Raw genomic sequence first — 70,684 nt, forward strand, 5'->3', positions numbered from 1 at the left:
GGGTACAGGAGGGGATGTCTAGGGCAAGGGTGACTGCTCTGCTCTGAGAAAGGAGTCTTGGCAGAAGGCTCTGGTATTCTGTGTACGCTTGAACACCAGAGCAAAAGGCCAGTCCCTGGTTATGCCACAGAATGCATTCCCGGCGACGCACGCTGCTACAGGGTCGTGGCTGTGTCTGCTGACATTGGAGAGGAAGTGTGAACCGAGGGCGCGAACCTTGTGCCCCGTAATGCAAGGCCCAAGAGGCAGCAACTCTCTTGCAAGTCTTCCTCCCTCATGCAGGAGAGAGAAATTCTAAAGCTTTGCTGAGAATGCAGCAGCAAAGTGCTGTTCGCACCGAGCAGAAATCCTCTGGAAAAGCTCAGCATTCCCTGGGAAATCACTGTCGGTTTTGTGAGCACCTGAATCTTGTCTCAGACTAGTTCCAAGTCTGGAGGGTGAATCCCGCATACAGCAAAACCCTCTTTGCCCACACATTCCTTCTGCTCGAGAGAGAAGCATGGTTGCGTTTTGGAAAGAGCATTAAGGAGAGGGCCACACCTGTCACCACGCTCCCAAGGAGAATGTTTGGGGACAGCGCAATCACAGCTTCGGGAGTAGAGAGGAGACTTTAGCTTTGGAGTTGGCAAACAGAAGCGATGCGGGAAAGCATGCGCTCTGAGGAACACCGCCTGTGGAAGACTAGTGTCAACCACTCCCTGTGAGGGTACACAGAACCCTGGATTCTAAGGGTACAGGAGGGGATAACTAGGACAAGGGTTCTGCTCTACTCTGAGGAAGGAGTCTTGGCTGAAGACTCTGGTATTCTGTGTCAGCTTGAACGCCAGTGCAAAAGGCCAGACCCTGGTTATGCCACGTGTTGGCAGGCGACACAGAGTGCATTCCTGGGGGACGCACGCTACTACAGGGTCGTGGCTGTGTCTGCTGACATTGGAGAGGCAGTGTGAACCCAGGGTGCGAACCTTGTGCCCCGGAAGGCAAGGCCCAAGAGGCAGCAACTCTCTTGCAGGTCTTCTTCCCTCATGCAGGAGAGTGAACTTCTAAAGCTTTGCTGAGGTTGCAGCAGCAAAGTGCTGTTCGCACCAAGCATAAAACTTCTGGAAAAGCTCAGCCTTCACTGGAAAATCACTGTCGGTTCTGTGGGTACCTGATTCTTGTCTCAGCCTAGTATCCACAGTCCGGAGGGTGAAACCCGCATACAGCGAAAACCTCTTTGCCCAGAATTGCCTTCTGCTCGTGAAAGAAGGATGGTTGCGCTTGTGGTAGAACATTAAGAAGAGGGACACACCTGTCACTGCGCTCCCCAGGAGAATGTCTGGGGCAGGTGCAGTCGCCTCCCGGGAGAAGTGAGGAATCGTTGGCACTGCTGTTTGGAAACTGACGCGATGCCGGAAAGCCTGCGCTCTGAGGAACACCGCCTGTGGAAGACTAGTGTCAACTAGTCCCTGTGAGGTGACACAGAACCCTGGCTTCTAAGGGTATAGGAGGGGATGACTAGGGCAAGGGTGCTTGCTCCACTCTGAGAACGGAGTCTTGGCGGAAGGCTCTGGTATTCTGTGTACGCCTGAACGCCAGAGCAAAAGGCCAGTCCCTGGTCAACACAGAGTGCATACCTGGGCGACGCACACTGCGACAGTTTCGTGGCTGTGTCTGCTGACATTGGAGAGGCAGTGTGAACCCAGGGTGCGAACATTGTGCCCGGAATGCAAGGCCCAAGAGGCAGCACTCTCTTGCAAGTCTTCTTCCCCCATGGAGGAGAGCGAACTTCTAAAGCTTTGCTGAGGATGCAGCAGCAAAGTGCTGTTCGCGCCAAGCAGAAAACCTCTGGAAAAGCTCAGCATTCCCTGGGAAATCACTGTCGGTTCCGTGGGCACCTGAGGCTTGTCTCAACCTAGTCTTCACAGTCCTGAGGGTGAAACACACATACAGCGAATCCCCCTTTGCCCAGACTTGCCTTCTGCTCGAGAGAGAAGCTAAGTTGCACTTGTGGAAAGAGCATTAAGGAGAGGGACACACCCGTCACCGCGCACTCCAGGAGAATGCCTGGGCAGGCGCATTCGCCTCCCCGGGAGAATGGAGGAATCGTTGGCACTGCTGTTTGGAAACTGACGCGATGCCGGAATGCCTGCGCTCTGAGGAACACCGCCTGTGGAAGACAAGTGTCATCCACTTTATGAAAGCTGACACAGGATCCTGGCTTCTAAAGGGCATAGGAGGGTATGTCTAGGGAAAGGGTGATTGCTCCACTCAGGGAAAGGAGTCTTGGAAGAAGACACTGGTATTATGTGTACGCCTGAACGCCAGAGCAAAAGGACAGACCCTGGTTATGCCACGTGTTGGCAGGCGACACAGAGTGCATTCCTGGTGACGCACGCTGCTACAGGGTCGTGGCTGTGTCTGATGACATTGGTGCGGCAGTGTGAACCCATGGCGCGAAACTTGTGCCCTGGAATGCAAGGCCCAAGACGCAGCAAATCTCCTGTAAGTCTTCTTCCCTCTTGCAGGAGAGCGAACTTCCAAAACTTTGCTGAGGATGCAGCAGCAAAGTGCTGTTCGCGCCAAGCAGAAAACCTCTGGAAAAGCTCAGCATTCACTGGGAAATCACTGTCGGTTCTGTGGGCACCTGAGGCTTGTGTCAGTCTAGTCACCACATTCCGGAGGGTGAAACCCGCATACAGCGAAACCCTCTCTGCCCAGACATGCCTTCTGCTCGAGAGATAATTATGGTTGCGCTTGTGGAAAGAGCATTAAGAAGAGGGACACACCTGTCACCACGCTCCCAAGGAGAAGGTTTGGGGAAGGCGCAATCCCCGCATTGGGAGTAGAGAGGAGACGTTGGTTTTGGTGTTGGGAAAAAGAAGTGATGCCATAAAGCATGCGCTCTGAGGAACACCGACTGTGGAAGACTAGTGTCAACCACAACCTGTTAGGAGACACAGGACCCTGGCTTCTAAGGGTATAGGAGGGGTTGACTAGGGCAAGGGTGCCTGTTCCACTCTCACAAAGGAGTCTTGTCAGACGGCTCTGGTATTCTGTGTACCCCTGAACGCCAGAGCAAAAGACCAGACCCTGGTTCTGCCAGGTGATGGCAGTCAACACAGAATGTATTCCTAGGCGACGCACGCTGCTACAGGGTCGTGGCTGTGTCTGCTGACATTGGAGAGGCAGTGTGAACCCAGGGCGCGAACCTTTTGCCCTAGAATGCAAGGCGCAAGGGGCAGCAACTCTCTTGCAGTTCTTCTTCCCTCATGCAGGAGAGCGAACTTCTAAAGCTTTGCTGAGGATGCAGCAGCAAAGTGCTGTTCACGCCAAGCAGAAAACCTGTGGAAAAGCTCAGCATTCACGGGGAAATCAATGTCGGTTCCACGGGCACATGAGGCTTGTCTCAGCCTAGTATCCACAGTCCAGAGGGTGAAACCCGCATACAGCGAAACCTCTTGCCCAAACATGCCTACTGCTCGAGAGAGAAGCATGGTTGCGCTTGTGGAAAGAGCATTAAGGAGAGGGACACACCTGTCACCGAGCTCCCCGGGAGTAGGTTTGGGGAAGGCGCAATCCCCACATCGGGAGTAGAGAGGGGACGTTGGCTTTGGTGTTTGGATAAAGAAGCGATCCCGGAAAGCATGCGCTCTGAGGAACACCGCCTGTGGAAGGCTAGTGTCAACCAGTCCCTGTGAGGTGACACAGAACCCTGGCTTCTAAGTGTACAGGAGGGGATGACTAGGGCAAGGGTGCCTGCTCCACTCTGAGAAAGGAGTCTTGGCAGAAGGCTCTGGTATGCTTTGTACGCCTAAAAGCCGGAGCAAAAGACCAGACCCTGGTGAATGCCATGTGTTGGCAGTCTACACAGAGTGCATTCCGGGGCGACGATTGCTGCTACAGGGTCTGGCTGTGGCTGCTTACATTGGAGAGGCTGTGTGAACCCAGGGCACGAACATTGTGCCCCGGAATGCGAGGCCCAAGAGGCAGCAACTCTCCTGCAAGTCTTCTTCCTTCATGCAAGAGAGCGAACTTCTAAAGCTTTGCTGAGGATGCAGCAGCCAAGTGCTGTTTGCGCCAAGCAGAAAACCTCAGGAAAACCTCAGCATTCACTGGGAAATCACTGTCGGTTCTCTAAGCACCTGAGGCTTGTCTCAGCCTCGTCTCCACAGTCCAGAGGGTGAAACCCATACAGCGAAACCCTCTTTGCCCAGACATGCCTTCTGTTGGAGAGAGAAGCATGGTTGCGCTTGTGGAAAGAGCATTAAGGAGAGGGACACACCTGTCACCTCGCTCCCGAGGAGAATGTTTGGCGAAGGCACATTCGCCTCCCCGGGAGAAGGGAAGAATCGTTGGCACTGCTATTTGAAAACTGACATGATGCCGGAAAGCCAGCGCTCTGAGGAACACCGCCTGTGGAAGACAAGTGTAATCCACTTTCTGTGAGGTGACACAGGACTCTGGCTTCTAAGGGTACAGGAGGGGATGATAAGGGCAAGGGTGACTCCTCCACTCTGAGAAAGGATTCTTGGCAGAAGGCTCTGGTATTCTGTGTACGCCTGAATGACAGAACAATAGACTGCTGACATTAGTAAGGCAGTGTGAACCCAGGGCGCGAACCTTGTGCCCCGGAATACAAGGCCCAAGAGGCACCAACTCTCGTACAAGTCTTCTTCCCCATTGCAGGAGAGCGAACTTCTAAATCTTTGCTGAGGATGCAGCAGCAAAGTGCTATTCGTGCCAAGCAGAAAACCTCTGGAAAAGCTCAGCATTCCTGGGAAATCAATGTCGTTTCTGTGGGCACCTGAGGCTTGTCTCAGCCTAGTCTCCACTGTCCGGTGTGTGAGACCCGCATACAGCGAAACCTTCTTTGCACAGACATGCCTTCTGCTCGAGAGAGAAGCATGGTTGCGCTTGCGGAAAGAGCTTTAAGGAGAGGGACACACCTGTCAACACGCTCCCAAGGAGAAGGTTAGGGAAAGGTGCAATCCCCGCTTCGGGAGTAGAGAGGAGACGTTGGCTTTGGTGTTGGCAAACAGAAGCGATGCCAGAAAGTATGCGCTCTGAGGAACACCGCCTGTGGAAGAAAAGTGTCAACCACTCCCTGTGAGGTGAAACAGAAACCTGGTTTCTAAAGGGTACTGGAGGGGACAACTAGGGAAAGGGTGCTGCTCCACTCTGAGAAAGGAGTCTTGGCAGAAGGCTCTGGTATTTTTTGTAGGCCTGAAGGCCAGTGCAAAAGGCCAGACCCAGGTAATGCCAGGTGTTGGCAGTCTATACAGAGTGCATTCCTGGGGGACGCAGCTGCTACAGGGTCGTGGCTGTGTCTGCTGATATCGGAGAGGCAGTGTGAACCCAGGGCGCGAAACATGTACCGCGGAATGCAAGGCCCAAGAGGCAGTAACTCTCTTGCATGTCTTCTTCCCTAATGCAGGAGAGCGAACTTCTAAAGCTTTGCTGAGGATGCAGCAGCAAAGTTCTGTTCGCGCCAAACAGAAAACCTCTGGAAAAGCTCAGCATTCACTGGGAAATCAATGTCGGTTTAGTGGGCACCTGAGGCTTGTCTCAGCCTAGACTCCACAATTCGGAGGGTGAAACCCGCATACAACAAAACCCTCTTTGCCCAGACATTCCTTCTGCTCGAGAGAGAAGCATGGTTGTGCTTGTTGAAAGAGCATTAAGGAGAGGGACACATCTGTCACCACGCTCCCAAGGAGAAGGTATGGTGAAGGCGCAATCCCTGCATCGGGAGTAGAGAGGAGACGTTGGCTTTGGTGTTGGCAAACAGAAGCGATGCCGGAAAGCATGTGTCTGAGGAACACCGCCTGTGGAAGACAAGTTCAAACACTCCCTATGAGGGTACACAGAACCCTGGCTTCTACGGGTACAGGAGGGGATAACTAGGGCAAGGGTGCTGCTCCACTCTGAGAAAGGAGTTTTAGCAGAAGGCTCTTGCATTCTGTGTACGATTGAACGCCAGAGCAAAAGGCCAGAACCTGGTTATGCCTGGTGATGGCAGTCAACAGAGAGTGCATTCCTGGGCGATGCACGCTGCTACAGAATCGTGGCTTTGTCTGCTGACATTGGAGAGGCAGTGTGAACCGAGGGCATGAACCTTGTGCCCCGGATTGCAAGGCTCAAGAGGCGGCAACTCTCTTGCAAGTCTTCTTCCTTCATGCAGGAGAGCAAACTTCTAAAGCTTTGCTGAGGATGCAGCAGCAAAGTGCTGTCCGCGCCAAGCAGAAATCCTCTGGAAAAGCTCAGCATTTACTGGGAAATCACTGTCGGTTCTGTGGGCACCTGAATCTTCTCTCAGCCTACTCTCCACAGTCCGCAGGGTTAATCCCGCATACAGCGAAACCCTCTTAGTCCAGACATTCCTTCTGCTCTAGAGTGAAGCATGGTTGCACTTGTGGAAAAACCATTAAGGAGAGGGACACACCTGTGACCACGCTCCCAAGGAGAATGTTTGGGGAAGGCGCAATCCCCGCTTCGAGAGTAGAGAGGAGACTTTGGCTTTGGTGTTGGGAAAAAGAAGCGATGCCGGAGAGCAGGCTCTCCGAGGAACACCACCTGTGGTAGATTAATGGCAACCACTCCGTGTGAGGTGCCACAGAACCCTGGCTTTTAAGGGTACAGGAGGGGATAACTAAAGCAAGGGTGCCTGCTCCACTCTTCGAAAGGAGTCTTGGGAGAAGGCTCTCGTATTCTGTGTACGCCTGAACGCCAGAGCAAAAGGCCAGACCCTGGTTATGCCCGGTGTTGGCAGCCTACACACAGTGCATTCCTGGGCAACGCACGCTGCTACAGGGTCGTGGCTGTGTCTGCTAACATTGGAGAGGCAGTGTGAATTCAGGGCGCGAACATTGTGCCCCGGAATGCAAGGCCTAAGAGTCAGCAACTCTCTTGCAAGTCTTCTTCCCTCATGCAGGAGAGTGAACTTCTAAAAGTTTGCTGAGGATGCAGCAGTAAAGCGCCTTTCGCGCCAAGCAGAAAACCTCTGGAAAAGCTCAGCATTCACTTCGAAATCACTGTCGGTTCTGTGGGCAACTGAGGCTTTTCTCAGCCTAGTCTCCACAGTCTGGAGGGTGAATCACGAATAAAGCGAAACCCTCTTTGCCCAGACATTCCTTCTGCTCGAGAGATAAGCATGTTTGTGCTTGAGGAAAGAGCATTAAGGAGAGTGACACACCTGTCACCACACTCCCAAGGACAATGTTTGGGGACGGCGCTATCCCCGCTTCTGGAGTAGAGAGGAGACGTTGGATTTGGTGTTGGGAAAAAGAAGCGATGCCGTAAAGGGTGCACTCTGAGGAACACCGCCTGTGGAAGACTTATGTCAACCACTCATATGAGGTGACACAGAACCCTGGCCTCTAAGGGTACAGGAGATGATAACTAGGGCAAGGGTGCCTGCTCCACTCTGAGAAAGGAGTCTTGGCAGAAGGCTCTGGTATTCTGTGTACGCCTGAACGCCAGAGCAAAAGGCCAAACCCTGGTTATGCCAGGTGTTGGTAGTCTACACAGAGTGCATTCCTGAGCCATGCACGATGCTACAGGGTCCTGGCTGTGTCAGCGGACATTGGAGAGGCAGTGTGAACCCAGGGCGCCAACCTGAGCCCTCGAATGCAAGGCGCAAGAGGCAGAAACTCTCTTGCCAGTCTTCTTTCCTCATGCAGGAGAGCGAATTTCTAAAGCTTTGCTGAAGATGTAGCAGCAAAGTGCTGTTCGAGCCAAGCAGAAAACCTCTGGAAAAGCTCAGCATTCACTGGAAAATCACTGTCGGTTCTGTGATCACCAGAGGCTTGTCTCAGCCTAGTCTCCACAGACCGGAGTGTGAAACACGCATACAGCGAAAATCTCTTTGCCCAGACATTCCTTCTACTTGAGAGAGAAGTATGGTTGCACTTCTGGAAAGAGCATTAAGGAGAGGGACACACCTGTCACTGCGGTCCCCAGGAGAATGTCTGGGGAAGGCACAGTCGCCTCTCCGGGAGAAGGGAGGAATCGTTGGCACTTCTGTTAGGAAATTGTCGCGATGCCGGAAAGCCTGCGCTCTGAGGAAAACCGCCTTTGGAAGAATAGTGTCAACCACTCCCTGTGAGGTGACACAGAACCCTGGCTTCTAAGGGCACAGGAAGGGACGTCTAGGGCAAGGGGGCCTGCTCCACTCTGAGAAAGGTGTCTTGGCAGAAGGCTTGGTATTCTGTGTACGCCTGAACGCCAGAGGAAAAGGCCAGACCCTGGTTATGCCAGGTGTTGGCAGTCCACACAGAATGCATTCCTGGGCGAAGCACTCTCCAACACGGTCGTGGCTGTCTCTGCTGACATTGGAGAGGCAGTGAGAACCCAGGGCGCGAACGTTGTGCCCCGGAATGTAAGGCCGAAGAAGCAGCAACTCTCTTGCAAGTCTTCTTCCCTCATGGAGGAGAGCGAACTTCTAAAGGTTTGCTGAGGATGCAGCAGGAAAGTGCTGTTCGCGCCAAGCAGAAAACCTCTGGAAAAGCTCAGCATTCACTGGGAAATCAATGTCGGTACTGTGGCCATCCCAGGTTGTCTCAGCCTAGAAACAACAGCCCGGAGGGTGAAACCCGCATACAGCAAAACCCTCTTTGCCCAGACATTCCTTCTGCTCCAGAGATAAGCATGGTTGCACTTGTGGAAAGAGCATTAAGGAGAGGGACACACCTGTCACCAAGCTTCCAAGGAGTAGGTATGGGGAAGGCGCAATCCCCGCTTCGGGAGTAGATAGGAGACGTTGTCTTTGGTGTTGGCAAACTGAAGCGATGAGGGAAAGCATGCGATCTGAGGAACACCGCCTGTGGAAGACTAGTGTCAACCAGTCCCTGTGAGGGTACACAGAACCCTGGCTTCTAAGGGTACAGGAGGGGATAACTAGGGCAAGGGTGCTGCTCTACTCTGAGAAAGGAGTCTTGGCCGAAGGCTCTTGCATTCTGTGTACCCCTGAACGCCAGAGCAAAAGGCCAGACCATGGGTATGCCAGGTGTTGGCAGTCTACACAGAGTGCAATCCTGGTCGAGGCACACTACTACAGGGTCGTAGCTGTGTCTGCTGACATTGGAGAGGCAGTGTGAACCCTGGGCACGAACCTAGTGCCCCGGAATGCAAGGCCCAAGAGTCAGCAACTCTCTTGCAATTCTTCTTTCCTCATGCAGTAGAGCGAACTTCTAAATCTTTGCTGAGAATGCAGCAGCAAAGTGCTGTTCGCGCCAAGCAGAAAACCTCTGGAAAAGCTCAGCATTCACTGGGAAATCACAGTCGGTTCTGTGGGCACCGGAATCTTGTCTCAGCCTAGTCTCCACAGTCCGGAGAGTAGAAACTCGCATACTGCGAAACCCTCTTTGCCCAGGCATTGCTTCTGCTCGAGAGAGAAGCATGTTTGCCCTTGTGGAAAGAGCATTAAGGAGAGGGACACACCTGTCACCACGCTCCCCAGTATAATGTCCTTGGAAGGTGCAGACGCCTCCATGGGAGCAGGGAGGAATTATTGGCACTGCTGTTTGTAAACTGACGCGATGCCCGAAAGCCTGCGCTCTGAGGAACAGCGACTGTGGAAGACAAGTGTCATCCACTCCCTGTGAGGTGACAGAGAACCCTGGCTTCTAAGGGTACAGGAGGGGATGTCTAGGGCAAGGATCACTACTCTGAGAAAGAGTCTTGGTAGAAGACTGAGTATTCTGTGTACGCCTGAACGCCAGAGCAAAAGGCCAGTCCCTGGTTATGCCAGGTGTTGGTAGTCTACACAGAGTGCAATCCTGGGCGCAGCACGCTGCTACAGGGTCGTGGCTGTGTCTGCTATCATTGGAGAAGCAGTGTGAACCCAGGGCGCGAACCTTCTGCCCCGGAATGCAAGGCTCAAGAGGCAGCAACTCTCTTGACAGTCTTCTTCCCTCATGCATTAGAGAGAACTTCTAAATCTTTGCTGAGGATGCAGCAGCAAAGTGCTGTTCGCGCCATGCAGAAAACCTCTGGAAAAGCTCAGCATTCACTGGGAAATCACTGTCGGTTCTTTGGGCACCTGAATCTTGTCTCAGAATAGTCTCCACAGTCTGGAGGCTGAATCCCGCATACAGCGAAACTCTCTTTGCCCAGACATTCCTTCTACTCGAGATAGAAGCATGGTTGCCCTTGTGGAAAGAGCATTAAGGAGAGGGACACACCTGTCACCACGCTCCCAAGGAGAATGTTTGGGGGAGGCGCAATCCCCGCTTCGGGAGTAGAGAGGAGACGTTGGCTTTGGTGTTGGCAAACAGAAGCGATGCCGGAGAGTATGGGCTCTGAGGACCACCGCCTGTGGAAGACTAGTGTAAACCACTCCCTGTGAGGTGTCAGAGAAACCTGGCTTCTAAAGGGTACTGGAGGGGACAACTAGGGAAAGGGTGCTGCTCCACTCTGAGAAAGGAGTCTTGGCAGAAGACTCCGGTATTTTGTGTACGCCTGAACGCCAGAGTAAAAGGCCAGACCCAGGTTATGCCAGGTGTTGGCAGTCTACCCAGAGTGCAATCCTGGGCGACGCACGCTGCTACAGGATCGTGGCTGTGTCTGCTGTCATTGAAGAGGCAGTGTGAACCCAGGGCGCGAACCTTGTGCCCTGGAATGCAAGGCCCAAGAGGCAGCAACTCTTTTGCAGGTCTTCTTTCCTCATGCAGGAGAGCGAACTTCTAAAACTTTGCTGAGGATGCAGCAGCAAAGTGCTGTTTTCGCCAAGCAGAAAACCTCTGGAAAAGCTCAGCATTCAGTGGAAAATCACTGTATGTTCTGTGTGCACCTGAGGCTTGACTCAGCCTAGTCTCCACAGTCCGGAGGGTGAAACCCGCATACAGCGAAAACCTCTTTGCCCATTCCTTCTGCTCGATAGAGAAGCATGGTTGCGCTTGTGGAAAGAGCATTAAGGAGAGGGACACACCTGTCAGCATGCTCCCAAGGAGAAATTTAAGGGAAGGTGCAGTCCCCACTTCGGGAGTAGAGAGGAGACGTTGGCTTTGGTGTAGGCAAACAGAAGCGATGCCGGAAAGCATGCGCTCTGAGGAACACCGCCTGTGGAAGACTAGTGTCAACCACTCCCTGTAGGTGACACAGAAACCTGGCTTCTAAAGGGTACTGGAGGGGACAACTAGGGAAAGGGTGCTGCTGCACTCTGAGAAAGGAGTCTTGCAGAAGGCTCTGGTGTTTTGTGTATGCCTGAACGCCATAGTAAAAGGCCAGACCCAGGTTATACCAGGTGTTGGCAGTCTATACAGAGTGCATTCCTGGGCGATGCAGCTGCTACAGGGTCGTGGCTGTGTCTGCTGATATTGGAGAGGCAGTGTGAACCCAGGGCGCAAAACTTGTGCCCCGTAATGCAAGGCCCAAGAGGCAGCAACTCTCTTGCAGGTCTTCTTCCTCATGCAGGAGAGCGAACTTCTAATGGTTTGCTGAGGATCCTGCAGCAAAGTGCTGTTCACTCCAAGCAGAAAACCTCTGGAAAAGCTCAGTATTCACTGGGAAATCAATGTCGGTTCTGTGGGCACTTGAGGCTTGTCTCAGCCTAGTCTCCACAGTCCGGAGTTTGAAACATGCTTACAGCGAAACCCTTTTTGCCCAGACATGCCTTCTGCTCGAGTGAGAAGCATGGTTGCTCTTGTGGAAAGAGCATTAAGGAGAGGGACACGCCTGTCACCACTCTCCCCAGGAGAATGTCTGGGGAAGGCGTAGACCCCTCCCCGGGAGAAGGGGGGAAATGCTGGCACTGCTGTTTGTAAACTGACACGATGACCGGAAGCCTGCGATCTGAGGAACACCGCTTGTGGAAGACTAGTGTCAACCACTCCCTGTGAGGTGAAACAGACCCCGGATTCTAAGGGTACAGGAGATGATGACTAGTTCAAGGGTGCCTGCCCCACTCTGAGAAAGGAGTCTTGGCAGAAGGCTCTGGTATTCTGTGTACGCCTGAACGCCAGAGCTAAAGGCCAGACCCTAGTTATGCCTGGTGTTGGCATTCTACACAGAGTACATTCCTGGGCGACGCATGCTGCTACAGGGTCGTGGCTGTGTCTGCTGCCATTGGAGAGGCAGTGTGAACCAAGGGCCCGAACCTTGTGCCCCGAAATACAAGAGGCAGCAACTCTCTTGCAAGACTTCTTCCCTCATGCAGGAGAGCGAACTTCTAAAGCTTAGCTGAGGATGCAGCAGCAAAGTGCTGTTCGCGCCAAGCAGAAAACCTCTGGAAAAGCTCAGCATTCACTGGGAAATCACTGTCAGTTCTGTGGGCACCTGAGGTTTGTCTCAGCCTAGTCTCCACAATCCGGAGGGTGAAACCCGCATACATCGAAACCCTCTTTGCCCAGACATTCCTTCTGCTCGAGAGAGAAGCATGTTTGCGCTAGTGGAAAGAGCATTAAGGAGAGGGATACACCTGTCACCACGCTCCCCAGCATAATGTGTGTGAAGGCGCAGACCTCTCCCCGGGAGAAGGGAGGAATTGTTGGCACTGTTGTTTGTAAACTGACGCAATTCCCGAAAGGCTGCGCTCTGAGGAACACCGCCTGTGGCCGTCATATGTCTTCTACTCCCTGTGAGGTGACACAGAACCCTGGCTTCTAAGGGTACAGGAGGGGATGTCTAGGGCAAGGGTGTCTGCTCCGCTCTGTAAAAGGAGTCTTGGCAGAAGGCTCTGGTATTCTGTGTACGCCTGAACGCCAGAGCAAAAGGCCTGTCCCTGGTTATGCCAGGTGTTGGTAGTCTACACAGAGTGCAATCCTGGGAAATACACGCTGCTACAGGGTCGTGCTGTGTCTGCAGACATTGGAGAGGCAGTTTGAACCCAGGGCGCGAACCTTGTGCCCCGAATGCAAGGCCCAAGGGGCAGCAACTCTCTTGCAAGTCTTCTTTCCTCATGCAGGAGAGCGAACTTCTAAAGCTTTGCTGAGGATGGAGCAGCAAAGTGCTGTTCTCGTCAAGCAGAAATCCTCTGGAAAAGCTCAGCATTCACTGGGAAATCAATGTCTGTTCTGTGGCCATCCCAGGCTTGTCTCAGCCTGGTCTCCAGAGACTGGAGGGTAAATCCAGCATACAGCGAAACCCTCTTTGCACAGACATTCCTTCTGCTCGAGAGAGAAACATGGTTGCACTTGTGGAAAGAGCTTTAAGGAGAGGAACACACCTGTCACCACGCTCCCAAAGAAAGTTTTGGGGAAGGCGCTATCTGGCTTCAGGAGTAGAGAGGAGACGTTGTCTTTGGAGTTGGGAAGAAGAAGAGATGCCGGAAAGCAGGCCCTCTGAGGAACACCACCTGTGGAAAACTAGTGTCAAACACTCCCTGTTAGGGGACATAGAACCCTGGATTCTAAGGGCACAGGAGGGGATAACAAAGGCAAGTGTGCTGCTCCACTCTGAGAAAGGAGATTTGGCAGAAAGCTCTGGTATTCTGTGTATGCCTGAACGCCAGAGCAAAAGGCCAGACCCTGGTTATGCCCGGTGTTGGCAGTCTACACCGAGTGCATTCCTGTGCGACGTACGCTGCTACAGGGTCGTGGCTGTGTCTGCTGACATTGGAGAGGCAGTGTGAACCCAGAGTGCGAACCTTGTGCCCCGGAATGCAAGACCAAAGAGGCAGCAACTCTCTTGCAAGTCTTCTTCCCTCATGCAGGAGAGCGAACTTCTAAAGCTTTTCTGAGGATGCAGCAGCAAAGTGCTGTTCGCGCCAAGCTGAAAACCTCTGGAAAAGCTCAGCATTCACTGGGAAATCACTGTGGGTTCTGTGGGCACCTGATGCTTCTCTCAGCCTAGTCTCCACAGTCCGGATGGTGAATCCCGCATACAGCGAAACCCTCTTTGCCCAGACATTCATTTTGCTCGAAAGATAAGCATGGGTGCGCTTGTGGAAAAAGCATTAAGGAGAGGGACACACCTGTCACCACGCTCCCAAGGAGAAGGTATGGGGAAGGAGCAATCCCTGCTTCGGGAGTAGAGAGGAGACGTTGGATTTGGATTTGGCAAACAGAAGCGATGCCGGAAAGCAGGCCCTCTGAGGAACACCGCCTGTGGAAGACTAGTGTCAACCACTCCCTGTGAGGGGACACAGAAACCTGGCTTCTAAGGGTACAGGAGGGGATAACTAAAGCAAGGGTGCCTGCTCCACTCTGAGAAAGGAGTCTTGGCAGAAGGCTCTGGTATTCTGTGTACCCCTGGACGCCAGAGCAAAAGGAATGACCCTGGTTATGCCCGGTGTTGGCAGCCTACACAGAGTGATTTCCTGTGCGATGCACGATGCTACAGGGTCGTGGCTGTGTCTGCTGACATTGGAGAGGCAGTGTGATCCCAGGTCGTGAAACTTGTGCCCCGGAATGCAAGGCCCAAGAGGCAGCAACTTTCTTGCAATCTTCTTCCCTCATGCAGGAGAGCTAACTTCTAAAGCTTTGCTGAATGCAGCAACAAAGTGCTGTTCGCGCCAAGCAGAAAAGCTTTGGAAAAGCTCTGCATTCAATGGGAAATCACTGTCCGTTCTGTGGGCACCAGAGGCGTTCTCAGCCTAGTCTCCACAGTCCGGAGCGTGAAACGCGCATACTGCGAAACCCTCTTTTCCCACACATTCCTTCTACTCGAGAGAGAAGCATGGTAGCGCTTGTGGAAAGAGCATTTAGGAGAGGGACACAGCTGTCACCACGCTCCCAAAGAGAATGTTTGGGGAAGGCGCAATCCTCGCTTCGGGAATAGAGAGGAGACTTTGGCTTTGGAGTTCGGAAAAAGAAGGCCAGACCCTGGTTATGCCCGGTGTTGCCAGTCTACACAGAGTGCATATCTGGGCGTCGGACGCTGCTACAGGGTCGTGTTTGTGTCTGCTGACATTGTAGAGGCATTCTGAACCCAGGGCGCGTACCTTGTGCCCCGGATGCAAAGCCCAAGAGGCAGCAACTCTCTTGCAAGTCATCTTCCCTCATGCAGGAGAGTGAACTTCAAAAGCTTTGCTGAGGATGGAGCAGCAAAGTGCTGTTCGCTCCAAGAAAACCTCTGGAAAAGCTCAGCATTCATTGGAAAATCACTGTCGGTTCAGTGTGCACCTGAATCTTGTCTCAGCCTAGTCTCCAGAGTCCGGAGCGTGAAACCCGCATACAGCGAAACCCTCTTTGCCCAGACATTCCTTCTGCTCGAGAGATAAGCATGGTTGCGTTTGTGGAAAGAGCATTAAGGAGAAGGACACCCCTGTCACCACGCTCCCAAGAAGAAGGTTAGGGCAAGGCGCAATCCCCGCTTCGGGAGTAGAGAGGAGACTTTAGCTTTGGTGTTGGCAAACAGAAGTGATTCCGGAAAGCATGTGCTCTGAGGAACATCGCCTGTGGAAGACTAGTGTCAACCACTCCCAGTGAGGGGAAACAGACCCTGGCTTCTAAGGGTACAGGAGGGGATAACTAGGTCAAGGGTGCTGCTCCACTCTGAGAAAGGAGTTTTGGCAGAAGCCTCTGGTATTCTGTGTACGCCTGAACGCCGAAGCAAAAGGCCAGACCCTGGTTATGCCAGGTGTTGGCAGACTAAACAGAGTGCATTCCTGGGCGACGCATGCTGCTACAGGGTCGTGCCTTTGTCTGCTGATATTGGAGAGGCAGTGTGAACCCAGGGCGTGAACGTTGTGCCGTGGAATGCAAGACCCAAGAGGCAGCAACTCTCTTGCCAGTCTTCTTACCTCATGCAGGAGAGCGAACTTCTAAAGCTTTGCAGAGGATGCAGCAGCAAAGTGCTGTTCGCGCCAAGCAGAAAACCTCTGGAAAACCTCAGCATTCACTGGAAAATCACTGTCGGTTCAGTGGGCACCTGAGGCTTGTCTCAGAATAGTCTTAACAGTGGGGAGGGTGAAACCCGCATACAGCGAAACCCTCTTTGCTCAGACATTACTTCTGCTTAGAGAGAGACATGGTTGTGCTTGTGGAAAGAGCATTAAGGAGAGGGACACACCTGTCACCACGCTCCCCAGGAAAATATCTGTGGAAGGCGCAGACGCCTTCCCGGGTGAAGGGAGGAATTGTTGGCACTGCTGTTTGTAAACTGAGTTGATGCCCGAACGGCTGCGCTCTGAGGAACACCGCCTGTGGAAGACAAGTGTCATCCACTCCCTGTGAGGTGACACGGAACCCTGGCTTCTAAGGGTAAAAGAAGGGATGACTAGGGCAAGGGTGACTGCTCCACTCAGAGAAAGGAGTCTTGGCAGAAGACTCTTGTATTCTGTGTACGCCTGAACGCCAGAGCAAAAGGCCAGACAGTGGTTATGCCAGGTGTTGGCAGTCTAAACAGAGTGCATTCCTGGGCGACGAACGGTGCTACAGGGTCGTGGCGGTGTCTGCTGACATTGGAGAGGCGATGTGAACCCAGGGCGCGAACCTTGTGCCCCGGAATGCATGGCCCAAGAGGCAGCAACTCTCTTGCACGTCTTCTTCCCTCATGCACGAGAGCGAAGTTCTAAAGCTTTGCTGTGGATGCAGCAGCAAAGTGCTGTTAACACCAAGCAGAAAACCTCTGGAAAAGTTCAGCATTGTCTGGAAAATCACTGTCGGTTCTGTGGGCACCTGAATCTTGTCTCAGCCTAGTCTCCACAGTCCGGAGGGTGAATCCCACATACAGCGAAACCCTCTTTGCTCAGACATTCCTTCTGTTCGAGAGAGAATTATGGTTGCGCTTGTGGAAAGAGCATTAAGGAGAGGGACACACCTGTCACTGCGGTCCCTAGGAGAATGTGTGGGAAAGGCGCAGTCGCCTCTCTGGGAGAAGGGAGGAATCGTTGGCACTTCTGTTTGGAAACTGACGAGATGCCGAAAGCCTGTGCTCTGAGGAACACCGCCTGTGGTAGAATAGTGTCAACCACTCCCTGTGAGGTGACACAGAACCCTGGCTTCTAAGGGTAGAGGAACGTAAGTCTAGTGCAAGGGGGATTGCTCCACTCTGAGAAATGAGTATTGGTAGAAGGCTCTGGTATTCTGTGTACGCCTGAACACAGGGCAAAAGGCCAGACCCTGGTTATGACAGGTGTTGGCAGTCCAAACAGAATGCATTCCTGGGCGTAGTACGCTGCTACAGGATCATGGCTGTGTCTGCTGACATTGGAGAGGCAGTGTGAACCCAGGGCACTAACATTGTGCCCCGGAATGCAAGGCCCAAGAGGCAGCAACTCTCTTGCAAGTCTTCTTCCCTCATGTATGAGAGCGAACTTCTAAAGCTTTCTTGAGGATGCAGCAGCAAAGTGCTGTTCGCGCCAAGCAGAAAACCTCTGGAAAAGGTCAGCATGCACTGCAAAATGACTGTCGGTTCAGTGTGCACTTGAATCTTGTCTCAGCCTAGTCTCCACAGTCCAGAGGGTGAAACCTGCATACAGCGAAACCCTCTTTGCCCAGACATTCCTTCTGCTCGAGAGAGAAGCATGGTTGCGCTTGTGGAAAGATCATTAAGGAGAGGGACACAACTGTCACCACGCTCTCAAGGAGATGTTTAGGGCAAAGTGCAATGCCCGTTTCGGGAGTAGAGAGGAGACTTTGGCTTTGGTGTTGGCAAACAGAAGCGATTCCGGAAAGCATGCGCACTGAGGAACATCGCCTGTGGAAGACTAGTGTCTACCACTCCCTGTGAGAGTACACAGAACCTGGCTTCTAAGGGTACAGGAGGGGATAACTAGGGCAAGGGTGCTGCTTCACTCTGAGAAAGGAGTCTTGGCAGAAGGCTCTTGTATTCTGTGTACGCCTGAATGCCAGAGCAAAAGGCCAGACCCAGGTTATGCCAGGTGTTAGCAGTCTACACAGATTGCATTCCTGGACGACGCACGATGCTACAGGGTCGTGGCTCTGTCTGCTGAATTTGGAGAGGCAGTGTGAAGCCAGGGCGCGACCCTTGTGCCCCGGAATGCAAGGCCCAAGAGGCAGCAACTCTCTTGCAGGTCTTCTTCCCTCATGCAGGAGAGCGAACTTCTAAAGCTTTGCTGAGGATGCAGCTGCAAAGTGCTGTTCGCGCCAATTAGAAAACCTCTGGAAATGCTCAGCCTTCACTGGGAAATCACTGTCGGTTCTGTGGGCACCTGAGGCTTGTCTCAGCCTAGTTTCCACAGTCTGGAGGGTGAAACCGGCATACAGTGGAACCCTCTTTGTCCAGATATTCCTTCTGCTCGAGAGAGAAACATGTTTGTGCTTGTGGAAAGAGCATTTAGGAGAGGGACACACCTGTCACCATGCTCCCCAGCATAATGTCTGTGGAAGGCGCAGACGCCTCCCTGGGAGAAGGGAGGAATTGTTGGCACTGCTGTTTGAAAACAGAGATGATGCCAGAAAGCCTGCGCTCTGAGGAATACCGCCTGTGGAAGACAAGTGTCATCTAATCCCTGTGAGGTGACACAGAACCCTAGCTTCTAAGAGTACAGGAGGGGATGTCTAGGGCAAGGGTGACTGCTCCGCTCTGAGAAAGGAGTCTTGTTAGAAGGCTCTTGTATTCTGTGAACGCCTGAACAGCAGGGCAAAAGGCCAGACCCTGGTTATGACAGGTGTTGGCAGTTCACACAGAATGCATTCCTGGGCGAAGCACGCTGCTACAGGGTCGTGGCTGTGTCTGCTGACATTGGACAGCAGTGTGAACCCAGTGCGCGAACCTTGTGCCCCGGAATGCAAGGCCCAAGAGGCACCAACTATTTTGCAAGTTTTCTCCCTCATGAAAGAGAGCGAACTTCTAAAGCTTTGCTGAGGATGCAGCAGCAAAGTGATGTTCGCGCCAAGCAGAAAACCTCTGGAAAAGCTCAGCATTCACTGGGAAATCACTGTCGGTTCACTGTGCACCTGAATCTTTTCTCAGCCTTGTCTCCACAGTCCAGAGGGTGAATCCCGCATACAGCAAAACACTCTTTGCCCAGACATTCCTTCTGCTCGAGAGAGAAGCATGGTTGCGCTTGTGGAAAGAGCATTAAGGAGAGGGACACACCTGTCACCACGCTCCAAGTAGAATGATTGGGGAAGGCGCAATCCCCACATCGGGAGTAGAGAGAAGACGTTGGCTTTGGTGTGGGCAAACAGAAGCGAGGCCGGAAAACATGCGCTTTGAGGAACACCGCCTATGGAAGACTAGTATAATCCACTCCCTGTGAGGGTACACAGAAACTGGCTTCTAAGGGTATTGGAGGGGATATCTATAACAAGGGTGCTGCTCCACTCTGAGAGAGGAGTCTTGGCAAAAGGCACTTGCATTCTGTGTACACCTGTACGCCAGAGCAAAAGGCCAGACCCTGGTTATGCCTGGTGTTGGCAGTCTACACAGAGTGCATTCCTGGGCGACGCACGCTGCTACAGGGTCGGGGCTGTGTCTGCGACATTAGAGAGGCAGTGTGAACCCAGGGCGCGAAACTTGTGCACTGGAATGCAAGGCCCTAGAGGCAGCAACTCTCTTGCAGGTCTTCTTCAACCATGCAGGAGAGCGAACATCTAAAGCGTTGCTGAGGATGCAGCAGCAAAGTGCTGTTCGCACCAAGCAGAAAACCTCTGGAAAAGCTCAGCATTCACTGGGAAATCACTGTCGGTTCTGTGGGCACCTGAGGCTTGTCTCCGAATAGTCTCAACAGTGGCGAGGGTGAAACCCGCATACAGCGAAACCCTCTTTGCCCAGACATTCCTTCTGCTCGAGAGAGAAGCACTGTGGCGCTTGTGGAAAGAGAATTAAGGAGAGGGACACACCTGTCACCACGCTCCCCAGGAAAATGTCTGTGGAAGGCGTAGACGCCTCCCCGGGTAAAAGGAGGAATTGTTGGCACTGCTGTTTGTAAACTGAGGCGATGCCCGAAAGCCTGCGCTCTGAGGAACACCGCCTTTGGAAGACAAGGGTCATCCAATCCCTGTGAGGTGACATAGAACCCTGGCTTCTAAGGGTACAAGAAGGGATGACTAGGGCAAGGGTGACTGCTCCACTCTGAGAAAGGAGTCTTGGCAGAAGGCTCTGGTATTTTGTGTACGCCTGAACGCCAGAGTAAAAGGCCAGAGCCTGGTTATGCCCGGTGTTGGTAGTCTACACAGGATGCATTCCTGGGAAACGCACGCTGCTACAGGGTCGTGGCTGTGTCTGCTGACATTGGAGAGGCAGTGTGAACCAAACGCGAACATTGTTCCCCGGAATGCAACCCAAGAGGCAGCAACTCTCTTGCAAGTCTTTTTCCCGCATGCACGAGAGCGAACTTCTAAAGCTTTGCTGAGGATACAGCAGTAAAGTGCGGTTCGCGCCAAGCAGAAAACCTCTGGAAAAGCTCAGCATTCACTGGGAAATCACTGTCGGTTCTGTGGGCACCTGAATCTTCTCTCAGCCTAGTCTCCACACTCCGGAGGGAGAATCCCGAATACAGCAAAACCCTCTTTGCCCAGACATTCTTTCTGCTCGAGAGAGAAGCATGGTTGCGCTTGTGGAAAGAGCATTAAGGAGAGGGACACACCTGTCCCCACGCTCCCAAGGAGAATGTTTTGGGAAGGCGCAATCTCCGCTACCGGAGTGGAGAGTAGACTTTGGCATTGGTGTTGGGAAAAAGAAGCGATGCCGGAAAGCAGGCGCTTGGAGGAACTCCGCCTGTGGAGGACTAATGGCAACCACTCCGTTTGAGGTGACACAGAACCCTGGCTTCAAAGGGTACAGGAGGGGATAACTAAAGCAAGGGTGCCTGCTCCACTCTGAGAAAGGAGTCTTGGCAGAAGGCTCTGGTATTCTGTGTACCCCTGAACGCCAGAGCTAAAGGCCAGACCCTGGTTATGCCCGGTGTTGGCAGCCTACACAGAGTGCATTCCTGTGCGACGCACGATGCTACAGGGTCGTGTCTGTGTCTGCTGACTTTGGAGAGGCAGTGTGAACCCAGGGCACTAACCTTGTGCCCCGGAATGCAAGGCCCAAGAGGCAGCAACTCTCTTGCAAGTCTTCTTCCCTCATGCAGGAGAGCGAACTTCTAAAGCTTTGCTGAGGATGCAGTAGCAAAGTGCTGTTCGCGCCAAGCAAAAACCTCTGGAATAGCTCAGCATTCACTGGGAAATCAATGTCAGTTCTGTGGCCATCCCAGGCTTGTCTCACCCTAGTCTCCACAGTCTGGAGGGTGAAACCGGCATACAGCGAAACCATCTTTACCCAGTCATTGCTTCTGCTCGAGAGAGAAGCATGTTTGAGCTTGTGGAAAGAGCATTAAGGGGAGGGACACACCTGTCACCATGCTCCCTAGCATAATGTCTGTGGAAGGCGCAGACGCCTCCCTGGGTGAAGGGAGGAATTGTTGGCACTGCTGTTTGTAAACTGACGCGATGCCCGAAAGCCTGCGCTCGGAGGAACACCGCCTGTGGAAGACAAGTGTCATCCAATCCCTGTGAGGTGACACAGAACCCTGGCTTCTAAGGGTACAGGAGGGGATGACTAGGGCAAGGGTGACTGCTCTACTCTGAGAAAGGGGTCTTGGCAGAAGGCTCTTCAATTCTGTGTACGCTTGAACGCCAGAGCAAAAGGCCAGTCTCTCGTTATGCCTGGTGTAAGTAGTCTACACAGAGTGCAATCCTAGGCGACGCACGGTGGTACAGGGTCGTGGCTGTGCCTGCTGACATTGGAGAGGCAGTGTGAACTCAGGGCGCGAGCCTTGTGCCCCGGAATGCAAGGACCAAGAGGCAGCAAATCTCTTGCAACTCTTCTTCCCTCATGCGGAGAGCGGACTTCTAAAGATTTGCTGAAGATGCAGCATCAAAGTGCCGTTCGCTCCAAGCAGAAAACCTCTGGAAAAGCTCAGCATTCACTGGGAAATCTCTGTCGGTTCGGTGGGCACATGAATCGTGTCTCAGCTTAGTCTCCACAGTCCGGAGGGTGAATCCCGCATACAGCAAAACCCTCTTTGAGCAGACATTCCTTCCGCTCGAGAGATAAGCATGGTTGCGCTTGTGGAAAGAGCATTAAGGAGAGGGACGCACCTGTCACCACGCTCCCAAGGAGAAGGTTAGGGCAAGGCGCAATACCCGCTTCTGGAGGAGATAGGAGACTTTGGCTTTGGTGTTGGCAAACATAAGCGATGCCAGAAAGCATGTGCTCTGAGGAACACCGCCTGTGGTAGACTAATGGCAACCACTCCGTGTGTGGTGACACAGAACCCTGTCTTCTAATGGTAAAGGAGGGGATAACTAAAGCAAGGGTGCCTGCTCCACTATGAGAAAGGAGTCTTGTCAGAAGGCTCTGCTCTTCTGTGTACGCCTGTACGCCAGAGCAAAAGGCCAGACCCTGGTTATACACGGTGTTGGCAGTCTACACAGAGTGCATTCCTGGGTGACGTACACTGCTACAGGGTCGTGGCTGTGTCTGCTGACATTGGCGACGCAGTGTGAACCCAGGGCGTGAACATTGTTCCCCGGAATGCAACCCAAGAGTCAGCAACTCTCTTGCAAGTCTTCTTCCCGCATGAACGAGAGCGAACTTCTAAAGCTTTGCTGAGGATACAGCAGCAAAGTGCGGTTCGCGCCAAGCAGAAACCTCTGGAAAAGCTCAGCATTCACTGGGAAATCACTGTCAGTTCTGTGGGCACCTGAATCTTGTCTCAGCCTAGTCTCCACAGTCCGGAGGGTGAATCCCGCATATAGCAAAACCCTCTTTGCCCAGACATACCTTCTGCTTGAGAGAGAAGCATGGTTGCGCTTGTGGAAAGAGCATTAAGGATAGGGACACACCTGTCACCACGCTCAAAAGGAGAATGTTTGGGGAAGCCGCAATCCCGCTTTGGGAGTAGAGAGTAGACTTTGGCATTGGTGTTGGGAAAAAGAATCGATGCCAAAAAGAAGGCGCTCTGAGGAATGCCGACTGTGGTAGACTAAAGGCAACCACTCCGTGTGAGGTGACACAGAACCCTGGCTTCTAAGGGAACAGGAGGGGATAACTAAAGCAATGGTGCCTGTTCCACTCTGAGAAAGGAGTCTTGGCAAAAGGCTCTGGTATTCTGTGTACCACTGAATGCCAGAGCAAAAGGACAGACCCTGGTTATGCCCGGTGTTCGCAGTCAACACAGAGTGCATTCCTGTGCGACGCACGATGCTACAGGGTCGTGGCTAGGTCTGCTGACATTGGAGAGGCAGTGTGAACCCAGGGCGCGAACCTTGTGCCCCGGAATGCGAGGCCCAAGAGGCAGCAAGTCTCTTGAAGGTCTTCTTCCATCATGCAAGAGAGCGAACTTCTAAAGCTTTTCTGAGGATGCAGCAGCAAAATGCTGTTCGCGCCAAGCAGAAAACCTCTAGAAAAGCTCAGCATTCACTGGGAAATCACTGTCGGGTCAGTGTGCAACTGAATCTTGTTTCAGCCTAGTCTCCACAGTCTGGAGGGTGAATCCCGCATACAGCGAAACCCTCTTTGCCCAGACATTCCTTCTGGTCGAGAGAGAAGCATGGTTGCCCTTGTGGAAAGAGCATTAAGGTGAAGGACACAACTGTCACCACGCTCCCATGGAGAAGGTTTGGGGAAGGTGCAACCCCGTTTCGGTAGTATAGAGTGGACTTTGGCATTAGTTTTGGGAAAAAGAAGCGATGCCGGAAGCAGGCGCTCTGAGGAACACCGCCTGTGGTAGACTAATGGCAACCACTCCGTGTGAGGTGACACAGAACCCTGTCTTCTAAGGATACAGGAGGGGATAACTAAAGCAAGGGTGCCTGCTCCACTCTGAGAAAGGAGTCTTGGCAGAAGGCTCTGCTAATCTGTGTACGCCTGAACGCCAGAGTAAAAGGCCAGGCCGAGGTTATGCCCAGTGTTGGCAGTCTACACAGAGTGCATTCCTGGGCGACGCACACAGCTACAGGGTCGTGGCTGTGTCTGCTGACATTGGAGAGGCAGAATGAACCCAGGGCGCGAACCTTGTGCCCCGGAATGCAAGGCCCAAGAGGCAGCAACTCGCTTGCAGGTCTTCTTCCCTCATGCAGGAGAGCGAACTTCTAAAGCTCTGCTGGGGATGCAGCAGCAAAGCGCTGTTCGCGCCAAGCAGAAAACCTCTGGAAAACCTCAGCATACACTGGGAAATCACTGTCGGTTCTGTGAGCACCTGAATCTTGTCTCAGCCTAGTCTCCACAGTCCGGAGGGTGAAACCCGCATACAGCGAAACGCTCTTTGCCCAGACATTCCTTTTGTTAGAGAGAGAAGTATGGTTGCGCTTGTGGAAAGAGCATTAAGTAGAGGGAGACACCTGTCAACACGCCCCAAGGAGAAGTTATTGGGAAGGCACAATCCCCGCTTCATGAGTAGAGAGGAGACGTTGGCATCGGTGTTGGCAAACAGAAGCAATGCCGGAAATCGTGCGCTCTGAGGAACACCGCCTGTGGAAGTCTAGTGTCAACCACTCCCTGAGAGAGTACACAGAAACTGGCTTCTAAGGGTACAGGAGGGGATAACTAGGGCAAGGTTTCTGCCCCCCTCTGAGAAAGGAGTCTTGGCAGAAGGCTCTGTTATTCTGTGTACGCCTGAACGCCAGAGCAAAAGGCCAGACTCTGGTTATGCCAAATTATGGCAGTCTACACAGAGTGCATTCCTGGGCGACGCACGCTGTACAGGGTCGGGGCTGTGTCTGCTGACATTGGAGAGGCAGTGTGAACCCAGGGCGCGAACCTTGTGCACTGGAATTCAAGGCCCAAGATGCAGCAACTCTCTTACAGGTCTTCTTCCATCATGCAGGAGAGCGAACTTCTAAAGCTTTGCTGAGGATGCAGCAGCAAAGTGCTGTTCGCGCCAAGCAGAAAACCTCTGGAAAAATTCAGCATTCACTGGGAAATCACTGTCGGTTCTGTGGGCACCTGAGGCTTGTCTCAGTCTAGTCTCCACAGTCCGGAGGGTGAAACCCGCATACAGCGAAACCCTCTTTTCCCAGACATTCCTTCTGCTCGAGAGAGAATTATGGTTGCGCTTGTGGAAAGAGCATTAAGGACAGGGACACACCTGTCACCATGCTCCCCAGCATAATGTCTGTAGAAGGCGCAGACTCCTCCCCGGGAGAAGGGAGGAATTGTTGGCAGTGCTGTTTGTAAACAGACGCGATGCCTGAAAGCCTGCGCTCTGAGAAATACCGCCTGTGGAAGACAAGTGTCATCCAATTCCTATGAGGTGACACAGAACCCTGGCTTCTAAGGGTACAGGAGGGGATGTCTAGGGCTAGGGTGACTGCTCCGCTCTGAGAGAAGAAGGCTCTGGTATTCTGTGTACGCCTGAACGCCAGAGAAAAACGTCTGTCCCTCGTTATGCCAGGTGTTGGTAGTCTACACAAAGTGCATTCCTGTTCGACACATGCTGCTACAGGTTCGTGGGTGCGTCTGCTGACATTGGAGAGGCAGTGTGAACCCAGGGCACGAACCTTGAACCCCAGAATGCAAGGCCCAAGAGGCAGCAACTCTCTTGCAAGTCTTCTTCCCGCATGCACGAGAGCGAACTTCTAAATTTTGCTGAGGATGCAGCAGCAAAGTGCTGTTCGCGCAGAGCAGAGTACCTCTGGAAAAGCTCAGCATTCACTGGGAAATCACTGTCGGTTTTTTGGCACCTGCATCTTGTCTCAGCCTAGTGTCCACAGTCCCGAGGGGGAATCCCGCATACAGTGAAACCCTCGTTGTCTAGACATTCCTTCTGCTCGAGAGAGAAGCATGGTTGCGCATGTGGAAAGAGCATTTAGGAGAGAGACACACCTGTCACCACGCTCCCAAGGAGAATGTTTGGGCAAGGCGCAATCTACACTTCGGGTGTAGAGAGTATACTTTGGCATTGGTGTTGGGATAAAGAAGTGATGATGGAAAGCAGGCGCTCTGAGAAACACCGCGTGTGGTAGACTAATGGCAACCACGCCGTGTGAGTTGACACAGAACCCTGGCTTCTAAGCGTACAGGAGTGGATTACTAAAGCAAGGGTGCCTGCTCCACTCTGAGAAAGAACTCTTGGCAGAAGGCTCTGGTATTCTGTGTACCCCTGAATGCGAGAGCAAAAGGCCAGACCCTGGTCATGCCCGGTGTTGGCAGCCTACACAGAGTGCATTCATATGCGACGCACGATGCTACAGGGTCGTGGTTGTGTCTGCTGACAATGGACAGGCAGTGTGAACCCAGGGCGCGAACCTTGTGCCCCGGATGAAGGCTCAAGAGGCAGCAACTCTCTTGCAAGTCTTCTTCCCTCATGCAGGAGAGCGAACTTCTAAAGCTTTGCTGAGGATGTAGCAGCAAAGTGCTGTTCGCGCCAAGCAGAAAATCTCTGGAAAAGTTCAGCATTCTCTGGGAAATCACTGTCGGTTCTGTGGGTTAATGAATCTTGTCTCAGCTTAGTCTCCACAGTCCGGAGGGTGAAACCAGCATACAGCGAAACACTCTTTGCCCAGACATTCCTTCTGCTCGAGAGCTAAGCATGGTTGCACTTGTGGAAATAGCATTAAGGTGAGGGACACACCTGTCACCACACTCCCAAGGAGAAGGATAGGGGAAGGTGCAATCCCCGCTTCTGGAGTAGAGAGGAGACATTGGCTTTGGTGTTGGCAAACAGAAGCGATGCCGGAAAGCATGTTCTCTGAGGAACACGGCCTGTGGAAGAGTAGTGTCAACCACTCCCTGTAAGGGGACACAGAACCCTGGCTTCTAAGGGTACAGGAGGGGATAACTAGGGCAAGGGTACTGCTCCACTCTGAGAAAGGAGTTTTGGCAGAAAGCTCTGGTATTTTGTGTATGCCTGAACGCCAGAGCAAAAGGCCAGACACTGGTTATGCCAGGTGTTGGCAGTCTACACAGAGTGCATTCTGGGGCGACGAACAGTGCTACAGCGTCGTGGCTGTGTCTGCTGAATTTGGAGAGGCAGTGTGAACCCAGGGCGCTTAACTTGTGCCCCGGAATGCAAGGCCCAAGAGGCAGCAACTCTCTTGCAAGTCTTCTTCCCACAAGCATGAAAGCGAACTTCTAAAGCTTTGCTGAGGATGCAGCAGCAAAGTGCTGTTCGCGCTAAGCAGAAAACCTCTGGAAAGATCAGTATTCACTGGAAAAATCACTGTCGGTTCCTCGGGCACCTGAATCTTGTCTCAGCCTAGTCTCCACAGTCTGGAGGGTGAATCCCGCATACAGCGAAACCCTCTTTGCCCAGACATTCCTTCTGCTCTAGAGAGAAGCATGGATGCGCTTGTGGAAAGAGCATTAAGAGAGGTATACACCTGTCAGCACGTTTCCAAGGAGAATGTTTGGGGAATGCAAAATCCCCGCTTCGGGAGTAGAGAGTAGACTTTGGCATTGGTGTTGGGAAAAAGGAGCGATGCTGGAAAGCAGGCGCTCTGAGGAACACCGCCTGTGGTAGACTAATGGCAATCACTCCGTGGGAGGTGACACAGAGCCCTGGCTTCTAAGGGTACAGGAGGGGATAACTAAAGCAAGGGTGCCTGCTCCACTCTGAGAAAGGAGTCTTGGCAGAAGGCTCTGGTATTCTGTGTACCCCTGAACGCCAGAGCTAATGGACAGACCCTGGTTATGCCCGGTGTTGGCAGCCTACACAGAGTGCATTCCTGTGGGATGAACGATGCTACAGGGTCTTGGCTGTGTCTGCTGACATTGGAGAGGCAGTGTGAAACCAGGGCGCGAACCTTTCCACACGAATGCAAGGCCCAAGAGGCAGCATCTCTCTTGCAGGTCCTCCTCCCTCATGCAGGAGAGCAATCTTCTAAAGCTTTGGTGAGGATGCAGCAGCAAAATGCTGTTTGTGCCAAGCAGAAAACCTCTGGAAAAGATCAGCATTCACTGGGAAATCACTGTCGGTTTTGTGGGCACCTGAATCTTGTCTCAGCCTAGTCTCCACAGTCCGAGGAGTGAATCCCGCATACAGAGAAACCCTCTTTGCCCAGACATTCCTTCCGCTCCAGAGAGAAGCATGATTGCGCTTGTGGAAAGAGCATTAGGGAGAAGGACACACCTGTCACCACGCTCCCAAGGAGAATGTTTGGGGAAGGCGCAATCCCCGCTTCGGGAGTAGAGAGGAGACTTTGGCATTTGTGTTGGGAAAAAGAAGCGATGCCGAAAGCGGGCGCTCTGAGGAACACCGCCTATGGTATACTAACGGCAACCACTCCGTGTGAGGTGACACAGAACCCTGTCTTCTAAGGGTACAGGAGGGGATATCTAAAGCAAGGGTGCCTGCTCCACTCTGAGAAAGGAGTCTTGTCAGAAGGCTCTTCTATTCTGTGTACCGCTGAACGCCAGAGCAAAAGGACAGACCCTGGCTATGCCCGGTGTTGGCAGTCTACACAGAGTGCATTCCTGTGCGACGCACGATGCTACAGGGTCGGGGCTAGGTCTGCTGACATTGGAGAGGCAGTGTGAACCAGGTCGCGAAACTTGTGCCCCGGAATGCAAGGCCCAAGAGGCAGCAAGTCTCTTCCAGGTCTTCTTCCATCATGCAAGAGAGCGAACTTCTAAAGCTTTTCTGAGAATGCAGCAGGAAAGTGCTTTTTGCGCCAAGCAGAAAACCTCTGGAAAAGCTCAGCATTCACTGGGAAATCAATGTCAGTTCTGTGGCCATGCCAGGCTTTTCTCAGCCTAGTCTCCACAGTCCGGAGCATGAAACCCGCATACAGCGAAACCCTCTTTGCCCAGACATTCCTTCTGCTCGAGAGATAAGCATGGTTGTGCTCATGGAAAGAGCATTAATGAGAGGGAATCACCCGTTAACACGCTCCCAAGGAGAAGGTATGGGGAAGGCGCAATACCCGCTTCGTGAGTAGCGAGGAGCCGTTGGATTTGGTATTGACAAACAGAAGCGATGCTGGAAAGCATTCGCTCTGAAGTACACAGCCAGTGGAAGACTAGTGTCAACCACTCCCTGTGAGGGTACACAGAACCTGGCTTCTAAGGGTACAGGAGGGGATAACTAGGGCAAGGGTGCTGCTCCACTCTGAGAAAGAGTCTTGGTAGAAGGCTCTTGTATTCTGTGTACGCCTGAAAGCCAGCGCAAAAGGCCAGACCCTGGTTATGCCAGGTGTTGGCAGTCTACACAGAGTGCATTGCTGTGCGACGCAGGCTGCTACAGGGTCATGGCTGTGTCTGCTGACATTGGAGACGCGGTGTGAACCCAGGTCACGAACCTTGTGCCCCGGAATGCAAGGCCCAAGAGGCAGCAACTCTCTTGCAGGTCTTCTTCCATCATGCAGGAGAGCGAATTTCTAAAGCTTTGCTGAGGATGCAGCAGCAAAGTGCTATTCGCGCCAAGCAGAAAACACTTGGAAAAGCTCAGCATTCACTGGGAAATCACTGTCGTTTCTGTGGGCACCAGACGTTTGTCTCAGCCTAGTCTCCACAGTCCGGAGGGTGAAACCCGCATACAGCGAAACCCTCTTTGCCCAGACATTCCTTCTGCTCGAGAGAGAAGTATGTTTGCGCTTTTGGAAAGAGCATTAAGGAGAAAGACACACCTGTCACCACGCTCCCAAGGAGAAGGTTTGGGGAAGGCACAATACCCGCTTCGGGTTAGAGAGGAGACTTTGGCATTTGTGTTGGCAAAAAGAAGGGATGCCGGAAAGCAGGCGCTCTGAGGAACACCGCCTGTGGTAGACTAATGGCAACCACTCTGTGTGAGGTGACACAGAACCCTGGCTTCTAAGGGTACAGGAGAGGATAACTAAAAGAAGGGTGCCGGCTCCACTCTGAGAAAGGAGTCTTGGCAGAAGGCTCTGGTATTCTGTGTATGCCTGAACGCCAGAGCAAAAGGCCAGACCTGGTTATGCCCGGTGTTGGCAGCCTACAAAGAGTGAATTCCTGTGCGACCACGATGCTACAGGGTCGTGGCTGTGTCTGCTGACATGGGAGAGGCAGTGTGAACCCAGGGTGCGAACCTTCTGCCCAAGAATGCAATGGCCAAGAGGCAACAAATCTCTTGCAAGTCTTCTTCCCTCATGCAGGAGAGAGAACTTCTAAAGCATTGCTGAGGATGCAGCAGCAAAGTGCTGTTCGCGCCAAGCAGAAAACCTCTAGAAAACTCAGCATTCACTGGGAAATCAATGGCAGTTCTGTGTCCATCCCAGGCTTGTCTCCGCCTAGTCTCCACAGTCCGGAGGGTGTATCCCGCATACAGCGAAACCCTCTTTGCCCAGACTTTCCTTCTGCTCGAGAGAGAAGCATGGTTGCGCATATGGAAAGAGCATTAAGGAGAGGGACTCACCCGTTAACACGCTCCCAAGGAGAAGGTATGGGGAATGCGCAATTCCCGCTTCGGGAGTAGAGAGTAGACTTTGGCATTGGTTTTGAAAAAGAAGCGATGCCTTAAGGCAGGCGCTCTGAAGAACACCGCCTCTGGTAGACTAATTGCAACCACTCCGTGTGAGGTGACACAAATCCTGGCTTCTAAGGGTACAGGAGGGGATAACTAAAGCAAGGTTGCCTGCTCCACTCTGAGAAAGGAGTCTTGGCAGAAAGCACTGGTATTCTGTGTACCCCTGAACGCCAGAACAAAAGGCCAGACCCTGGTTATGCCCGGTGTTTGCAACCTACACAGAGTGCATTCCTGGGCGACGCACCTGCTACAGGGTCGTGTCTGTGTCTGCTGACATTGGAGAGGCAGTTTGAACCCAGGGCGAGAACCTTGTGCCCCGGAATGCAAGGCTCAAGAAGCAGCAACTCTCTTGACAGTCTTCTTCCCTCATGCATTAGAGAGAACTTCTAAATCTTTGCTGAGGATGCAGCAGCAAAATGCTGTTCGCGCCAGGCAGAAAACCTCTGGAAAAGCTCAGCATTCACTGGGAAATCACTGTCGGTTCTGTGGGCACCTGAATCTTGTCTCAGCCTAGTCTCCACAGTCCGGAGCTTGAAACCTGCATGCAACGAAACCCTCTTTGCCCAGACATTCCTTCTGCTCAAGAGAGAAGCATGGTTGCGCTTGTGGAAAGAGCATTAAGGAGAGGGACACACCTGTCACCACGCTCCCAAGGAGAATGTTTGGGGAATGCAAAATCCCCGCTTCGGGAGTAGAGAGTAGACTTTGGCATTGGTGTTGGGAAAGAGAAGCGATGCTGAAAAGCAGGCGCTCTGTGGAACACCGCCTGTGGTAGACTAATGGCAACCACTCCGTGTGAGGTGACACAGAACCCTGGCTTCAAAGGGTACAGGAGGGGATAATTAAAGCAAGGGTGCCTGCTCCACTCTGAGAAAGGAGTCTTGGCAGAAGGCTCTGGTATTCTGTGTACCCCTGAATGCCAGAGCAAAAGGCCAGAAACTGGTTATGCCCGGTGTGGAAGCGTACACAGAGTGCATTCCTGTGCGACGCATGATGCTACAGAGTCGTGTCCTTGTGTGCTGACATTGGAGAGACAGTGTGAACCCAGGGCGCGAAACTTGTGCCCCGGAGTGCAAGGCTCCAGAGGCAGCAACTCTCTTGCAAGTTTTCTTCCCTCATGCAGGAAAGCAATCTTCTAAAGCTTTGCTGAGGATGCAGCAGCAAAGTGCTGTTCGCGCCAAGCAGAAAACATCTGGAAAAGCTCAGCATTCACTGGGAAATCAATGTCAGTTCTGTGGCCATCCCAGGCTTGTCTCAGCCTAGTCTCCACAGTCCAGAGGGTGAAACCCGCATACAGCGGAACCCTCGATGCCCACACATTCCTTCTGCTCGAGAGATAAGCATGGTTGCGCTTATGGAAAGAGCATTAATGAGAGGGTCTCTCCCGTTAACTCGCTCCCAAGGAGAAGGTATGGGGAATGCGCAATTCCCGCTTCGGGAGTAGAGAGGAGACGTAGGCTTGGTGTGGGCAAACAGAAGCGATGCTGGAAAGTATGCGCTCTGAGGAACATCCCCTGTGGAAGACTAGTGTCAACGACTCCCTCGAGGTAACACAGTACCATTGCTTCTAAAGGGTACAGGAGGGGACACTTAGGGCAAGTTTGCTGCTTCACTCTGAGTAAGGAGTCTTACAAGAAGGCTCTTGGATTCTGTGTACGGCAGAACGCCAGAGCAAAAGGCCAGATCCTGGTTATGCCTGGTGTTGGCAGTCTTCCAAGAGTGCAATCCTGGGAGACTCACGCTGCTACAGGGTCGTGGCTGTGTCTGCTGACATTGGAGAGGCAGTGTGAACCAGGGCGCGAGCCTTGTGCCCCGGAATGCAAGGCCCAAGAGGCAGCAACTCTCTTGCAAGTCTTCTTCCCTCATGCAGGAGAGCGAACTTCTAAAGCTTTGCTGAGGATGCAGCAGCCAAGTGCTGTTCGGGCCAAGCAGAAAACCTGTGGAAAAGCTCAGCATTGACTGGGAAATCACTGTCGCTTCTGTGGGCACCTGAATCATGTCTCAGCCAAATCTCCACAGTCCGGAGGGTGAATCCTGCAGACAGCAAAACCCTCTTGACCCAGACATTCCTTCTGCTCGAAAGAGAAGCATGGTTGTGCTTGTGGAAAGAGCATTAAGGTGAGGGACACACCTGTCACCACGATCCCAAGTAGAAGGTTTGGGGAAGGCACAATCCCCGCTTCGGGAGTAGAGAGTAGACTTTGGTATTGGTGTTGGGAATAAGAAGCGATGCCGGAAAGCAGGCGCCCTGAGGTACACCGCCTGTGGTAGACTAATGGCAACCACTCCGTGTGAGGTGACACAGAACCCTGGCTTCTAAGGGTACAGGAAGGGATAACAAAAGCAAGGGTGCCTGCTCCACTCTGAGAAAGGAGTTTTTGGAGAAGGCTCTGGTATTCTGTGTACGCCTGAACGCCAGAGCAAAAGGCCAGACCCTGGTTATGCCCGGTGTTGGCAGCCTGCACAGAGTGCATTCCTGTGTGACGCACGATGCTACACGGTGGTGGCTGTGTCTGCTGACATTGGAGAAGCAGTGTGAACCCAGGGCGCGAATCTTGTGCCCCGGAATGCAAGGCCGAAGAGGCAGCAACTCTCTTGCAAGTCTTCTTCCCTCATGCAGGAGAGCGAACTTCTAAAGCTTTGCTGAGGATGCAGCAGCAAAGTGCTGTTCGCGCCAAGCAAAAACCTCTGGAAAAGCTCAGCATTCACTGGGAAATCAATGTCAGTTCTGTAGCCATCCCAGGCTTGTCTCAAACTAGTCTCCACAGTCTGGAGGGTTTAACCGGCATACAGCGAAACCATCTTTACCCAGTCATTGCTTCTGCTCGAGAGAGAAGCATGTTTGAGCTTGTGGAAAGAGCATTAAGGGGAGGGACACACCTGTCACCATGCTCCCTAGCATAATGTCTGTGGAAGGCGCAGACGCCTCCCTGGGTGAAGGGAGGAATTGTTGGCACTGCTGTTTGTAAACTGACGCGATGCCCGAAAGCCTGCGCTCGGAGGAACACCGCCTGTGGAAGACAAGTGTCATCCAATCCCTGTGAGGTGACACAGAACCCTGGCTTCTAAGGGTACAGGAGGGGATGACTAGGGCAAGGGTGACTGCTCTACTCTGAGAAAGGGGTCTTGGCAGAAGGCACTTCAATTCTGTGTACGCTTGAACGCCAGAGCTAAAGGCCAGTCTCTCTTTATGCCTGGTGTAAGTAGTCTACACAGAGTGCAATCCTAAGCGACGCACGTTGGTACAGGGTCCTGGCTGTGCCTGCTGACATTGGAGAGGCAGTGTGAACTCAGGGCGCGAGCCTTGTGCCCCGGAATGCAAGGACCAAGAGGCAGCAAATCTCTTGCAACTCTTCTTCCCTCATGCGGAGAGCAGACTTCTAAAGATTTGCTGAAGATGAAGCATCAAAGTGCCGTTCGCTCCAAGCAGAAAACCTCTGGAAAAGCTCAGCATTCACTGGGAAATTACTGTCGGTTCGGTGGGCACATGAATCTTGTCTCAGCTTAGTCTCCACAGTCCGGAGGGTGAAACCCGCATATAGCAAAACCCTCTTTGAGCAGACATTCCTTCCGCTCGAGAGATAAGCATGGTTGCGCTTGTGGAAAGAGCATTAAGGATAGGGACACACCTGTCACCACGCTCAAAAGGAGAATGTTTGGGGAAGCCCCAATCCCCACTTCGGGAGTAGAGAGTAGACTTTGGCATTGGTGTTGGGAAAAAGAATCGATGCCAAAAAGAAGGCGCTCTGAGGAATGCCGACTGTGGTAGACTAAAGGCAACCACTCCGTGTGAGGTGACACAGAACCCTGGCTTCTAAGGGAACAGGAGGGGATAACTAAAGCAATGGTGCCTGTTCCACTCTGAGAAAGGAGTCTTGGCAAAAGGATCTGGTATTCTGTGTACCACTGAACGCCAGAGCAAAAGGACAGACCCTGGTTATGCCCGGTGTTCGCAGTCTACACAGAGTGCATTCCTGTGCGACGCACGATGCTACAGGGTCGTGGCTAGGTCTGCTGACATTGGAGAGGCAGTGTGAACCCAGGGCGCGAACCTTGTGCCCCAGAATGCGAGGCCCAAGAGGCAGCAAGTCTCTTGCAGGTCTTCTTCCATCATGCAAGGGAGCGAACTTCTAAAGCTTTTCTGAGGATGCAGCAGCAAAATGCTGTTCGTGTCAAGCAGAAAACCTCTAGAAAAGCTCAGCATTCACTGGGAAATCACTGTCGTTTCAGTGTGCACCTGAATCTTGTCTCAGCCTAGTCTCCACAGTCTGGAGGGTGAATCCCGCATACAGCGAAACCCTCTTTGCCCAGACATTCCTTCTGCTTGAGAAAGAAGCATGGTTGCGCTTGTGGAAAGAGCATTAAGGAGAGGGACACACCTGTCACTGCAGTGCCCAGGAGAATGTCTGGGGAAGACGCAGTCGCCTCTCCGGGAGAAGGGAGGAATGGTTGGCACTTGTGTTTGGAAACTGACGTGATGCTGGAAAGCCTGCGCTCTGAGGAACACCGCCTGTGGAAGAATAGTGTCAACCACTCCCTGTGAGATGACATAGAACCCTGGCTTCTAAGGGAAGATAGGGAAGTCTAGTGCAAGGGGGACTTCTCTACTCTGAGAAAGGAGTCTTGGTAGAAGGCTCTGGTGTTCTGTGTACGCCTGAACAGCAGGGCAAAAGGCCAGACCCTGGTTATGACCGTTGTTGGCAGTCCACACAGAATGCATTCCTGGGCGAAGCAGGCTGCTACAGGGTCGTGGCTGTGTCTGCTGACATTGGAGAGGCAGTGTGAACCCAGAGCGCAAACCTTGTGCCCCGGAATGCAAGGCCCAAGAGGCAGCAACTCTCTTGCAAGTCTTCCCTCATGCAGGAGAGAGAACTTCTAAAGCTTTGCTGAGAATGCAGCAGCAAAGTGCTGTTCGCGCCAAACAGAAAATCTCTGGAAAAGTTCAGCATTCTCTGGGAAATCACTGTCGGTTCTGTGGGTTACTGAATCTTGTCTCAGCTTAGTCTCCACAGTCTGGAGGGTGAAACCAGCATACAGCGAAACACTCTTTGCCCAGACATTCCTTCTGCTCAAGAGCTAAGCATGGTTGCACTTGTGGAAAGAGCATTAAGGTGAGGGACACACCTGTCACCATGCTCCCAAGGAGAAGGATAGGGGAAGGCGCAATCCCCGCTTCTGGAGTAGAGAGGAGACATTGGCTTTGGTGTTGGCAAACAGAAGCGATGCCGGAAAGCATGTTCTCTGAGGAACACAGCCTGTGGAAGAGTAGTGTCAACCACTCCCTGTAAGGGGACACAGAACCCTGGCTTCTAAGGGTACAGGAGGGGATAACTAGGGCAAGGGTACTGCTCCACTCTGAGAAAGGAGTTTTGGCAGAAAGCTCTGGTATTTTGTGTATGCCTGAACGCCAGAGCAAAAGGCCAGACACTGGTTATGCCAGGTGTTGGCAGTCTACACAGAGTGCATTCTGGGGCGACGAACAGTGCTACAGCGTCGTGGCTGTGTCTGCTGAATTTGGAGAGGCAGTGTGAACCCAGGGCGCTTAACTTGTGCCCCGGAATGCAAGGCCCAAGAGGCAGCAACTCTCTTGCAAGTCTTCTTCCCACAAGCATGAAAGCGAACTTCTAAAGCTTTGCTGAGGATGCAGCAGCAAAGTGCTGTTCGCGCTAAGCAGAAAACCTCTGGAAAGATCAGTATTCACTGGAAAAATCACTGTCGGTTCCTCGGGCACCTGAATCTTGTCTCAGCCTAGTCTCCACAGTCTGGAGGGTGAATCCCGCATACAGCGAAACCCTCTTTGCCCAGACATTCCTTCTGCTCTAGAGAGAAGCATGGATGCGCTTGTGGAAAGAGCATTAAGAGAGGTATACACCTGTCAGCACGTTTCCAAGGAGAATGTTTGGGGAATGCAAAATCCCCGCTTCGGGAGTAGAGAGTAGACTTTGGCATTGGTGTTGGGAAAAAGGAGCGATGCTGGAAAGCAGGCGCTCTGAGGAACACCGCCTGTGGTAGACTAATGGCAATCACTCCGTGGGAGGTGACACAGAGCCCTGGCTTCTAAGGGTACAGGAGGGGATAACTAAAGCAAGGGTGCCTGCTCCACTCTGAGAAAGGAGTCTTGGCAGAAGGCTCTGGTATTCTGTGTACCCCTGAACGCCAGAGCTAATGGACAGACCCTGGTTATGCCCGGTGTTGGCAGCCTACACAGAGTGCATTCCTGTGGGATGAACGATGCTACAGGGTCTTGGCTGTGTCTGCTGACATTGGAGAGGCAGTGTGAACCCAGGGCGCGAACCTTTCCACACGAATGCAAGGCCCAAGAGGCAGCATCTCTCTTGCAGGTCCTCCTACCTCATGCAGGAGAGCAATCTTCTAAAGCTTTGCTGAGGATGTAGCAGCAATGTGCTGTTCATGCCAAGCAGAAAACCTCTGGAAAAGTTCAGCATTCACTGGGAAATCACTATCGGTTCTCTGGGCACCTGAATCTTGTCTCACCCTAGTCTCCACAGTCCGGAGGGTGACTCAAGAATATAGCGAAACCCTCTTTGCCCAGACATTCCTTCTCCTCGAGAGAGAAGCATGGTTGCGCTTGTGGAAAGAGCATTAAGGAGAGGGACATACCTGTCACCACGCTCCCAAGGGAAAGTTTTGGGGAAGGCGCAATCCCTGCATCGGGAGTAGAGAGGCCACGTTGGCTTTGGTGTTGGCAAACAGAAGCGATGCTGGAAAGTATGCGCTCTGAGGAACACCCCCTGTGGAAGACTAGTGTCAACCACACCCTGTGAGGTGACACAGAACCATGGCTTCTAAAGGGTACAGGAGGGGACAACTAGGGCAATGATGCTGCTCAACTCTGAGAAAGGAGTTTTGGCCGAAGGCTCTGGTATTTTGTGTACGCCTGAACGCCAGAGTAAAAGGCCAGACCCAGGTTATGCCAGGTGTTGGCAGTCTACACAGAGTGCATTCCTGGGCGACACACGGTGCTACAGGGTCGTGGCTGTGTCTGCTGACATTGGAGAGGCAGTGTGAACTCAGGGCGCGAAACTTGTGCCCCGGAATGCAAGGCCCAAGAGGCAGCAACTCGCTTGCAGGTCTTCTTCCCTCATGCAGGAGAGCGAACTTCTAAAGCTTTGCTGTGGATGCAGCAGTAAAGCGCCTTTCGCGCCAAGCAGAAAACCTCTGGAAAAGCTCAGCATACACTGGGAAATCACTGTCGGTTCTGTGAGCACCTGAATCTTGTCTCAGCCAAGTCTCCACAATCCGGAGGGTGAATCCCGCATACAGAGAAACCCTCTTTGCCCAGACATTCCTTCTGCTCGAGAGAAGCATGGTTGCGCTTGTGGAAAGAGCATTAAGGAGAGGGACACACCTGTCACCACGCTCCCAAGGAGAAAGTATGGCAAAGGCGCAATCCCCAATTCGGGAGTAAGAGGAGACGTTGGCATTGGTGTTGGCAAACAAGAGCGATGCTGGAATTCATGCGCTCTGAGGAACACCGCCTGTGGAAGACTAGTGTCAACCACTCCCTGTGAGATGACACAGAACCGGCTTCTAAGGGTACAGGAGTGGTATAACTAAAGCAAGGGTGCCAGCTCCACTCTGAGAAAGGAGTCGTGGCAGAAAGCTCTGGTATTCTGTGTACGCCTGAACGCCAGAGCAAAAGGCCAGACCCTGGTTATGCCCGGTGTTGGCAGCCTACACAGAGTGCATTCCTGTGCGACGCACGATGCTACTGGGTCGTGGCTGTGTCTGCTGACATTGGAGAGGTAGTGTGAACCCAGGGCGCGAACCTTGTGCCCCGGAATGCAAGGCCCAAGAGGCAGAAACTCTCTTGCAAGTCTTCTTCCCTCATGCAGGAGAGCGAACTTCTAAAGCTTTGCTGATGATGCAGCAGCAAAGTGCTGTTCGTGCCAAGCAGAAAACCTCTGGAAAAGCTCAGCATTCACTGGGAAATCAATGTCATTTCTGTGGCCATCCCAGGCTTGTCTCAGCCTAGTCTCCACAGACCGGAGTGTGAAACGCGCATACAGCGAAACCCTCTTTGCCCAGACATTCCTTCTGCTCGAGAGAGAAGCATCGTTGCGCTTGTGGAAAGAGCATTAAGGAGCGGGACACACATGTCACCACGCTCCCAAGGAGAATGTTTGGGGAAGTCGCAATCCCCGCTTCGGGAGTAGAGAGTAGACTTTGGCATTGGTGTTGGGAAAAAGAAAAGATGTTGGAAAGTAGGCGCTATGAGGAACACCGCCTGTGGTAGACAAATGGCAACCACTCCGTGTGAGGTCACACAGAAACCTGGCTTCTATGGGTACAGGAGGGGATAACTAAAGCAAGGGTGCCTGCTCCACTCTGAGGAAGGTGTCTTGGCAGAAGCCTCTTGTATATTCTGTACGCCTGAAAGCCAGAGGGAAAGGCCAGACCCTGGTTATGCCAAATGTTGGCTGTCTACACAGAGTGCATTCCTGGGCGACGCACGCTGCTAAGGGTCGTGCCTGTGTCTGCTGACTTTGGAGAGGCAGTGTGAACCCAGGGCACGAACCTTGTGCCCTGGGAAGGAAGGCCTAAGAGACAGCAACTCTCTTGCAAGTCTTCTTCCCTCATGCAGGAGAGCGAACTTCTAAAGCTTTGGTGAGGATGCAGCAGCAAAATGCTGTTTGTGCCAAGCAGAAAACCTCTGGAAAAGATCAGCATTCACTGGGAAATCACTGTCGGTTTTGTGGGCACCTGAATCTTGTCTCAGCCTAGTCTCCACAGTCCGAGGAGTGAATCCCGCATACAGCGAAACCCTCTTTGCCCAGACATTCCTTCCGCTCGAGAGAGAAGCATGATTGCACTTGTGGAAAGAGCATTAGGGAGAAGGACACACCTGTCACCACGCTCCCAAGGAGAATGTTTGGGGAAGGCGCAATCCCCGCTTCGGGAGTAGAGAGGAGACTTTGGCATTTGTGTTGGGAAAAAGAAGCGATGCCGAAAGCGGGCGCTCTGAGGAACACCGCCTATGGTATACTAACGGCAACCACTCCGTGTGAGGTGACACAGAACCCTGTCTTCTAAGGGTACAGGAGGGGATATCTAAAGCAAGGGTGCCTGCTCCACGCTGAGAAAGGAGTCTTGTCAGAAGGCTCTTCTATTCTGTGTACTGCTGAACGCCAGAGCAAAAGGACAGACCCTGGCTATGCCCGGTGTTGGCAGTCTACACAGAGTGCATTCCTGTGCGACGCACGATGCTACAGGGTCGTGGCTGTGTCTGCTGAATTCGGAGAGGAAGTGTGAACCCAGGGCGCGAAACTTTTGCTCTGGAATGCAAGGCCCAAGAGGCAGCAACTCTCTTGCTGGTCGTCCTCCCTCATGTAGGAGAGCGAACTTCTAAAGCTTTGATGAGGATGCAGCAGCAAAGTGCTGTTTGCGCCAAGCAGAAAAACTCTGGAAAAGCTCAGCATTCACTGGGAAATCACTGTAGGTTCTGTGGACACCTGAGGCTAGTCTCACCCTAGTCTCCACAGTCTGGAGTGTGAAATCCTCATACAGCGAAAATCTCTTTGCCCAGATATTCCTTCTGCTCGAGAGAGAATCATTGTTGCGCTTCTGGAAAGAGCATTAAGGAGAGCGACACACCTGTCACTGCGGTCCCCAGGAGAATGTCTGGGGTAGGCGCAGTCGCCTCTACGGGAGAAGGGAGGAATCATTTGCACTTGTGTTTGGAAACTGACGTGATGCCGGAAAGTCTGTGCTCTGAGGAACACCGCCTGTGGAAGTATAGTGTCAACCACTCCCTGTGAGGTGACACAGAACCCTGGCATCTAAGGGAAGAGGAAGGGAAGTCTAGTGCAAGGTGGATTGCTCCACTCTGAGAAAGGAGTCTTGGTAGAAGACTCTGGTATTCTGTGTACGCCTGAACTCCAGAGAAAAATGCAAGGCCCTGGTTATGCCCGGTGTTGGCAGTCTACACAGAGTGCATTCCTGGGCGACGCACGCTGTTACAGGGAAGTGGCTATGTCTGCTGACATTGGAGACGCAGTGTGAACCCAGGGCGCGAACCTTGTGGCCCGGAATGCAAGGCCCAAGAGGTAGCAACTCTCTTGCAGGTCTTCTTCCATCATGCACGAGAGCGAACTTCTAAAGCTTTTCTGAGAATGCAGCAGGAAAGTGCTTTTTGCGCCAAGCAGAAAACCTCTGGAAAAGCTCAGCATTCACTGGGAAATCAATGTCAGTTCTGTGGCCATCCCAGGCTTGTCTCAGCCTAGTCTCCACAGTCCGGAGCGTGAAACCCGCATACAGCGAAACCGTCTTTGCCCAGACATTCCTTCTGCTCAAGAGATAAGCATGGTTGCGCTCATGGAAAGAGCATTAATGATGGAATCACCCGTTAACACGCTCCCAAGGAAAAGGTATGGGGAAGGCGCAATACCCGCTTCGTGATTAGCGAGGAGCCATTGGATTTGGTGCTGGCAAACAGAAGCGTTGCTGGAAAGCATGCGCTCTGAAGAACACGGCCAGTGGAAGACTAGTGTCAACCACTCCCTGTGCGGGTACACAGAACCTGGCTTCTAAGGGTACAGGAGGGGATAACTAGGGCAAGGGTGCTGCTCCACTCTGAGAAAGAGTCTTGGTAGAAGGCTCTTGTATTCTGTGTACGCCTGAGCCAGCGCAAAAGGCCAGGCCCTGGTTATGCCAGGTGTTGGCAGTCTACACAGATTGCATTCCCGTGCGACACAGGCTGCTACAGGGTTGTGGCTGTGTCTGCTGACATTGGAGACGCAGTGTGAACCCAGGTCGCGAACTTGTGCCCCGGAATGCAAGGCCCAAGAGGCAGCAACCATCTTGCAGGTCTTCTTCCCTCATGCAGGAGAGCGAACTTCTAAAGCTTTGCTGATGATGCAGCAGCAAAGTGCTATTCGCGCCAAGCAGAAAACCTCTGGAAAAGCTCAGCATTCACTGGGAAATCACTGTCGTTTCTGTGGGCACCAGACGTTTGTCTCAGCCTAGTCTCCACAGTCCAGAGGGTGAAACCCGCATACAGCGAAACCCTCTTTGCCCAGACATTCCTTCTGCTCGAGAGAGAAGCATAGTTGCGCTTGTGGATAGAGCATTAAGGAGAAAGACACACCTGTCACCACGCTCCCAAGGAGAATGTTTGGGGAAGGCGCAATCCCAGCTTCGGAGTAGAGAGGAGACTTTGGCATTGGTGTTGGGAAAAAGAAGCGATGCCAAAAAGAAGGCGCTCTGAGGAACACCGCCTGTGGTAGACTAATGGCAACCACTCTGTGTGAGGTGACACAAAACCCTGTCTTCTAAAGGTACAGGAGGGGATAAGTAAAGCAAGGGTGCCTGCTCCACTCTGAGGAAGGAGTTTGGCAGAAGGCTCTGCTATTCTGTGTACGCCTGCACGCCAGAGCAAAAGGCGAGACCCTGGTTATGCCTGGTGTTGGCATTCTACACCGAGTGCATTCCTGGGCAATGCACGGTGCTACAGGGTCGTAGCTGTGTCTGCTGACATTGGAGAGGCAGTGTGAACCCAGGGCGCGAACCTCGTGCCGCGAATGCAAGGCCAAAGAGGCAGCAACTCTCTTGAAGGCCCTCCTCCCTCATGCAGGAGAGCGAACATCTAAAGCTTTGCTGAGGATGCAGCCGCAAAATGCCATTCGCACCAAGCAGAAAAGCTCTGGAAAAGCTCAGCATTCAATGGGAAATCACTGTCGATTCTGGGGGCTCCAGAGGCTTGTCTCAGCCCAGTCTCCACAGTCCGGAGCGTGAAACCCGCATACAGCGAAAATCTCTTTCCCTAGACATTCCTTCTGCTCGAGAGAGAAGCATGGTTGCGCGTCTGGAAAGAGCATTAAGGAGAGGGACACACCTGTCACTGCAGTCCCCAGGAGAATGTCTGGGGAAGACGCTGTCACCTCTCCGGTAGAAGGGAGGAATCGTTGGCACTTGTGTTTGGAAACTGATGTGATGCCGGAAAGCCTGCGCTCTGAGGAACACCGCCTGTGGAAAAATAGTGTCAACCACTCCCTGTGAGATGACATAGAACCCTGGCTTCTAAGGGAAGAGAAAGGGAAGTCTAGTGCAAGGGGGACTTCTCTACTCTGAGAAAGGAGTCTTGGTAGAAGGCTCTGGTGTTCTGTGTACGCCTGAACAGCAGGGCAAAAGGCAAGACCCTGGTTATGACCGGTGTTGGCAGTCCACACAGAATGCATTCCTGGGCGAAGCAGGCTGCTACAGGGTCGTGGCTGTGTCTGCTGACATTGGAGAGGCAGTGTGAACCCAGAGCGCAAACCTTGTGCCCCGGAATGCAAGGCCCAAGAGGCAGCAACTCTCTTGCAAGTCTTCCCTCATGCAGGAGAGCGAACTTCTAAAGCTTTGCTGAGAATGCAGCAGCAAAGTGCTCTTCGCGCCAAGCAGAAAATCTCTGGAAAAGTTCAGCATTCTCTGGGAAATCACTGTCGGTTCTGTGGGTTAATGAATCTTGTCTCAGCTTAGTCTCCACAGTCCGGAGGGTGAAACCAGCATACAGCGAAACACTCTTTGCCCAGACATTCCTTCTGCTCGAGAGCTAAGCATGGTTGCACTTGTGGAAAGAGCATTAAGGTGAGGGACACACCTGTCACCACACTCCCAATGAGAAGGATAGGGGAAGGTGCAATCCCCGCTTCTGGAGTAGAGAGGAGACATTGGCTTTGGTGTTGGCAAACAGAAGCGATGCCGGAAAGCATGTTCTCTGAGGAACACGGCCTGTGGAAGAGTAGTGTCAACCACTCCCTGTAAGGGGACACAGAACCCTGGCTTCTAAGGGTACAGGAGGGGATAACTAGGGCAAGGGTACTGCTCCACTCTGAGAAAGGAGTTTTGGCAGAAAGCTCTGGTATTTTGTGTATGCCTGAACGCCAGAGCAAAAGGCCAGACACTGGTTATGCCAGGTGTTGGCAGTCTACACAGAGTGCATTCTGGGGCGACGAACAGTGCTACAGCGTCGTGGCTGTGTCTGCTGAATTTGGAGAGGCAGTGTGAACCCAGGGCGCTTAACTTGTGCCCCGGAATGCAAGGCCCAAGAGGCAGCAACTCTCTTGCAAGTCTTCTTCCCACAAGCATGAAAGCGAACTTCTAAAGCTTTGCTGAGGATGCAGCAGCAAAGTGCTGTTCGCGCTAAGCAGAAAACCTCTGGAAAGATCAGTATTCACTGGAAAAATCACTGTCGGTTCCTCGGGCACCTGAATCTTGTCTCAGCCTAGTCTCCACAGTCTGGAGGGTGAATCCCGCATACAGCGAAACCCTCTTTGCCCAGACATTCCTTCTGCTCTAGAGAGAAGCATGGATGCGCTTGTGGAAAGAGCATTAAGAGAGGTATACACCTGTCAGCACGTTTCCAAGGAGAATGTTTGGGGAATGCAAAATCCCCGCTTCGGGAGTAGAGAGTAGACTTTGGCATTGGTGTTGGGAAAAAGGAGCGATGCTGGAAAGCAGGCGCTCTGAGGAACACCGCCTGTGGTAGACTAATGGCAATCACTCCGTGGGAGGTGACACAGAGCCCTGGCTTCTAAGGGTACAGGAGGGGATAACTAAAGCAAGGGTGCCTGCTCCACTCTGAGAAAGGAGTCTTGGCAGAAGGCTCTGGTATTCTGTGTACCCCTGAACGCCAGAGCTAATGGACAGACCCTGGTTATGCCCGGTGTTGGCAGCCTACACAGAGTGCATTCCTGTGGGATGAACGATGCTACAGGGTCTTGGCTGTGTCTGCTGACATTGGAGAGGCAGTGTGAAACCAGGGCGCGAACCTTTCCACACGAATGCAAGGCCCAAGAGGCAGCATCTCTCTTGCAGGTCCTCCTACCTCATGCAGGAGAGCAATCTTCTAAAGCTTTGCTGAGGATGTAGCAGCAATGTGCTGTTCATGCCAAGCAGAAAACCTCTGGAAAAGTTCAGCATTCACTGGGAAATCACTATCGGTTCTCTGGGCACCTGAATCTTGTCTCACCCTAGTCTCCACAGTCCGGAGGGTGACTCAAGAATATAGCGAAACCCTCTTTGCCCAGACATTCCTTCTCCTCGAGAGAGAAGCATGGTTGCGCTTGTGGAAAGAGCATTAAGGAGAGGGACATACCTGTCACCACGCTCCCAAGGGAAAGTTTTGGGGAAGGCGCAATCCCCGCATCGGGAGTAGAGAGGCCACGTTGGCTTTGGTGTTGGCAAACAGAAGCGATGCTGGAAAGTATGCGCTCTGAGGAACACCCCCTGTGGAAGACTAGTGTCAACCACACCCTGTGAGGTGACACAGAACCCTGGCTTCTAAAGGGTACAGGAGGGGACAACTAGGGCAAGGATGCTGCTCAACTCTGAGAAAGGAGTTTTGGCCGAAGGCTCTGGTATTTTGTGTACGCCTGAACGCCAGAGTAAAAGGCCAGACCCAGGTTATGCCAGGTGTTGGCAGTCTACACAGAGTGCATTCCTGGGCGACACACGGTGCTACAGGGTCGTGGCTGTGTCTGCTGACATTGGAGAGGCAGTGTGAACCCAGGGCGCGAAACTTGTGCCCCGGAATGCAAGGCCCAAGAGGCAGCAACTCGCTTGCAGGTCTTCTTCCCTCATGCAGGAGAGCGAACTTCTAAAGCTTTGCTGTGGATGCAGCAGTAAAGCGCCTTTCGCGCCAAGCAGAAAACCTCTGGAAAAGCTCAGCATACACTGGGAAATCACTGTCGGTTCTGTGAGCACCTGAATCTTGTCTCAGCCAAGTCTCCACAATCCGGAGGGTGAATCCCGCATACAGAGAAACCCTCTTTGCCCAGACATTCCTTCTGCTCGAGAGAAGCATGGTTGCGCTTGTGGAAAGATCATTAAGGAGAGGGACACACCTGTCACCACGCTCCCAAGGAGAAAGTATGGCAAAGGCGCAATCCCCAATTCGGGAGTAAGAGGAGACGTTGGCATTGGTGTTGGCAAACAAGAGCGATGCTGGAATTTATGTGCTCTGAGGAACACCGCCTGTGGAAGACTAGTGTCAACCACTCCCTGTGAGATGACACAGAACCGGCTTCTAAGGGTACAGGAGTGTATAACTAAAGCAAGGGTGCCAGCTCCACTCTGAGAAAGGAGTCTTGGCAGAAAGCTCTGGTATTCTGTGTACGCCTGAACGCCAGAGCAAAAGGCCAGAGCCTGGTATTGCCCGGTGTTGGCAGCCTACACAGAGTGCATTCCTGTGCGACGCACGATGCTACTGGGTCGTGGCTTTGTCTGCTGAAATTGGAGAGGTAGTGTGAACCCAGGGCGCGAACCTTGTGCCCCGGAATGCAAGACCCAAGAGGCAGAAACTCTCCTGCAAGTCTTCTTCCCTCATGCAGGAGAGCGATCTTCTAAAGCTTTTTGAAGATGCAGCAGCAAAGTGCTATTCGCGCCAAGCAGAAAACCTCTGGAAATGCTCAGCATTCACTGGGAAATCAATGTCAGTTCTGTGGCCATCCCAGGCTTGTCTCAGCCTAGTCTCCACAGACCAGAGTGTGAAACCCGCATACAGCGAAACCCTCTTTGCCCAGACATTCTTTCTGCTTGAGAGAGAAGCATCGTTGCGCTTGTGGAAAGAGCCTTAAGGAGCGGGACACACATGTCACCACGCTCCCAAGGAGAATGTTTGGGGATGTCGCAATCCCCGCTTCGGGAGTAGAGAGTAGACTTTGGCATTGGTGTTGGGAAAAAGAAAAGATGTTGGAAAGTAGGCGCTATGAGGAACACCGCCTGTGGTAGACAAATGGCAACCACTCCGTGTGAGGTCACACAGAAACCTGGCTTCTATGGGTACAGGAGGGGATAACTAAAGCAAGGGTGCCTGCTCCACTCTGAGGAAGGTGTCTTGGCAGAAGCCTCTTGTATATTCTGTACGCCTGAAAGCCAGAGGGAAAGGCCAGACCCTGGTTATGCCAAATGTTGGCTGTCTACACAGAGTGCATTCCTGGGCGACGCACGCTGCTAAGGGTCGTGCCTGTGTCTGCTGACTTTGGAGAGGCAGTGTGAACCCAGGGCACGAACCTTGTGCCCTGGGAAGGAAGGCCTAAGAGACAGCAACTCTCTTGCAAGTCTTCTTCCCTCATGCAGGAGAGCGAACTTCTAAAGCTTTGGTGAGGATGCAGCAGCAAAATGCTGTTTGTGCCAAGCAGAAAACCTCTGGAAAAGATCAGCATTCACTGGGAAATCACTGTCGGTTTTGTGGGCACCTGAATCTTGTCTCAGCCTAGTCTCCACAGTCCGAGGAGTGAATCCCGCATACAGCGAAACCCTCTTTGCCCAGACATTCCTTCCGCTCGAGAGAGAAGCATGATTGCACTTGTGGAAAGAGCATTAGGGAGAAGGACACACCTGTCACCACGCTCCCAAGGAGAATGTTTGGGGAAGGCGCAATCCCCGCTTCGGGAGTAGAGAGTAGACTTTGGCATTGGTTTTGAAAAAGAAGTGATGCCGTAAGGCAGGCGCTCTGAAGAACACCGTCTGTGGTAGACTAATTGGAACCACTCCGTGTGAGGTAACACAAATCCTGGCTTCTAAGGGTACAGGAGGGGATAACTAAAGCAAGGTTGCCTGCTCCACTCTGAGAAAGGAGTCTTGGCAGAAAGCACTGGTATTCTGTGTACCCCTGAACGCCAGAGCAAAAGGCCAGACCCTGTTTATGCCCGGTGTTCGCAACCTACACAGAGTGCATTCCTGGGCGACGCACCTGCTACAGGGTCGTGTCTGTGTCTGCTGACAGTGGAGAGGCAGTGTGAACCCAGGACGCGAACCTTGTGCCCCGGAATGCAAGGCCCAAGAGGCAGCAACTCTCTTGCAAGTCTTCTTCCCTCATGCAAGAGAGCAAACTTCTAAAGCTTTGCTGTGGATGCAGCATCAAAGTGCTGTTCACGCCAAGAAGAAAACCTCTGTAAAAGCTCAGCATTCACTGGGAAATCAATGTCAGTTCTGTGGCCATCCCAGGCTTGTCTCAGCCTAGTCCACACAGTCCGGACGGTGAAACCCGCATAGAGCGAAAACCTCATTGCCCAGACATTCCTTCTGCTCGAGAGATAAGCATGGTTGCACTTATGGAAAGAGCATTAAGCAGATGGACTCACCCGTTAACATGCTCTCAAGGAGAAGGTATCGGGAAGGTGCAATACCCGCTTCGGGAGTAGAGAGGAGACGTTTGCTTTGGTTGGGCAAACAGAAGCGATGCTGGAAAGTATGCGCTCTGAGGAACACCCCCTGTGGAAGACTAGGGTCAACCACTCCCTGTGAGGTGACACAGAACCCTGGCTTCTAAAGGGTACAGGAAGAGACAACTAGGGCAAGGGTGCTGCTCCATTCTGAGAAAGGAGTCTTGGCAGAAGGCTCTTGTATTCTCTGTACGCCTTAACGCCAGAGCAAAAGGCCAGACCCTGGTTATGCCTGGTGTGGGCAGTCTACACAGAGTGCAACCCTGGGCGACGCACGCTGCTACAGGGTCGTGGCTGTGTGTGCTGTCCTTGGAGAGGCAGTGTGAACCCAGGGCACGAACCTAGTGCCCCGGAATGCAGGGCCCAAGAGGCAGAAACTCTCTTGCAGGTCTTCTTCCCTCATGCAGTAGGGCGAACTTCTAAAGCTTTGCTGAGGTTGCAGCATCAAAGTGCTGTTCGCGCCATGCAGACAACCTCTGGAAAAGCTCAGCATTCACTGGGAAATCATTGTCGGTTCTTTAGGCACCTGAATCTTGTCTCAGCCTAGTCTCCGCAGACCGGAGCTTGAAACCTGCATGCAACGAAACCCTCTTTGCCCAGACATTCCTTCTGCTCCAGAGAGAAGCATGGTTGCGCATGTGGAAAGATCATTAAGGAGAGGGAAACACCTGTCACCATGCTCCCCAGCATAATGTCTGTGGAAGGCGCAGACGTCTCCCCGGGATAAGTGAGGAATTGTTGGTACTGTTGTTTGTAAACAGACGCGATGCCAGAAAGCCTGCGCTCTGAGGAATACTGCCTGTGGAAGACAAGTGTCATCCAATCCCTGGTTATGCGAGGTGTTCGTAGTCTACACAGAGTGCAATCCTGGGCGACGCACTCTGCTACAGTGGCAGTGTGAACCCAGGACGCGAACTTGGTGCCCCGGAATGCACCAGAGAAGCATGGTTGCGCTTGTGGAAAGAGCATTAAGGAGAGGGACACACCTGTCACCACGCTCCCAAGGAGAATGTTTGGGGAAGGTGCAATCCCCGCTTCGGGAGTAGAGAGTAGACTTTGGCATTGGTGTTGGGAAAGAGAAGCGAAGCTGGAAAGCAGGCGCTCTGTGGAACACCGCCTGTGGTAGACTAATGGCAACCACTCCGTGTGAGGTGACACAGAACCCTGGCTTCAAAGGGTACAGGAGGGGATAATTAAAGCAAGGGTGCCTGCTCCACTCTGAGAAAGGAGTCTTGGCAGAAGGCTCTGGTATTCTGTGTACCCCTGAACGCCAGAGCAAAAGGCCAGAAACTGGTTATGCCCGGTGTGGAAGCGTACACAGAGTGCATTCCTGTGCGACGCAGGATGCTACAGAGTCGTGTCCTTGTCTGCTGACATTGGAGAGACAGTGTGAACCCAGGGCGCGAAACTTGAGCCCCGGAATGCAAGGCCCAAGATGCAGCAACTCTCTTGCAAGTCTTCTTCCCTCATGCAGGAGAGCGATCATCTAAAGCTTTGCTGAGGATGCAGCAGCAAAGTGCTGTTCGCGCCAAGCAGAAAACCTCTGGAAATGCTCAGCATTCACTGGGAAATGAATGTCAGTTCTGTGGCCATCCCAGGCTTGTCTCAGCCTTGTCTCCACAGACCGGAGGGTGAAACCCGCATACAGCGGAACCCTCGATGCCCACACATTCCTTCTGCTCGAGAGATAAGCATGGTTGCGCTTATGGAAAGAGCATTAATGAGAGGGTCTCTCCCGTTAACTCGCTCCCAAGGAGAAGGTATGGGGAATGCGCAATTCCCGCTTCGGGAGTAGAGAGGAGACGTAGGCTTGGTGTGGGCAAACAGAAGCGATGCTGGAAAGTATGCGCTCTGAGGAACACCCCCTGTGGAAGACTAGTGTCAACGACTCCCTCGAGGTGACACAGTACCATGGCTTCTAAAGGGTACAGGAGGGGACACTTAGGGCAAGGTTGCTGCTTCACTCTAAGAAAGGAGTCTTACAGGAAGGCTCTTGGATTCTGTGTACGGCAGAACGCCAGAGCAAAAGGCCAGATCCTGGTTATGCCTAGTGTTGGCAGTCTTCCAAGAGTGCAATCCTGGGAGACGCACGCTGCTACAGGGTTGTGGCTGTGTCTGCTGACATTGGAGAGGCAGTGTGAACCAGGGCCCGAGCCTTGTGCCCCGGAATGCAAGGCCCAAGAGGCAGCAACTCTCTTGCAGGTCTTCTTCCCTCATGCAGGAGAGCGAACTTCTAAAGCTTTGCTGAGGATGCAGCAGCCAAGTGCTGTTCGGGCCAAGCAGAAAACCTGTGGAAAAGCTCAGCATTGACTGGGAAATCACTGTCGCTTCTGTGGGCACCTGAATCTTGTCTCAGCCAAGTCTCCACAGTCCGGAGGGTGAATCCTACAGACAGCGAAACCCTCTTGACCCAGACATTCCTTCTGCTCGAAAGAGAAGCATGGTTGCGCTTGTGGAAAGAGCATTAAGGAGAGGGACACACCTGTCACCACGATCCCAAGTAGAAGGTTTGGGGAAGGCGCAATCCCCGCTTCGGGAGTAGAGAGTAGACTTGGGATTGGTGTTGGGAATAAGAAGCGATGCCGGAAAGCAGGCGCCCTGAGGAACACCGCCTGTGGTAGACTAATGGCAACCACTCCGTGTGAGGTGACACAGAACCCTGGCTTCTAAGGGTACAGGAGGGGATAACAAAAGCAAGGGTGCCTGCTCCACTCTGAGAAAGGAGTCTTTGGAGAAGGCTCTGGTATTCTGTGTACGCCTGAACGCCAGAGCAAAAGGCCAGTCCTGGTTATGCCCGGTGTTGGCAGCCTGCACAGAGTGCATTCCTGTGTGACGCACGATGCTAAACGGTGGTGACTGTGTCTGCTGACCTTGGAGAGGTAGTGTGAACCCAGGGCGAGAAACTCGTGCCCCGGAATGCAAGGTCCAAGAGGCAGCAACTCTCTTGCAGGTGTTCTTACCTCATGCAGGAGATCGAGCTTCTAAATCTTTTCTGAGGTTGCAGCAGCAAAGTGCTGTACGCGCCAGGCAGAAAACCTCTGGAAAAGCGCAGCATTCACTGGGAAATCAATGTCAGTTCTGTGGCCATCCCAGGTTTGTCTCAGCCTAGTCTCCACAGTCCGGAGGGTGAAACCTGCATACAGCGAAACCCTCTTTGCCCAGACATTCCTTCTGCTCGAGAGATAAGCATGGTTGCGCATATGGAAAAAGCATTAAGGAGAGGGACACACCCGTTAACACGCTCCCAAGGAAATGGTATGGGGAATGCGCAATCCCCGCATCGGGAGTAGAGAGTTGACTTTGGCATTGGTGTTGGGAAAAAGAAGTGATGCCGGAAAGCAGGCGCTCTGAGTAACACCGCCTGTGGTAGACTAATGGCAAAGACTCCGTGTGAGGTGACACAGAACCCTGGCTTCTAAAGGTACAGGAGGGGATAACTAAAACAAGGGGGCCTTCTCCAATCTGATAAAGGAGTCTTGGCAGAAGGCTCTGATATTCTGTGTACCCCTGATCTCCAGTGCAAAAGGCGAGACCCTGGTTATGCCCGGTGTTGGCAGCCTACACAGAGTGCATTCCTGGGCGATGCACGAGGCTACAGGGTCGTGTCTGTGTCTGCTGACATTGGAGAGGCAGTGTGAACACAGGGCACGAAACTTGTGCCCCGGAATGCAAGGCCCAGTAGGCAGCAACTCACTTGCAAGTCTTCTTCCCTCATGCAGGAGAGGGAACTTCTAAAGCTTTGCTGAGGATGTAGCAGCAAAGTGCTGTTCGTGCCAAGCAGAAAACCTCTGGGAAAGCTCAGCATTCAATGGGAAATCAATGTCAGTTCTGTGGCCATCCCAGGCTTGTCTCAAGCTAGTCTCCACAGTCCGGAGGGTGAAACCCGCATACAGCGAAACCCTCTTGGCCAGACATTCCTTCTGCTCGAGAGAGAAGCATGTTTGCGCTTATGGAAAGAGCATTAAGGAGAGGGACTCTCCCGTTAACACATTCCCAAGGAGAAGGTATGGGGAAGGCGCAATACCCGCTTCGGGAGTAGAGAGGAGATGTTTGCTTTGGTGTGGGCAAACAGAAGAGATGCTGGAAAGTATGCGCTCTGAGGACCACCCCGTGTGGAAGACTAGTGTCAACCACTCCCTGTGAGGTGACACAGAACCCTGGCTTCTCAAGGGTACAGGAGTGGACAACTAGGGTAAGGGTGCTGCTCCACTCTAAGAAAGGAGTCTTGGCAGAAGGCTCTTGTATTCTGTGTACGCCTTAACGCCAGAGCAAAAGGCCAGACCCTTGTTATGCCTGGTGTTGGCAGTCTAAACAGAGTGCAATCCTGGGTGACGCACGCTGCTACAGGGTCGTGGCTGTGTCTGCTGACATCGGAGAGGCAGTTTTAACAAAGTGCGCGAAACTTGTGCCCCGGAATGCAAGCCCATGCGGCAGTAACTCTCTTGAAGGTCTTCACCCTCATGCAGGAGAGCGAACTTCTAAAGCTTTGCTGAGGATGCAGCATCAAAGTGCTGTTCGAGCCTAGCAGAAATCCTCTGGAAAAGCTCAGCATTCACTGGGAAATCACTGGCGGTTCTGTGGGCACCTGAGGCTTGTCTCAGCCTGTCTCCACAGTCTGGAGGGTGAAACCTGCATGCAGCGATACCGTCTTTGGCCCAGACATTCCTTCTGCTCCACAGAGAAGCATGGTTGCGCTTGTGGAAAGAGAATTAAGGAGAGGGACACACCTGTCACCATGCTCCCCAGCATAATGTCTGTGGAAGGCGCAGACGCCTCCCCGGGAGAAGGGAGGAATTGTTGGTCCTGCTGTTTGTAAACACACTCGATGACAGAAAGCCTGCGCTCTGAGGAATACCGCCTGTGGAAGACAAGTGTCATCCAATCCCTGTGAGGTGAAACAGAATCCTGGCTTCTATGTGTACAGAATGGGATTTCTAGGGCAATGGTGACTGTACCGCTCTGAGAAAGGAGTCCTGGCAGAAGGCTCTGGTATTCTGTGTACGCCTGAATGCCAGAGCAAAAGGCCAGACCCTGGTTATGCCTGGTGTTGGTAGTCTACACAGAGTGCATTCCTGGGCGACGCACGCTGCTACAGGGTCGTGGCTGTGTCTGCTGAAATTGGAGAGGAAGTGTGACCCCACCCCATGAACCTTGTGCCCCAGAATGCAAGGCCCAAGAGGCAGCAACTCTCTTGCAAGTCTTCCTCTCTCATGCAGGAGAGCGAACTTCTAACGCTTTGCTGAGGATGCAGCAGAAAAGTGCTGTTTGCGCCAAGCAGATAACCTCCGGAAAAGCTCAGCATTCACTGGGAAATCACTGTCGGTTCTGTGGGCACCTGAATCTTGTCTCAGCCTAGTCTCCAAAGTCCGGAGGGTGAATCCCGCATACAGCGAAACCCTCTTTGCCCAGACATTCCTTCTGCTCAAGAGAGACACATGGTTGCGCTTTTGGAAAGAGCATTAAGGTGAGGGACACACCTGTCACCACGCTCCCAAGGAGAATGTTTTGAAGGCACAAGCCCCGCTTCGGGAGTAGAGAGTAGACATTGGCATTGGTGTTGGGAAAAAGAAGCGATGCTGGAAAGCAGGCACTCTGAAGAACACCGCCTGTGGTAGACTAATGGCAACCATTCCGTGTGAGGTGACACAGAACCCTGGCTTCTAAGGGTATAGGAGGGCATAATTAAAGCAAGGGTGACGGCTCTACTCTGAAAAACGAGTCTTGGCAGAATGCTCTGGTATTCTGTGTACCCCTGAACGCCAGAGCAAAAGGCCAGACCCTGTTTATGCCTGGTGTGGCAGCCTACACAGAGTGCATTCCTGTGCGACGAAGGATGCTACAGAGTCGTGTCTGTGTCTGCTGACTTGGAGAGACAGTGTGAACCCAGGGAGCGAACCTTGTGCCCCGAAAATCAAGGCCCAAGAGGCATCAACTCTCTTGCAAGTCTTCTTCCCTCATGCATCAGAGCGAACTTCTAAAGCTTTGCTGAGTATGCAGCATCAAAGTGCTGTGCGCGCCTAGCAGAAAACCTCTGGAAAAGCTCAGCATTCACTGGGAAATCACTGTCGGTTCTGTGGGCACCTGAATCTTGTCTCAGCCCAGACTCCACAGTCCGGAGGGTGAATACCGCATACAGCGAAACCCTCCTGACCCATATATTCCTTCTGCTCAAAAGAAGAGAAGGTGTTGGGAAGGCGCAATCCCCGCTTCGGGAGTAGAGAGTAGACTTTGGTATTGGTGTTGGGAAAAAGAAGCGATGCTGGAAAGCAGGCGCTCTGAAGAACACCGCCTGTGGTAGACTAATGGCAACCATTCCGTGTGAGGTGACACAGAGCCCTCGCTTCTAAAGGTACAGGCGGTGATAACTAAAGCAAGGGTGCCTGCTCCACTCTGAGAAAGGAGTCTTGGCAGAAGGCTCTGATATTCTGTGTACCACTGAACGCCAGAGCAAAAGGCCAGACCCTGGTTATTCCCGGTGTTGGCAGCCTACACAGAGTGCATTCCTGTGTGATGCACGATTCTACAGGCTCGGGGTTGTGTCTGCTGACATTAGAGAGGCAGTGTGAACCCAGGGCTCGAACCTTGTGCCCCGGAATGCAAGGACCAAGAGGCAGCAACTCTCTTGCAGGTGTTCTTCCCTCATGCAGGTGAGCGAACTTCTAAAGCTTTGCTGAGGATGCAGCAGCAAAGTGCTGTTCGTGCCAAGCAGAAAACCTCTGGAAAAGCGCAGCATTCACTGGGAAATCAATGTCAGTTCTGTGGCCATCCCAGGCTTTACTCAGCCTAGTCTCCTCAGTCCAGAGGGTGAAACCCGCATACAGCGAAACCCTCTTTGCACAGACATTCCTTCTGCTCGAGAGATAAGCATGGTTGCCCTTATGGAAAGAGCATTAATGAAAGGACTCACCCGTTAACACGCTCCCAAGGAGAAGGTATGGGGAAGGCGCCATCCCCGCTTCGGGTGTAGAGAGGAGACGTTGGTTTGGTGTCGGAAAACAGAAGCGATGCCGGAAAGCATGCGCTCTGAGGAACACCGCCTGTGGAAGACTAGTGTCTACCACTCCCTCTGAGAGTACACAGAACCTGGCTTATACGGGTACAGGAGGAGAAACTAGGAAAAGGGTGCTTCTCCACCCTGAGAAAGGAGTCTTGGCAGAAGGTTCTGGTATCTGTGTACCCCTGAACGCCAGAACAAAAGGCCAGACCCTGGTTATGCCCCGTGTTGGCAGCCTACACAGAGTGCAATCCTGTGTGACACACGATGCTACAGGGTCGTGGCTGTGTCTGCTGTCATTGGAGAGGCAGTGTGAACCCAGGGTGCGAACCTTGTGCCCCGGAATGCAACGCCCAAGGGGCAGCAACTCTCTTGCAAGTCTTCTTCCCTCATGCAGGAGAGCAAACTTCTAAAGCTTTGCTCAGGATGCAGCAGCAAAGTGCTGTTAGCGCCAAGCAGAAAACCTCTGGAAAAGCTCAGCATTCACTGGGAAATCAATGTCAATTCTGTGGCCATCCCAGGCTTGTCTCAGCCTAGTCTCCACAGTCCGGAGGGTGATACCCGCATACAGCGAAACCCTCTTTGCCCAGGCATTGCTTTGCTCGAGAGAAACATGTTTGAGCTTGTGGAAAGAGCATTAAGGAGAGGGACACAACTGTCACCATGCTCCCCAGCATAATGTTTGTGGAAGGCGCATATGCCTCCCCGGGAGAAGGGAGGTATTGTTGGCACTGCTGTTTGTAAACTATGCGAAGCCCGAAAGCCTGAATTCTGAGAAACACCGCCTGTGGAAGACGAGTGTCTTCTAATCCATGTGAGGTGAAACAGAACCCTGGCTTCTAAAGGTACAGGAGGGGATGACTAATGCTAGGGTGACTGCTCTACTCTGAGAAAGGAGTCTTGCAGAAGGCTCTGGTATTCTGTGTATGCCTGAACGCCAGAGCAAAAGGCCAGTCCCTGGTTATGCCTGGTGTTGGTAGTCTACACAGAGTGCAATCCTGGGCGACGCACGCTGCTACAGGGTCGTGGCTGTGTCTGCTGACATGGGAGAGGCAGTGTGAACCCAGGGCGCGAACCTTGTGCCCTGGAAAGCAAGGCCCAAGTGGCAGCAACTCTCTAGCAATTCTTCTTCCCGCATGCACGAGAGTGAGCGTCTAAAGCTTTGCTGAGGATACAGCAGCAAAGTGCTGTTCGCGCAAAGCAGAATACCTCTGGAAAAACTCAGCATTCACTGAGAAATCAATGTCGGTTCTGTGGGCACTTGAATCTTGTCTCAGCCTAGTCTCCACAGTCCGGAGCGTGAAACCTGCATGCAACGAAACCCTCTTTGCCCAGACATTCCTTCTGCTCCAGAGAGAAGCATGGTTGCGCTTGTGGAAAGAGCATTAAGGAGAGGGACACACCTGTCACCATGCTCCCCAGCATAATGTCTGTGGAAGGCGCAGACGCCTCCCCGGGATAAGTGAGGAATTGTTGGTACTGCTGTTTGTAAACAGACGCGATGCCAGAAAGCCTGCGCTCTGAGGAATACTGCCTGTGGAAGACAAGTGTCATCCAATCCCTGGTTATGCGAGGTGTTGGTAGTCTACACAGAGTGCAATCCAGGGCGACGCACGCTGCTACAGAGGCAGTGTGAACCCAGGGCACGAACCTGATACCCCGGAATGCACCAGAGAGAAGCATGGTTGCGCTTGTGGAAAGAGCATTAAGGAGAGGGACACACCTGTCACCACGCTCCCAAGGAGAATGTTTGGGGAAGGCGCAATCACCGCTTCGGGAGTAGAGAGTAGACTTTGGCATTTGTGTTGGGAAAAAGAAGTGATGCTGAAAAGAAGGCGCTCTGAGGAAACCACATGTGGTAGACTAATGGCAACCACTCCGTGTAAGGTGACACAGAACCCTGGCTTCTAAGGGTACAGGAGGGGATAATTAAAGCAAGGGTTCCTGCTCCACTCTGAAAAAGGAGTCTCGGAGAAGGCTCTGGTATTCTGTGTACCCCTGAACGCCAGAGCAAAAGGCCAGACACTGGTTATGCCCGGTGTGGCAGCGTACACAGAGTGCATTCCTGTGCGACGCACGATGCTACAGAGCCGTGTCCTTGTCTGCTGACATTGGAGAGACAGTGTGAACCTAGGGCGCGAACCTTGTGCCCCGGAATGCAAGGCCCAAGAGGCAGCAACTCTCTTGCAAGTCTTCTAGCCTCATGCAGCAGAGCAAACTTCTAAATCTTTGCTGAAGATGCAACAGCAAAGTGCTGTTCGTGCCAAGCAGAAAACCTCTGGAAAAGCTCAGCATTCAATGGGAAATCAATGTCAGTTCTGTGGCCATCCCAGGCTTGTCTCAAGCTAGTCTCCACAGTCCGGAGGGTGAAACCCGCATACAGCGAAACCCTCTTGGCCAGACATTCCTTCTGCTCGAGAGATAAGCATGGTTGCGCTTATGGAAAGTGCCTTAATGAGAGGGACTCACTCGTTAACTCGCTCCCTAGGAGAAGGTATGGGGAAGGCGCAATACCCGCTTCGGGAGTAGAGAGGAGACGTTGGTTTGGTGTTGGCAAACAGAAGCGATGCGGGAAAGCATGCGCTCTGAGGAACACCGCCTGTGGACGACTATGGTCAACCACTACCTGTGAGGGTACACAGAACCTGGCTTCTAAGTGTACAGGAAGGGATAACTATGACAAGGGTGCTGCCCCACTCTGAGAATGGAGTCTTGAAGAAGGCTCTTGTATTCTGTGTACGCCTCAACGCAAGAGCAAAAGGCCAGACCCTGGTTATGGCCGCGGTTGGCAGCCTACACACAGTACATTCCTGAGCGACGCACGATGCTACAGGTTAGTGGCTGTGTCTGCTGACATTGGAGAGGCAGTGTGAACCCAGGGTGCGAACCTTGTGCCCCGGAATCCAACGCCCAAGGGGCAGCAACTCTCTTGCAAGTCTTCTTCCCTCATGCAGGAGAGCAAACTTCTAAAGCTTTGCTGAAGATGCAGCAGCAAAGTACTGTTCACGCAAAGAAGAAAACCTCTGAAAATCTCAGCATTCACTGCGAAATCAATGTCAGTTCTGTGGCCATCCCAGGCTTGTCTCAGCCTAGTCTCCACAGTCCGGAGGGTGAAACCCGCATACAGCGAAACCCTCTTTGCCCAGACATTCCTTCTGCTCGAGAGATAAGCATGATTTCGCTAATGGAAAGAGCATTAATGAGAGGGACTCACTCGTAAAACGCTCCCAAGGTGAAGGTATGGGGAAGGCGCAATACCCGCTCGGGAATAGAGAGGAGACGTTGGCTTGGTGTGGGCAAACAGAAGCGATGCTGGAAAGTATGTGCTCTGAGGAACACCCCCTGTGGAAGACTAGTGTCAACGACTCCCTCGAGGTGACACAGAACAATGGCTTCTAAAGTTTACAGGAGGGGACACTTAGGGCAAGGGTGCTGCTTCATCTGAGAAAGGAGTATTGGAAGAAGGCTCTTGGATGCTGTGTACGCCAGAACGCCAGAGCAAAAGGCCAGACCCTGGTTATGCCTGGTGTTGGCAGTCTTCCAAGGGTGCAATCCTGGGCGACACATGCTGCTACAGGGTCATGGCTGTTTCTGCTGACACTGGAGAGGCAGTGTGAACCCAGGGCGCGAGCCTTGTGCCCCGGAATGCAAGGCCCAAGAGACAGCAACTCTCTTGCAGGTCTTCTTCCATCATGCAGGAGAGCGAACTTCTAAAGCTTTGCTCAGGTAGCAGCACCCAAGTGCTGTTCGGGCCAAGCAGAAAACCTCTGGAAAAGCTCAGCATTGACTGGTAAATCACTGGCGGTTCTGTGGGCACCTGAAACTTGTCGCAGCCTAGTATCCACAATCCGGAGGGTGAATCCCGCATGCAGCGAATCCCTCTTGACCCATACATTCCTTCTGCTCGAAAGAGAAGCATGGTTGCGCTTGTGGAAAGAGCATTAAGGAGAGGGACGCACCTGTCACCACGATCCCAAGTAGAAGGTTTGGGGAAGGCGCAATCCCCACTTCGGGAGTAGAGAGCAGACTTTGGCATTGGTGCTGGGAAAAAGAAGCGATGACGGAAAGCAGGCGCCCTGAGGAACACTGCATGTGGTAGAGTAATGGCAACCACTCCGTGTGAGGTGACACAGAACCCTGGCTTCTAAGGGTACAGGAGGGGATAACTAAAGCAAGGGTGCCTGCTCCACTCTGAGAAAGGAGTCTTTGGAGAAGGCTCTGGTATTCTGTGTACGCCTGAACACCAGAGCAAAAGGCCAGACCTGATTATGCCCGGTGTTGGCAGCCTGCACAGAGTGCATTCCTGTGCGACGCACGATGTACATGGTCGTGGCTGTATCTGCTGACGTTGGAGAGGCAGTGTGAACCCTGGGCGCGAACTTCGTGCCCCGGAATGCAAGGCCCAAGAAGCAGCAACTCTCTTGCAATTCTTCTTCCCTCATGCAGGAGAACGAGCTTCTAAATCTTTGCTGAGGTTGCAGCAGCAAAGTGCTGTACGCGCCAGGCAGAAAAACTCTGGAAAAGCGCAGCATTCACTGGGAAATCAATGTCAGTTCTGTGGCCATCCCAGGTTTGTCTCATCCTAGTCTCCACAGTCTGGAGGGTTAAACCTGCATACAGCGAAACCCTCTTTGCCCAGACATTCCTTCTGCTCGATAGATAAGCATGGTTGCGCATATGGAATAAGCATTAAGGAGAGGGACTCACCCGTTAACACTCTCCCAAGGAAATGGTATGGGGAATGCGCAATCCCCGCTTTGGGAGTAGAGAGTAGACTTTGGGATTGGTGTTGGGAAAAAGAAGCGATGCCGGAAAGCAGGCACTTTGAGGACCACCGCCTGTGGTAGACTAATGGCAACCACTCCGTGTGAGAGGACACTGAACCCTGGCTTCTAAGGGTACAGGAGGGGATAACTAAAACAAGGGTGCCTGCTGCACTCTGAGAAAGGAGTCTTGGAGGAAGGATCTGGTATACTGTGTACCCCTGAACGCTAGAGCAAAAGGCGAGACCCTGGTCATGTCCGGTGTTGGCAGCCTACAAAGAGTGCATTCCTGGGTGACGCACGAGGCTACAGGGTCGTGTCTGTGTCTGCTGACAATGTAGAGGCAGTGTGAACCCAGGGCGCGAAACTTGTGCCCCGGAATGCAAGGCCCAAGAGGCAGCAACTCTCTTGCAAGTCTTCTTCCCTCATGCAGGAGAGCGAACTTCTAAAACTTTGCTGAGGATGCAGCAGCAAAATTCTGTTCGCGCCAAGCAGAAAACCTCTGGGAAAGCTCAGCATTCACTGGGAATTCAATGTCAGTTTTGTGGCCATCCCTGGCTTGTCTCAGCCTAGTCTCCACAGTCCGGTGGGTGAAGCCCGCATACAGCGAAAAACTCTTTGCCCAGACATTCCTTCTGCTCAAGAGATAGGCATGGTTGGGCTTATGGAAAGAGCATTACGGAGAGAGACTCACACGTTAACACATTTCCAAGGAGAAGGTATGGGGAAGGCGCAATACCCGCTTCGAGAGTAGAGAGTAGACGTTGGCTTTGGTGTGGGTAAACAGAAGAGATGCTGAAAAGTATGCGCTCTGAGGAACACCCCGTGTGGAAGACTAGTGTCAACTACTCCCTGTGAGGTGACACAGAACCCTGGCTTCTAAAGGGTACAGGAAGAGACAACTAGGGTAAGGGTGCTACTCCACTCTAAGAAAGGAGTCTTGGCAGAAGGCACTTGTATTCTGTGTACGCCTTAACGCCAGAGCAAAAGGCCAGACCCTGGTTATGCCTGGTCTTGGCAGTCTATACAGAGTGCTATCCTGGGCGACGCACGCTGCTACAGTGTCGTGGCTGTGTCTGCAGACATTGAAGAGGAAGTTTTAAGAAAGGGTGCGAAACTTGTGCCCCGGAATTCAAGGCCCATGAGGCAGTAACTCTCTTGCAGGTCTTCTTTCCTCATGCAGGAGAGTGAACTTCTAAAGCTTTGCTGATGATGCAGCATCAATGTGCTGTTCGCGCCTAGCAGAAATCCTCTGGAAAAGCTCAGCATTCACTGGGAAATCACTGTCGGTTCTGTGGGCACCTGAGGCTTGTCTCAGCCTCGTCTCCACAGTCCGGAGGGTGAAACCTGCATGCAGTGATACCCTCTTTGCCCAGACGTGCCTTCTGCTCCAGCAGAAACATGGTTGCGCTTGTGGAAAGAGCATTAAGGAGAGGGACACACCTGTCACCATGATCCCCAGCATTATGTCTGTGGAAGGCACAGAGGCCTCCCCGGAAAAGGGAGGAATTGTTGGAACTGCTGTTTGTAAACAGACTCGATGCCAGAAAGCCTGTGCTCTGAGGAATACCGCCAGTGGAAGACAAGTGTCATCCAATCCCTGTGAGGTGACACAGGACCCTGGCTTCTAAGTGTACAGGACGGGATTTCTAGGGCAATGGTGACTGTACCGCTATGAGAAAGGAGTCCTGGCAGAAGGCTCTGAAATTCAGTGTACGACTGAACCCCAGGCAAAAGGCCAGACGCTGGTTATGCCAAGTATTGGTAGTCTACACAGAGTGCATTCCTGGGCGACGCACGCTGCTACAGGGTCGTGGCTGTGTCTGCTGAAATTGGAGAGGCAGTGTGATCCAACGGCGCGAACCTTGTGCTTCGGAATGCAAGCACAAGAGGCAGCAACTCTCTTGCAAGTCTTCCCCCCCTGTGCAGGAGAGCAAACTTCTAACGCGTTGCTGAGGATGCAGCAGAAAAGTGCTGTTCGCGCCAAGCAGATAACCTCCGGAAAAGCTCAGCATTCACTGGAAAAACACTGTCGGTTCTGTGGGCACCTGAATCTGGTCTCAGCCAAGTATCCACAGTCCGGAGGGTGAATCCCGCATACAGCGAAACCCTCTTTGCCCAGACATTCCTTCTGCTCGAGAGAGAAGCATGGTTGTGCTTGTGGAAAGAGCCTTAAGGAGAAGTACACACCTGTCACCACGCTCCCAAGGAGAATGTTTGGGGAAGGCGCAAGCCCCGCTTCGGGAGTAGAGAGTAGACTTTGGCATTGGTGTTGGGAAAAAGAAGCGATGCTAGAAAGCAGGCACTCTGAGGAACACCGCCTGTGGTAGACTAATGGCAACCACTCCGTGTGAGGTGACACAGAACCCTGGCTTCTAAGGGTACAGGAGGGGATAATTAAAGCAAGCGTGACTGCTCTACATGAGAAAGGAGTCTTGGCAGAAGGCTCTGGTATTCTGTGTACCCCTGAGCGCCAGAGCAAAAGGCCAGACCCTGGTAATGCCTGGTGTTGCAGCCTACACAGAGTGCATTCCTGTGTGACGAATGATGCTACACGGTCGTGTCTGTGTCTGCTGACATTGGAGAGACAGTGTGACCCAGGGAGCGAACCTTGTGCCCCGGAATTCAAGGCCCAAGAGGCAGCAACTCTCTTGCAGGTCTTCTTCCCTCATGCAGGAGAGCGAACTTCTAAAGCTTTGCTGAGGATGCAGCATCAAAGTGCTGTGCGCGCCTAGCAGAAAACCTATGGAAAAGCTCAGCATTCACTGGGAAATCACTGGCGGTTCAGTGGGCACCTGAGGCTTGTCTCAGCCTAGTCTCCACAGTCCGGAGGGTGAAACCTGCATGCAGCGAAACCCTCTTTCCCAGACATTCCTTCTCCTCGAGAGAGAAGCATGGTTGCGCTTGTGGAAAGAGCATTAAGGAGAGGGACACACCTGTCACCATGATCCCCAGCATAATGTCTGTGGAAGGGGCAGACGCCTCCCCGGGAAAGGGAGGAATTGTTGGTACTGCTGTTTGTAAACAGACTCGATGCCTGAAAGCCTGCTTTCTGAGGAATACCGCCTGTGGAAGACAAGTGTCATCCAATCCCTGTGAGGTGACACAGGACCCTGGCTTCTAAGTGTACAGGACGGTATTACTAGGGCAATGGTGACTGTACCGCTCTGAGAAAGGAGTCCTGGCAGAAGGCTCTGGTATTCTGTGTACGCCTGAACCCCAGAGCAAAAGGCCAGACCCTGGATATGCCAGGTGTTGGCAGTCTACACAGAGTGCATTCCTGGGCGACGCACGCTGCTACAGGGTCATGGCTGTGTCTGCTGAAATTGGAGAGGCAGTGTGACCCCACGGCGCGAACCTTGTGCCCCGGAATGCAAGCACAAGAGGCAGCAACTCTCTTGCAAGTCTTCCTCCCTCATGCAGGAGAGCAAACTTCTAACGCTTTGCTGAGGATGCAGCAGAAAACTGCTGTTCGTGCCAAGCAGATAAAATCCGGAAAAGCTCAGCATTCACTGGGAAATCACTGTCGGTTCTGTGGGCACCTGAATCTTGTCTCAGCCTCGTCTCCACAGTCCGGAGGGTGAATCCCGCATACAGCGAAACCCTCTTTGCCCAGACATTCCTTCTGCTCGAAAGAGAAGCATGGTTGCGCTTGTGGAAAGAGCATTAAGGAGAGGGACACACCTGTCACCACGCTCCCAAGAGAAGGTGTTGGGAAGGCGCAATCACCGCTTCGGGGGTAGAGAGTAGACTTTGGTATTGTTGTTGGGAAAAAGAAGCGATGCAGGAAAGCAGGTGCTCTGCAGAACACCGCCTCTGGTAGACTAATGGCAGCCATTCCGTGTGAGGTGACACAGAACCCTGGCTTCTAAAGGTACAGGAGGTGATAACTAAAGCAAGGGTGCCTGCTCCACTCTGAGAAAGGAGTCTTGGCAGAAGGCTCTGGTATTCTGTGTACCCCTGAATGCCAGAGCAAAAGGACAGACCCTGGTTATGCCCGGTGTTGGCAGCATACACAGAGTGCATTCCTGTGCGACGCACGATTCTACAGGCTCGAGGCTGTGTCTGCTGACATTGGAGAGGCAGTGTGAACCCAAAGCTCGAACTTTGTGCCGCGGAATGCAAGGCCCAAGAGGCAGCAACTCTCTTGCAAGTCTTCTTCCCTCATGCAGGTGAGCGAACTTCTAAAGCTTTGCTGAGGATGCAGCAGCAAAGTGCTGTTCGCACCAAGCAGAAAACCTCTGGAAAAGCGCAGCATTCACTGGGAAATCAATGTCAGTCCTGTGGCCATCCCAGGCTTTACTCAGCCTAGTCTCCACTGTCCGGAGGTTGAAACCCGCATACAGCGAAACCCTCTTTGCCCAGACATTCCTTCTGCTCCAGAGATAAGCATGGTTACGCTTATGGAAATAGCATAATGAGAGGACTCACCCATTAACACGCTCCCAAGGAGAAGATATGGGGAAGGCGCAATCCCTGCTCGGGAGTAGAGAGGAGACGTTGGTTTGGTGTTGGAAAACAGAAACGATGTCGGAAAGCATGTTCTCTGAGGATCACCGCCTGCGGAACACTAGTTTCAACCACTCCCTGTGAGAGTACACAGAACCTGGCTTCTACGGGTACAGGAGGAGAAACTAGGACAAGGGTGCTTCTCCACTCTGAGAAAGGAGTCTTGCAGAAGGCTCTTGTATTCTGTGTACGCCTGAACGCAAGAGAAAAAGGCCAGAACTTGGTTATGCCTGGTGTTTTCAGTCTACACAGAGTGCAATCCTGGGCGACGCTCGATGCTACAGGGTCGTGGCTGTGTCTGCTGACATTGGAGAGGCAGTGTGAACCCAGGGCGCGAACCTTGTACCCCGGACTGCAAGGCCGAAGAGGAAGCAACTCTCTTGCAGATCTTCTTACCTCATGCAGGAGAACGAACTTCTAAAGCTTTGCTGAGGATGCAGAAGCCAAGTGCTGTTCGCGCCAAGCAGAAAACCTCTGGAAAAGCTCAGCATTCACTGGGAAATCAATGTCAGTTCTGTGGGCACCTGAGGCTTGTCTCAGCCTAGTCTCCACAGTCCGGAGCGTGAAACCCTCATACAGCAAAAATCTCTTTCCCCAGACATTCCTTCTGTTCGAGAGAGAAGCATGGTTGCGCTTGTGGGAAGAGCATTAAGGAGAGGGACACACCTGTCACCATGCTCCCCAGCATAATGTCTGTGGAAGGCTCAGACGCCTCCCCGGGAAAAGGGAGGAATAGTTGGCACTGCTGTTTGTAAACAGACGCGATGTCAGAAAGCCTGCACGCTGAGGAATACCGCCTGTGGAAGACAAAGTGTCATCCAATCCCTGTGAGGTGACACTGAACACTGGCTTCTAAAGGTACAGGAGGGGATGTCTAGGTCAAGGGTGACTGCTCCGCTCTGATAAAGGAGTCTTGGCAGAAGGGTCTGGTATTCTGTGTACGCATGAACGCCAGAGCAAAAGGCCAGACCCTGGTTATGCCAGGTGTTGATAGTCTAGACAGAGTGCAATCCTGGGTGACGCAGGGTGCTACAGGGTCGTGGCTGTGTCTACTGACATTGGAGACGCAGTGTGAACCCAGGGCACGAACCTGGTGCCCCGGAATGCAAGGCCCAAGAGGCAGCAACTCACTTGCAGGTCTTCTACGCTCATGCAGGCGAGCGAACTTCTAAAGGTTTGCTGAGGATGCAGCAGCAAAGTGCTGTACGCGCCAAGCAGAAAACCTCTGGAAAAGCTCAGCATTCCCTGGGAAATCACTGTCGGTTCTGTGAGCAACTGAATCTTGTCTCATCCTAGACTCCACAATCCAGATGGTGAATCCCGCATACAGAAAAACCCTCATTGCCCAGACATTCCTGCTGCTCGAGAGAGAAGCATGGTTGCGCTTGTGGAAAGAGCATTAAGGAGAGGGACACACCTGTCACCACGATCCCAAGGAGAATGATTGGGGAAGGCGCAATCCCCGCTTCGGGAGTAGAGAGTAGACTTTTGCTTTGGTGTTGGGAAAAAGAAGCGATGCCGGAAAGCAGGCGCTCTGACGAACACTGCCTGTGGCAGACTAATGGTAACCACTCCCTGTGAAGTGACACAGAACCCTGGATTCTAAGGGTACAGGAGGGGATAACTAAAGCAAGGGTGCCTGCTCCACTCTGAGAAAGGAGTCTTGGCAGAAGGCTCTGTTATTCTGTGTACCCCTGAATGCCAGAGCAAAAGGCCAGTCCCTGTTTATGCCAGGTGTTGGTAGTCTACACAGAGTGCATTCCTGGGGGACCACGCTGCTACAGGGTCGCGGCTGTGTCTGCTGACATGGGAGAGTCAGTGTGAACCCAGGCGCGAACGATGTGCCCCGGAAATCAAGGCCCAAGAGGCAGCAACTCTCTTACAAGTCTTCTTCCCTCATGCAGGAGAGCGAACATCTAAAGCTTTGCTGAGGATGCAGCATCAAAGAGCTGTTCGCGCCAATCAGAAAACCTCTAGAAAAGCTCAGCATTCACTGGAAAATCACTGTCGGTTCAGTGTGCACCTGAATCTTGTCTCAGCCTAATCTCCACAGTCCGGAGGGTGAAACCCGCATACAGCGAAACCCTCTTTGCCCAGACATTCCTTCTGCTCGAGAGATAAGCATGGTAGTGCTTGTGGAAAGAGCATTAAGGAAAGGGACACACCTGTCAGCAACCTCCAAGGATGGGTTAGGGCAAGGTGCAATCCCCGCTTCGGGAGTAGAGAGGAGACGTTGGCTTTGGTGTTAGCAAACAGAAGCGATGCCGGAAAGCATGTGCTCTGAGGAACACGGCCTGTGGAAAACTAGTGTCAACTACTCCCTATGATGGGACACAGAACCCTGGCATCTAAGGGTACAGGAGGGGATAACTAGGGCATGGGTACTGCTCCACTCTGAGAAATGAGTTTTGGCAGAAGGCTCTGGTATTCTGTGTACACCGGAACGACAAAGCAAAATGCCAGACCCTGGTTATGCCTGGTGTTGACAGTCTACACAGAGTGCAATCTTGGGCGATGCATGCTGCTACAGGGTCGTGCCTTTGTCTGCTGATATTGGAGAGGCAGTGTGAACCCAGGGCGCGAACCTTGTGCCCCGGAAGCAATGCCGAAGAGGCAGCAAGTCTCTTGCAAGTCTTCTTCCCTCATGCAAGAGAGCGAACTTCTAATGCTTTGCTAAGGATGCAGCAGCAAAGTGCTGTTCGCGCCAAGCAGAAAACCTCTGGAAAAGCTTAGTATTCACTGGGAAATCACTGTAGGTTCAGTGGGCACCTGAGGCTTGTCTCAGAATAGTCTCAACAGTGTGGAGGGTGAAAGCCGCATACAGCGAAACCCTCTTTGCCCAGATATTCCTTCTGCTCAAGAGAAAAGCATGGTTGCGCTTCTGGAAAGAGCATTAAGGAGAGGGACACACCTGTCAACACGCTCCCCAGAAAAATGTCTGTGGAAGGCACAGAGGTCTCCCCGGGTGAATTGATGAATTGTTGGCACTGCTGTTTGAAAACTGAGGCGATGCCCGAAAGCCTGCGCTCTGAGGAATGCCGCCTGTGGAAGACAAGTGTCATCCACTCCCTGTGAGGTGACACAGAACCCTGGTTCTTTGGGTATAAGAAGGGATGACTCGGGCAAGGGTGAATGATCCACTCTAAGAAAGGAGTCTTGCAGAAGGCTCTGATATTTTGTGTACGCCTGAACGCCAGAGCAAAAGGCCAGAAACTGGTTATGAAAGGAGTTGTCAGTCTACACAGAGTGCATTCCTGGACGATGCATGCTGCTACAGGGTTGTGGCTGTGTCTGCTGACATTGGAGAGGCAGTGTGAACACAGGGCACGAAACTTGTGCCCCGGAATGCAAAGCCAAGAGGCAGCACTCTCTTGCAAGTCTTCTTCCCTCATGCAGGAGAGCGAACTTCTAAAGCTTTGCTGAGAATGCAGCAGCAGAGTGCTATTCGCGCCAAGCAGAAAAACCTCTGGAAAAGCTCAGCATTCACTGGGATATCACTGTCGATTCTGTGGGCACCAGAGGCTTGTCTCAGCCTAGTCTCCACAGTCCAGAGGGTGAATCCCGCATACAGCAAAACCCTCTTTGCCCAGACATTCCTTCTACTCGAGAGAGAAGCATGGTTGCGCTTGTGGAAAGAACATTAAGGATAGGGACACACTTGTCACCACGCTCCCAAGGAGAATGTTTGGGGAAGGCGCAATCCACGCTTCGGGAGTAGAGAGTAGATTTTGGCATTGGTGTTGGGAAACAGAAGCGATGCCGGAAAGCAGGCGCTCTGAGGAACACCGCCTGTGGTAGACTAATGGCAACCACTCCGTGTGAGGTGACACAGAAACCTGGCTTCTAAAGGTACAGAAGGGGATAACTAAAGCAAGGGTGCCTGCTCCCCTCTGAGAAAGGAGTTTTGGCAGAAGGCTCTGGTATTCTCTGTACCCTGAACGCCAGAGCAAATGACCAGACCTGGTTATGCCTGGTGTTTGCAGCCTGCACAGAGTGCATTCCTGTGCGACGTACGATGCAACAGGGTCGTGGCTGTGTCTACTGACATTGGAGAGGAAATGTGAACCCAGGGCGCGAACCTTGTGCCCCGGAAAGCAAGGCCCAAGAGGCAGCAACTCTCTTACAAGTCTTCTTCCTTCATGCAGGAGAGCGAACTTCTAAAGCTTTGCTGAAGATGCAGCAGCAAAGTGCTCTCAGGCCAAAGAGAAAAACTCTGGAAAAGCTCAGCATTCACTGAGAAATCAATGTCAGTTATGTGGCCATCCTAGGCTTGTTTCAGCTTAGTCTCCACAGTCCAGAGGGTGAAACCCGAATATAGCATAATCCTCTTTGCCCAGGCATTGCTTCTGCTCGTGAGAGAAGCATGTTTGAGCTTGTAGAAAAGGCATTAAGGAGAGGGACACACCTGTCACCATGCTCCACAGCAAAATGTCTGTGGAATGCGCATACGCCTCCCCGGGAGAAGTGAGGAATTGTTGGCACTGCTGGTTGTAAACAGACGCGATGCCAGAAAGCCTGCACTCTTAGGAATAGCACCTGTGGAAGACAAGTGTCATCAAATCCCTATGAGGTGACACCGAACCCTGGCTTCTAAGGGTACAGGAGGGGATGTCTACGGCAAGGGTGACAGCTCCACTCTGAGAAAGGAGTCTTGGAAGAAGGCTCTGGTATTCTGTGCACGCTTGAACTCAAGAGAAAAAGGCCAGACCCTGGTTATGCCCGGTGTTGGCAGTATACACAGAGCGCACTCCTGGGCGCTGCACGCTGCTACAGGGTCGTGGCTGTGTCTGCTGACATTGGAGAGGCAGTGTGAACACAGGGCGGGAACCTTGTGCCCCGGAATACAACGCCCAAGAGGCAGCAACTCTCTTGCAGGTCTTCTTCCCTCATGCAGGAGAGCGAACTTCTAAATATTTGCTGAGGATGCAACAAAAAAGTTCTGTTCGCGTCAACCAGAAAACCTCTGTAAAAGATCAGCATTCACTGGGAAATCACTGTCGGTTCTGTGGACACATGAGGATTGTCTCAGCCTAGTCTCCACAGTCCGCAGGGTGAATCCCGCATACAGGGAAACCCTCTTTGCCCAGACTGTCCTTCTGCTCGAGAGAGAAGCACGGTTGCGCTTGTGGAAAGGGTATTAAGGAGAGGGACACACCTGTCACCACGATCCCGAGGAGAATAATTGGGGAAGGCGCAATCCCCGCTTCGGGAGTAGAGAGTAGACTTTGGCATTGGTGATGGGAAAAAGAAGCGATGCCGGAAAGCAGGGGCTCTGAGGAACACCGCCTGTAGTAGACTAATGGCAACCATTCCGTGTGAGGTGACACAGAACCCTGGCTTCTAAGGGTACAGGAGGGGAAACTAAAGCAAGGGTGCCCGCTCCACTCTGAGAATGGAGTCTTGGCAAGAGGATTTTCTACTCTGTGTAAGCCAGAACGCCAGAGAAAAAGGCCAGACCCTGGTTATGCCTGGTATTGGTAGGCTACACAGAATGCAATCCTGGGCGACACACGCTGCTACAGGGTCATGGCTGTGTCTGCTGACATTGGAGAGGCAATGTGAACCCAGGGCGCGAACCTTTTGCCCCGGAATGCAAGGCCCAATAGGCAGCAACTCTCTTGCAGGTCTTCTTCCATCATGCAGGAGAGCGAACTTCTAAAGCTTTGCTGAGGATGCAGCATCAAAGTGCTGTTCGCGCCAAGCAGAAAACCTCTGGAAAAGCACAGCATTCACTAGGAAATCAATGTCAGTTCTTGGCCATCCCAGGCTTGTCTCAGCCTAGTCTCCACAGTCCGGAGGGTGAAACCCATATACAGCGAAACCCTCTTTCCCCAGACATTCCCTCTGCTCGAGAGAAGCATGGTTGCGCTTGTGGAAAGAGCATTAAGGATAGGGACACAACTGTCACCATGCTCCCCAGTATAATGTCTGAGGAAGGCGCAGAGACCTCCCCGGGAGAAGGGAGGAATTGTTGGCACTGCTGATTGTAAACAGATGAGATGTCAAAAAGCCTGCACTCTGAGGAATACCGCCTGTGGAAGACAAGTGTCATCCAATCCCTGTGAGGTGACACAGAACCCTGGCTTCTAAGGGTACAGGACGGGATGTCAAGGGCAAGGATAACTGCTCCACTCTGACATAGGAGTCTTGGCACAAGGCTCTTGTGTTCTGTGTACGCCTGAACGCCAGAGCAAAAGGCCAGACCCTGGTTATACCAGGTGTTGGTAGTCTAAACAGAGTGCATTCCTGGGCGACGCACGCTGCTACAGGGTCATGGCCTTGTCTGCTGACATTGGAGAGGCACTGTGAACCCAGGGTGCGAACCTTGTGCCCCGGAATGCAATGCCCAGGAGGCAGCAACTCTCTTGCCAGTCTTCTTCCATCATGAAGGAGAGCGAACTTCTAAAGCTTTGCTGAGGATGCAGCAGCCAAGTGCTGTTCGGGCCTAGCAGAAAACCTATGGAAAAGCTCAGCATTCACTGGGAAATCAATGTCACTTCTGTGGCCATCCCATGCTGGACTCAGCCTAGTCTCCACAGTCCAGAGTGTGAAACCCGCATACACCGAAACCCTCTATGCCCAGCCATTCGTTCTCCTCGAGAGATAAGCATGGTTGCGCTTATGGAAAGAGCATAAATGAGAGGGACTCACCCGTTAACACGCTGCCAAGGAGAAGGTATGGGGAAGGCACAATATCCGCTTCGGGAGTAGAGAGGAGACGTTGGCTTTGGTGTTGGCAGACAGAAGCGATGCTGGAAAGTATGTGCTCTGAGGAACACCCCCTGTGGAAGACTAGTTTCAACCACTCCCTGTGAGGTGACACAGAACCCAGGCTTCTAATGGGTACAGGAGGGGACAACTAGGGCAAGGGTGCTGCTCCACTCTGAGAAAGGGGTCTTGGCAGAAGACTCTCGTATTCTGTGTACGCCTTGAACGCCAGAGCAAACGGCAAGACCCTGTTTATGCCTGGTGTTGGCAGTCTACACAGAGTGCAATCCTGGGCGACGCAAACTGC

Source organism: Neovison vison, chromosome 9 (assembly GCF_020171115.1).
Source record: "Neovison vison isolate M4711 chromosome 9, ASM_NN_V1, whole genome shotgun sequence".
Lineage (NCBI taxonomy): Eukaryota > Metazoa > Chordata > Mammalia > Carnivora > Mustelidae > Neogale > Neogale vison.